We start from the raw sequence: 72,089 nt of genomic DNA on the forward strand, positions 1-72,089 counted from the left end.
TATAGCGGTTCTTTAAAGTTATTTTCAAGCTAAAGTTAGTTTTGATTGATTCGCTTCCATCGCAACGATCATTTGTTATTAAATTAGGGGCCGCTAAGACGACACCATTCTCTCTACACAGACTTTAAAGGGATAGTTCACTTTAAAATGAAAATTCTGTCATAATTTACTCACCCTCAAATTGTTTCAAACCTGTATGAATTTCTTTCTTCTGCTGAACACAAAGGAAGATATTTTGAAGAATGTCAGTAACCAAACAGTTAACTGGAACCATTGACTTCCATAGTAGGAAAAAAAAAAAATACTATGGAAATCAATGGTTCCAGTTAACTGTTTGGTTACTGACATTCTTCAAAATATCTTCCTTTGTGTTCAGCAGAAGAAAGAAATTCATACGGGTTTGAAACAACTTGAGGGTGAGTAAATGATGACAGAATTTTCATTTTAAAGTGAACTATCCCTTTAAACGCGAACCTGTGATAAACGCTGATGGCGTTCACATGCGCATTAAGAATTGGTTCTATAGTTATGTGCGTTTGAATATATGTGCGCAGGTTTGTAATTCCCTACAAACCAAGCCTAAACAAAGTAATGGTCTTTCCTTAAAAATTTTGATCCAGAATTTTATTTTATTTTATCACTTCGGGGTAGGTACGCGAAACGAATTTCCCGAAAACGCTTTATCTGTAGAGTGGGAAAGGGATCCTCCATAGGGAGAGACTAGTTGGCACTTCAGCACTGCGTTGTCATCGGGTCCAGGCGAAGGTCCTTCATCAGATCTGGATACGGCCTGGATCCGGCAGGCTGCGAGAAAACCTTGGGATAAACAAAGACACTAAAATTAGCGTAGATGCCATTCTTCTTATGATGTAACGAGTACATCAGGATTTTTGGGAAGTGTTCCCAGTTCCAGCTGACCTAATCTATGCAGCCTAAAGGCCCGTACACACCGGGACGAATTTCGCGCGCGATATTCGCCGACGTTTAACGCCTCGTGACTAAACAAAGGGCGCCAATGTGAGTGTGCACACCGACGCGAAAAACGCCACACGTAAAAGCGTAATTTTTTTTTAAACGCCTCGGGTTCGTTTTTTTGGTTTGACGCGCCGCGTCAAAAACTATCCGACCAATGAGATTGGCGCTTTTGCTCACGTGTCTGGAGCTTCTGAAGTTACAGTAAAACACAACTTGGGGGCACTCAAACACAAAACGGTCTTGCCGAGCACACATACGTAACAGCGAAGAAGATATACGCCAAGTAGCGTCTACACTGCCCATAGACAAACACTGCCGGGAAGAAATAAGACGAGGAAGATGCAAGGCAAGATGAATGTAGAGCTGCTGGTCTCGTTGGTGTCGGAACATAAAGAACTATATGACAAACGCGACAGCGACTACAAAAATCTTGTTAAAAGAGAACTGTTATGGAGTGGTATTGCAGAGTATAGACTGTTATGGAGTGGTATTGCAGAGTATAGACTGTTATGGAGTGGTATTGCAGAGTATATACTGTTATGGAGTGGTATTGTATTTCTGTTTTACATTAAGCGCCATCTAATGTCAGGGAATGAATTTGCATGTTCACTCGGCTCATCGTCAGCGAAAATCGCTTGGGTGTGAACACAAAAAACGCGTTGAAAAACGCTGGCGAATAACGCGTGCCGATATTCGTCCCGGTGTGTACAGGCCTTAACATTGGATTATAGAAGTCTATAATGTGTTATGTGAATGCTAGGTCAAAGAGATGTGTTTTTAATCTGGCTTTGAACTGACAGAGTGTGTCTGCTTCCCGGACAATGGTAGGAAGGCTGTTCCAGAGTTTTGGTCCTAAATAGGAAAAGGATCTACAGCCAGCAGTCGATTTTGATATTCTAGGTATTATCAGCTGGGCGGAATTTTGATATCGCAATAGACGTGAAGGACTATAATGCGTTACGAGCTCGCTCAAGCACTGCGGAGCTAAACCATTTAATGCTTTGTAAGTAATCAGCAATATTTTAAAATTTATACGATGTTTAATAGGGAGCCAATGCAGTGTTGACAGAACCGGGCTAATATGGTCATACTTCCTGGTTCTGGTAAGAACTCGAGCTGCTGCGTTTTGGACCAGCTGTAGTTTGTTTATTAAGTGTGCAGGGCAACCACCCAGTAGAGCATTACAATAATCTAGCCTTGAGGTCATGAACGCATGGACTAATTGTTCCGCATTTGTCAATGAGAGCATATGGCGTAATTTAGATATATTTTTAAGAATTTAAGAATATAAAATGCGATTTTACAGATACTAGACACGTGACTTTCAAATTAACCCTCTGGCCCGCCCGCGCGTTTTGCTCGTTTTTTTTTTTAGCAATGAAAAATAAACACAAAATGCTCTGTTAATTTTGATCTTTCATTTTCGTGTAATACATCAATCGATCCTGTTCAGTTTCTATTTTTTTTCTGTATACTCACAATAAAAATAAAGTGTTTTGCTTTTTGACAAATAAAGAAAAACTAACATGATGCTATTTCTGCCTTCTCTCTGCCAGTAAACTCCCATTTGAAACGCGTTCGAAAATTATCTATAACTCCGCGAAAATTCAGTCAAACAGGGAAACAGACCCACGGGCATGAAGCTTGAGATCGCAGCTTTTAAATGAAGTAATTTATATAAAAAACAAATATTATCAGCTTCTGTAATCTGTATAAAAAGAGAGCGACTCCAGTCGAGCTCATTACGAGATGATTCACAGTAATTTGACCACGCCCCGGAGAGCGCGTGCTATTCAAACGCAAATTCTGAGAACCATTTCAGTCTGTGAAACGCCCCCACATCAGCTGTAAACAAAGAGGCATAATATAGCCTACCTTATGGAGAAAATTTTCCGTGCTGATATGAGGAGCAGATCCCGCTGAGGAGTGAGGTAGGCTAAGTTATCCTTTCTCAAGTGTTAATGTGGAATAACGTTATGGAATAACGTTAGTGTAGGCCTATGTAAACAAAAAGATGAATCGCGTTTCTATAATATGAATCGCGTTTCTGTGAGATGAATGAAGGGTACATATTTGTAAAGACTGTTTAGCCTAAATATGAATCGCGTTTCTGTGAGATGAATGAAGGGTACATATTTGTAAAGACTGTTTAGCCTAAATATGAATCGCGTTTCTGTGAGATGAATGAAGGGTACATATTTGTAAAGACTGTTTACCCTAAATATGAATCGCGTTTCTGTGAGATGAATGAAGGGTACATATTTGTAAAGACTGTTTAGCCTAAATATGAATCGCGTTTCTGTGAGATGAATGAAGGGTACATATTTGTAAAGACTGTTTAGCCTAAATATGAATCGCGTTTCTGTGAGATGAATGAAGGGTACATATTTGTAAAGATACTTTTCTGCTCATATATATAAAATACTATTTTGTCAAAAATAAAGTCATAGACTAAGATGTTCCAATGTTGGCTATATTCAAACTAATGAATACATATGATAAAATGTAGGCCTATAATCTTTTTTTTTTTTTTTTACAAAGAAAGAGTACTTTTTTTGCAGAAATATTGCTGAAATTGTAATTATTGTTGTAATTGTAACCTTTTTAATAAAATAGCAAAACATATTTACAAGATAGATGTAAGCAAAATCTTAAATGGTCAATATAAGTCTTCTTCTAAATATATAGGCTATTTTGTCCTTGCATTGTGGCTCAGTCAGTGTCACACCTGAATGAATGGCTAATTATGCAGAGTCATTATGCAGAGTGGGTGGGACTGGGTAATCTAAGGTGTAAACTACTCCTCCCCCTCGCATATTGGCTTTCCAAGCAAAACCTGTTTTACACCATTTAAATCAATGTATTTTTTTTTTGTGAACGATAAAGCAAGACTATTTTCACATAATTTTGAAGCTAGAACTCCAAGAGAAAACATCCATTAGTCAAAAGTCTTGTGGGCACATATTTTGTATGAGTTTTGTGGTCTTATTTCAGCAACTTTCATTTTATTTTTTTAAATAACCACGCATAAACATTATTCTCTTAAAAATACAAACATCTACATACATGTTGCTCGCATATTATGGTAGGCCTGTTTGTGCTATATAGAGTGAATTTACACCTTTGCCATTAACATGTTTATAAATAACTGAAAAAAGCACAAATGTCAGAGCATGTCAGAACATCTCAAGGGCCCCAAAAACAGCTTGGTCCCCAGAGGGTTAAAGATTGGTATCAAAGAGCACACCCAGGTTCCTAACCGACGACGAAGTCTTAACAGAGCAGCCATCAAGTGTTAGACAGTATTCTAGGTTATTACGTGAGGACATTTTTTGTCCAATAATTAGAATCTCTGTTTTTTCAGAATTTAGTAGTAGGAAATTACTAGTCATCCAATTTTTTATATCTGCAATGCATTCCGTTAATTTTGTGAATTGGTAAGTTTCATTAGGTTTTGAAGAAATATAGAGCTGAGTATCGTCAGCATAACAGTGAAAGCTAATTCCATGTTTCCTAATGATATCTCCTAATGGTAGCATGTACAGAGTGAACAGCAGTGGTCCTAGTACTGAGCCTTGTGGTACGCCATACTGAACTTGTGATCGATAAGACATCTCTTAATTTACTGCTACAAACTGATAACGGTCAGATAAGTATGATTTAAACCATGCTAGTGCAATTCCACTAATGCCAACATAGTTTTCTAGTCTATTTAAAAGAATGTTGTGGTCAATGGTGTCAAATGCAGCACTAAGATCGAGTAACACTAATAGAGAGATACATCCACGATCGGATGATGAGCAAATCAATTGTGACTCTAACGAGAGCTGTCTCGGTACTATGGTACGGTCTAAATCCTGACTGGAAATCCTTGCAGATATAATTTCTTTCTAAAAAGGAACATAGTTGTAAGGATACTGCTTTTTCTAATATCTTTGACAGAAAAGGTAGATTCGAGATCGGCCTGTAATTGACTAATTCTGTAGGATGAAGTTGCGTTTTTTTAATCATAGTCAAGTGGTTTAATCATAGCCAGCTTAAAGGTTTTTGGTACGTATCCTAGAGACAAAGATGAATTAATGATATTAAGAAGAGGATCTATGACCTCTGGAAGCATCTCTTTCAGTAGCTTAGTCGGTATAGGGTCTAACATACATGTTGTCGATTTAGATGATTTAACGAGTTTGCAAAATTCTTCCTCTCAATGAATGAATCAAATTTTTCCTCAGGGAGACTACAATGCACTGCCTGATGCGATACTGTAGTAGATGGTGTTGTGGCAAATTCATAGTTCTTTTTGGTTCAGGTCTCAAAGAAGTTTCTCAGAGTCGAGGTTCCAGGTCAGAAGAATGAACTTTATTGTTCAAACAACAAAGTGAGACACCGGCTGGCCATCCAGACATCTGATCTTACAATGGTTTACACTTAGGTCTTATACCTTTTTTCTCATCATTTGGTGCCCAATTAGCTTTCATACAGTTATCTTTTTCTCTTTGCTCCTCCTCGTCACTTCACCACGATTAGAAACACCTGCATTAAAGTCTAATTTCTATTGGTGGCCATACTGGCGCATGCGCTTTTTTAAATATGATTTCATATATGTTTTTTTTGGGTACTTTTCCACTCCTGTCCTCGCACAACCTTTTACCCAGTTTTTATCCTGTCCTCACACAACCTTTTTCCCAGCTCTTATTCTCACATACACTTTTGGCCCGTTCTCAGAGTTTGTCCTCTTTTGACCTGTTCTCTCTGTCTTCCATAATTTTTGTCCTCCCATACTCCTAGGCCTAGCTTTCACTAAAATTACAGCATTTATTTGGGCCCATGTATGAGACAGATGAAATTCTCCAATAATGGTTGCATAGTTATAATTTTCTCCCTGATATTCAACTTCAACTTCAACTTCAACTTTATTTGTCCCCGAGGGGCAATTAGTTTGCTGCAGTAGCAAAAGTAGTACACAAACAATACATCACAACAAAACATCAACATCATTAAAAATTAAAAATACAAATCTGTCAAATAGATATTAATACCACTACCATGTAAATTTAAAGTTTAGTGCAAAAGTTACCTCTTTTTCCAGAATTTATCAAAGAGATAGCAGAGGGTACAAAGGAGAATTTATATCTATTTGTTTTGGCGTATGGCTGACTAAGGCGGGAACCAGAAGGCAGCATCTTAAATTCCGCATGCAGGGGGTGAGAACTACAAGACATAATGGATTCCGCCTTTTTCAGTACATGTCTATTGTACAGTTCATTTAGTTTTACCTGTTGAGTCCCAATACTTTTGCTGCTAACTTTATTTACCCTTACTAATGTGTTCTTTTGTTTTAAACTAAGAGAAGCATACCAGCAAATGCATGAAAAAGTGAAAACAGACTCAAAAGATTTATAAAACAATGACATCAGGGATCTGTCTACTTGAAACGTATCTAATTTTCTCAGACAGAAGAGACGTTGCTGACATTTCTTATTCAGCATGTCCGTATTCAGGTCAACTTGTTATCAATAATGATTCCCAAGTACTTGTACGACTCAACGATTTCAACCTCTTTACCATCTATAATTGTCTTTTCAAGAGTAGGATGGTGACGTCTAAAATCAATGCACATTTCCTTTGTCTTAGTAATATTTAGGTCTAAAAAAGCTTCTTTACACCAGGTTAAAAAATAAGGTAGTACCGGGCCGTAAGTTGTTTCATTGTTGTCCATTAGACCTACTATGACTGTATCATCTGCAAACTTTAAAATATAGTTATTAATTAGTTCACTCCGACAATCATTTGTGTACATAATGTACAGAAGAGGAGAGAGAACACAGCCTTGAGGGGAGCCGGTTGATATCACTGAAATTTCAGACAGATGCCCATTTACTCTCACTCTCTGTGTCCTGTTTGTAAGAAAGTCCAGAATCCAGCCCACCAAGTTGTCATTTAGCCCAAAGTTTTTTATGAGCTTCTGCACCAATAAGTGGGGCTGGATAGTGTTAAAAGCAGATTAGAAATCCGCAAAAAGCAGTCTAACATGGTTTTTATTTCCCTCCAAGTGCTTGTATATGAGGTTAAGCAGAGTTATAGTCGCATCCTGTACCCCCCTATTGGCTCTATAAGCAAACTGCAAGGGGTCGAGTAGGTGTTCAATTTTTTCCAGCAGTTCTTTCTTTATAATTTCTTGATATTATCAATCTTATTAGTGAAGAAGTTCATAAAGTCATTACTGCTATGTTGCTTGGAAACTTCTGGGCTTGAAGCTTTCTTTTTCGTTAGTTTAGCCACTGTTTCAAATAAATACCGTATTTTATGGACTATAAGTCGCACTTTTTTTCATAGTTTGGCTGGTCCTGCGACTTATATATCCAAATTAATTCAGACTGAGATGAAAACATTACCGTCTACAGCCGCGAGAGGGCACTCTATGGCGGAGTTGTTCAGAAGCGACACCAAGGATGAAGAAAATTCAATGGATTCAGTGATGTGGAATGAGACAAGCGGGAAGGAAGTCGACCGGAAGTTGAAGCCGGCCGCGTGCCACCATCTTGTAGCAGAACTTTACCTGCTGTTAGCATCCCATTGACTCCCATTCATTTTGGCGTCACTTTGACAGCGAATAACTTCACATCTGAGGCATTTAAAGACTCCATTTGTCCGTTATTTATTTCTAAAGAAACACGACAATGTATAAAAGGCTCCATTACCTTGTAGCTTATGTTATGGCCCCGTAGAAGCAGTTTTTGTAAAAGTAGGCTAACGATTGCGTCATAACCACGCGACTCTCTGTCGCACAGTAGAGAGATTACCGTATGGACAGGAGGAGAAGCTCACGGGCAATCGGGGGGACGTGGAGGCAAAATGACAAAATAATTAATCAGAATACCTAGCAAAAGTTTCTCCTGCTCCTAGCTCATGGACACCACCTACTCACGCTCTCCGTCTCTGCAAGATTCGGAAGGGAATGATTCAGATTTCTCATGCCACAGCCACTAGAAGACGTAGATGTGCTCACGTCACATCTACGTCGTTAAAGTGTAACTTGCAGGTAAACATTTTCTCGAAGAAAATGCAATAAACATAAAGATAAGAACCGCCCACCACTGTTTTGTATGTTTTTCTTCCGCTCCCTTCCACTAGGCTGGGCGTGACGTCATAAAAGGAACTCCAAGCCTAGAGTTACTGTAGTCTAATGGCAAGTAGGCTAGCAGTTATATTGAAATAACTCAATTGTAAACTTAATCGTGTGTGCTGGCTTCAAGAGGACCGTGATCCTGCCAGAAATGAGAGTAAGCTATTCGCAAAACAAACGGGTTCAGGCAGCATGCACGCAAAATTAAACCGAACTTTTATTTTGACGGGTTGCCGTGAAGACCTTTGAGTTTCTGTGAGTGTATGATATGACGATAGTTTTTCTCAAATGAAACGGTAAAATGACTCAGAGTGGCTCTGGAGATGAATTTCATCATGTCATCATATCGTGACTGGCAGCAGCTAGACTGAAAACAGCGCGAGCATCACTCGTGCTTCAGTGTGTGTGTGTGTGTGTGTGAGGTAAATGACGCGCGTCTGCGCCATTCATTCACACAGAGACAAACAGAACATGCAAGGTTAATATTTAAATAGTATTTCTGCAGTTTAATATACACACACACTATATCGTGGTATATATCGGCTACAGTGCTCATAGTAATGAAAGTTAGTCTGGAGCCCCGTGCTTAGATAAACATGGAAGCGACCGAATATACCCGGTACTACAGAAATGCTGGTACCGTCACATTTTCAGTACCGAAGTACCGGTACTTTGACAACACTAGTTTCCCACCTCCTCAGTCTCCCAGTCGTTCTCTATAATCAAGCCACAAACAGTCACAAACAGTAGGAGTCTAGCAGAGTATGGTTGCAACTTCCTTTTATGACGTCATCACCCAGTTGCTGTAAAAACACGCTACCTTTGAAGAAACCCCAATAAATGTTATTTTAACGCATTTTAAGACAGACATTTTTACATATATACATATTGAGCACTTTAATTTACACATTAATTGGTTGTGGTGGTTAACCTGCAAGTTACACTTTAAGCTCGGTTTGAGTCTGCGCGTCAGGAACGGAAGTCCTAAAAAATCGCTAAAAATGGGCTTCACTTGTCTCAATTGAGTTCCTATACTGTCTATGGAATGAGATCACGGGAGCTTGGTGAACTTGTTTACTGTTAACTTGCTTGTTGGACTCGCTGGCTTATGTTAATTTAGCCTATTCAGCCTCCCAGGTATATGTTCTTTATGCTATTGTGTAGCTGAATAACTGTTAATGTGGGGTGCGTTAATATACTAGACACCTACTCAGCCTGTTGTTCTGTGTGCTACTGTGTAGTTAAATAACTTGCCTTTCCAGATTAAATGTCTGTTCTTGGTCTTGGATTTTGTGAAATAAATTTCTAAATAAATGCGACTTATAGTCCAGTGCGACTTATATATGTTTTTTTCCTCTTCATGATCAATTTTTGACTGATGCAACTTATACTCCAGAGCGACTTATAGTCCAGAAAATACGGTACCTAGGATTATGTTTATTTTCTTCTAATAGTGTTGAGAAATAAGCAGATCTAGCAGCTTTTAAAGCCTCTCAGTACGTAATCGAGCTCTCTTTCCATGAAATCCGAAATACCTCTAGTTTTGTTTTCTTCCAGTTGCGCTCCATTTTTCTGGCTGCTCTCTTAAGGGCCGAGTGTGCTCATTGTACCACGGCGTTGGACTAATTTCTTTAATCTTCTTTAAGCGCAATGGAGCAACTGTGTCTAAAGTGCTGGAAAAGAGAGAGTTAACCCTCTGAGGTCGGCAAACGCGCCCCCGCGTTTTGCTGGATTTTCTTCACATTGTAGTACAATAAACTTAAATTACTCCGTCATTTATGGTTATACAGAAAAAAGAAATATAAAAAAAGAATCTGTGATATTTCTACTTTTGTATGTGTCCACTTACAATCAAATCAAAACATTGTGCTTTTGTAAAATAAAGAAAATAAACAGGGTGTGCGTTCTGCCTCTCCGTCGCGGTGAACTTTTTTTTCTTGAGCACGTCTATAAACTGAAACAAAACTCAGTGAATACTTCTCACACATTTATGAGCCATATACCTTTATACACATTTAAGTGTGTACTTTTAAATGATCGGATTCAAACTGAAAACAAATATTCTCTGTTTAAGTAATTTGTATAAAACCAACAGGATGTCCAGTATCTCAAACGCTTGCTAATTACTTTTAATTTGACCACGCCCACTCGCGCAAAAGAGATTCACATGCAAATCTCCACATGGGACGCGAACGCCCTCATTACCTCAAACACAAAACACCAAAACACTTCAAAAGTCTCTGCTTTTCGTCGAGTTTGGAAGACGCGCTGTGAGCTTACATGGATTTACCTCAGAAGAAGAAGAACGCGATTTGAAGACAAGAAAGATGTAAGGTAAGAAATTCTTACTTATTAGTTTATGGTATTGTTGCATAAACTTCACATTGCAGTTGAACTGTTGCTAGATATATGGTGAATATTATACTATTTAGACCCGTGTTTACTGTTAAATACTGTTTGTGGATATCTGCTCAAACATAGATATGTATAACCATAATGTTTAATATTTTGGAGCGCGATCGCGTTTGAATGTATCATATTTTGGAGCGCGCTGTGCGTTTGAATGTATCATATTTTGGAGCGCGCTGTGGGTTTGAATGTATCATATTTTGGAGCGCGATTGCATTTGAAAGGAAAAATGCACCAAACATTAGGCTTTATGTTTTTACTATTATCTCATTTCATATCATCATAACGAATGGAAACATTTGAAGTAACATAAGATAATCAATATATTTTTCTCTAGCATTGTTACTGAAATCTTTTGGAAGATTTATAGGCTGCTATAGGTTATTGTTATAATTATTTTATGCAGTACTGCACATAGCTTATGCCTACAAGGCACAACAAACATGGTGTTCATTATATTATATATTGTTGGAAACATTTGTGTGTGTGTGTGTGTGTGTGTATTCTGTGAATTTTAAAAAGCAATTTTAACCAGAAAAATCTAAAATGTATTCCCAAAATCGTGCAGGCCTAGTTTCTCTTGATACCAGTATGTTCACTTTTTTTCTTTTCTTTCAGGGACCAGATGCAACTGAGTCCTGCTGACTTCAACATTCACATGAGTCTCTGTACATGAACATGGTAAAGTGAAAATCAAACACCTTGGAAATGAAAGGTATGTACAATGTTTTTAGGAATGGCACAAAGGTCTCTGTCTTTGGATCATTGTTTTCAATGTGCTCTTTTGTCATTTGTATTTTTGGATTATGTTGTGTTGTAAATAAATCCAAACAATCTAAAAGCCATTCTTTTTTAAATCTCCTCATTCTTTGTGCAAGGTTGCTCTGAATGACAGGGCCTGATCGCTCCTAATAGGGCAGTTAGGGGAGTGTCTTTGTCTTTCTCAGGTGTTGAAGGCTTACATATTCATGAGATGATCACGCCTCTTCGCATATGGCTTTCTCACACAAAACACGTCTTAGAAATTTTAAATCAATATATTGTCTTATCTGAATGAGCAGTCAGGGTGATTTTCACATAGTTTTGGAGCAAATATTCTAGGCTACGTGATACAATTTTCAAAAGTCTTGTGAAGAAATAATCAGTATGGGTTTCATGGCCTTATTTCAGTGACAATTTTTTTTGGTATTTTCACAAACCACACATAAATGTCATTATCTCAAAACTACAAACTTTTACACACATGCTGCTGATATATTATTGTAGCAGAGTTTGTGCTAAATACAGTGTAATAAGACTTTAGCCATGACAATGTCACAAGTAACAGAAATAAGCACAAATGTCAGAGCATGTCAGAACACCTCCAGGGCCAGAAAACAGCTCAGACCTCAGAGGGTTAAAAGTTTCTGTTGCAAAATCAAGTTCTTCTAAGCTATCTGGGATGCTGAGATGATGAAACTGATTAGGAAGATTATTAATAAAGCAATCTTTAGTGGCAGAAGTGATAGGTCTAACATATTTGTAACACGGAGTCGGCTTTGCAGCCTTGGCTAAATGAAGTTTACACGAGACTAGATAATGATCTGAGATGTCATCGCTCTGCTGCAGAATTTCAACGGCATCAACATCTATTCCATGTGATAATATTAGATCTAGAGTGTGATTACGACAATGAGTAGGTCCTGACACGTGTTGTCTAACTCCAATTGAGTTAAGAATGTCTTTAAATGCCAATCCCAATGCATCTTTTTCATTATATTAAAATCACCAACAATTAGGACTTTATCTGCAGCCAGTACTAACTCTGATAGAAAATCAGCAAATTCTTTGATAAAGTCTGTATGGTGCCCTGGTGGCCTGTATACAGTAGCCAGCACAAATGTTAAACGTGATTTATAATTTACACTAGATAGTGTTACATTTAGCAACAACACTTCAAAAGAATTATATTTAAAACAAGACTTCTCAGTAATTCTGAAGATATTACTATAAATTACAGCAACACCTCCCCCTTTGCGTTTTAGACGAGGCTCATGTTTATAACAGTAATCTTGCGGGGTGGACTCATTTAAAGTAATGTAATCGTTTGGTTTTAGACAGGTTTCTGTCAAACACAGCACGTCTAGATTATTATCTGAAATCATATCATTAACAATGAGTGCTTTAGGAGTAAGGGATCGAATATTCAGCATTCCAAGCTTTATCATTTGCTCATCTGTATTATAGCTGTTTTTTATTTGTTGAACATCAATTACATTTTTAACCTTAGATGGGTTTGGACATTTTACGGATTTCCAAATTCGGGGAACAGACACAGTCTTTATATGATGATATCTAGGTGAAAGATGCTCTATGTGATGGGATTTATCTGACCTTGGTGACGCGAGGCCGCTAGCAGACGGTCGGTTTAGCCAGTCTGTCTGCTTCCTGACCCGAGCCCCAGATTGTCATGTTTGAGCTCTAAGACTATGTGCCATATTACTAGAGAGAAGAGCAGCACCATCCCAGGAGGGATGAATACCATCTCTTTTCAACAGGTCAGGTCTGCCCCAAAAACTTTTCCAATTGTCTATGAATTTTATATTATTAAGCGGACACCACTTAGACAGCCAGCGATTCAGTGAACACAATCTACTAACTATCTCATCACTCCTGTGAACAGGAAGGGGGCCAGAGCAAATTACAGTGCTTGACATCGTACTTGCGAGTTCACACACCTCTTTAATGTTAATTTTTGTGATCTCCGACTGGCGGAGTCGAACATCATTAGCGCCGACGTGAATAATAATCGTAGAAAATGTACGATTAGCATTAGCCAGCACTTTTAAATTTGTTCTGATGTCAGGCGCTCTGGCTCCCGGCAAACATGTGACTATGATGGCTGGTGTCTCTATTTTCACGTTCCATGTAATAAAATCACCAATAACTAGGGCACAATCAACAGAATTCTCAGTGGGTGTTTCACTGAGCGGGGCAAATCGATTTGTTATGGTAATCGTAACGGAAGAGTGGTTTTTTGATCCGCGACTAGAGCGATCCTCACTGTCACCCATTTGCCTGGCTGCACAGGCACTAATTCAGCTGGAACCGCATCATGTAAAGAGTTCACTATGCTAGGCGCATCCAAAATAGTATCTGAAGCTCTAGCACTCTTACTATCCTCAATTAAAGTTTGGATGCGTGTCTCTAGTTCTGAAATCTTCTCCGTCAGCCTAACTGACTCCTTGCATTTATCACATATAAATTCTATATTGCCGACAGAGAAGGCTATGCTAAACAGGTGACATGAAGTGCAGGTGACAATAACAGGACAAGACATCACTCACCGTGTTTGTTGACTGATTCTTACTCATCCAAGTGGATGCTGCACATTGGTGGTGGTTGAGGAGATTCCCCCCTTCTATGTAAAGCGCTTTGAGTGCTGAGAAAAAGCGCTATATAAATGTAATGAATTATTATTATTAATTAATTATTACTCACCTGAGCTTTTTATGAACTCAAAGGCGCGAGCGCACGAGAGAAAAAAAATAAAATAAAATAACTGAGCGCACGGGTGGCGCGTTAACAGGCTAGCTAGCGAATTGTGCTAGTAGTAATGGAAGCTAGCGATGTCAGGTTAATCTGAGATGTTGGGTAAGCTGTTTTTAGTAGTATAAACAACTAGAAATTGTAGTAAATGATGGTTCAAAACAAAGAAATACAAGGCTAAGACGGAGCTTACAGCACCGAAGCAAACAAACTCACAGCAGGCAGCGAGGCAGACAGGAGCAATCGATCAGGCAATCTTTACTAACAAGATTGATAATATCAGGGAGAAAATTATAACTATGCAACCCTCTACTACAGTATCGCATCAGGCAGTGCATTGTAGTCTCCTTGAAGAAAAATTTGATTCATTCGTTGCTAAAGGAGAGGAAAAAATTTACTAAACTCGTTAAATCATCTAAATCGACAACATGTATGTTAGACCCTATACCGACTAAGCTACTGAAAGAGATGCTTCCAGAGGTCACAGATCCTCTTCTTAACCCTCTGGAGTCTGAGCGGTTTTCTGGGCCCTGGAGGTGTTCTGACATGCTCTGACATTTGTGCTTTTTTCAGTTATTTATAAACATGTTAATGGCAAAGGTATAATTACACTCTATTTAGCACAAACAGGGCTACCATAATATGTGAGCAACATGCATGTACATGTTTGTATTTTTGAGAGAATAATGTTTATGCATGGTTATTGAAAAAACTAAAAACTAAAGTTTCTGAAATAAGGCCACAAAACACATACTAAATACGTGTCAATAAGACTTTTGACTAATTGATGTCTTTGCCTAGAGTTTTTTCTTCAAAATGATGTGAAAATCATCCTGCCCTTATCATTCACATAACACAATACATTGATTTAAATCTTGTAAAACACTTTTTGTTTGTAAAGGCAATATGCGCAAGGGGCGTCAACCATTCAACAGCATCATGCATATGTAGTGGTTCACACCTGAGGAGACAATGGGGCCCGCATACTTAATGAGCCATTCATTCAGGTGTGTCACCTATAGCCACAAGAAAGAATGCAAGAGCAATATATATATATATATATATATATATATATATATATATATATATATATATATATATATATATATATATATATATTCTACCAAATTGGTTCACAGTTGGAAGCATGTCAATTTTTTTTTTTTTTCACAAATTGTATAATATCCAAGGAAAACATGTCTAGTAATTGTGCAGTTAATTCTCATACTGTATTTTCAGTTTAGGAATATGTATCCTCTCCCCAAATTTGTCAATAATAAAACACAATAAAAATTATTTAAAGAAAAGGCTTATATTTACCTTTTAAAATTTGTTTACATCTACCTTGTAAATATATATTTTTTATTAAAAAGGTTACAATTACAACAACAATTGAAGGGTAATCTTTCTTTGTAAAAACTAAAGTAGGCCTATACATTTTATCATACATATTTCAAAGTTAAGGATTCATTACTTCGAATATAGCCTACATTGACAAAACATACTATATGTAACATATTAGCAAAAATTGGCAAACAAAAGCTTATTTGAGGTGGCAGATATTTTACAGTAAAAATGTGTAATCTATCCAAAACTAATCAACGAAATGTTGTCTTTCATTTGTCTGTAACATAGGTCTTTCGTTTTTATTATAAGGAATATAAATGTTAATTTGCAGTTTAATACGTTGCTTATACAAATACATTTTATTTCAACATATTTCAGTCGATTTTTACTCAGTATAGCAAAATAGTTTGCTAAAAGCAGATCATTCATTCACACACAGAAACGCAATTCAAATTTAAACCGTCTTTTTGCGAGTTGTGGTAAACAGCGCATCTCTGCCGTTCATTCATTCACACACAGACAGAAACGCGATTTACTTGAGAATGAAAAAAAACTTACTACAGTATTCCATCCGTTGCTCCTCGAAATACCAGCACTTCTGAGGTACGTTTTCCATTAGTATTATTCCTCACAGCGCTGCGAGACAGTGTAGACAAGTAATGATCTGAATAAACTTGATGTGTTTTCTCGAGCTGATATGTGGGCGTTCACAGTTTGTATGGGATCGTCTCAGTCATTTGCGTTTGAATAGCGCGCGCTCTCCGTGGGCGGGGCCGATTAAAACGTAATGAGCTGAGATGAGCTCGACTGGAATCGCTCTCTTTTAATACAGATTTCACAAGATGAGAATATTTGTTTTTTATATAAATTATTTCATTTAAAAGAAGAGAATTCAAGCTTCATGCCTGTGTGTCTGTATGCCTGTTTGACTGAGTATTCGCTCAGTTATTGTTCATTTTCGGACGCGTTTCAGAATGGACTTCACTGGCAGAGAGAAGGCAGAACTCGCTTCGTGTTTATTTTTCTTTATTTGGCAAAAAGCACAACACTTTGTTTTTATTGTGAGTATACACAAAAATAATACACATTTAACAGAATCGATTGATGTATGAAACTCCTATGGAAAATCAAAGTCAACAGAGTATTTATGAGTTTGTTTTACACTGATAAAAAAAAGCGAGCTGGTATCGCCGGCGATACAGCCGACCTCAGGGGGTTAATGGGTGAATGAATTGGATCCATGAAAAACCGGATGAATTCTCCTGTACACCGGAGGAAGTTTGAGGCAGACTGTCACTTTAGTGACAGCGAATGGGCCAATAAATCTGAGAGCAAGCTTATTACAAACGGTACGGAGAGTAATGTTTTGAGCAGAAAGCCACACTTTTTGACCAACGGCGTATTCGGGAGGCCTTGACCGGTGGCAATCGGCCTGGGCCTTAGTGCGCGCTCGTACCCGGTGGAGAACCAATCTGGCCTTCCTCCAGGTGCGACGGTGAGTGGAGGAAACCGCATCATCGGACTCCAGACTATGAAAAATTGGTGGCTGGTAACCTAAATGTAGTAGCCTGACGTCGTCATACACAGATTCTAGTCAGAATATGAGTCTGATACTGCTCCATTGGACTGTGATTAAGAGGCGTTTCAACCGAACCAGGAAAGAAAATGCCTCTGCACTCAATTGGATAGACCTACAACCAATCAGAGCAACGGAGTAAGTGACGTATGTTTTTCATTCAGGTTTCCGATCGACAAATGCCTTGATAGCGGTTCTCTGTCTTGATCGCTGTTCTCTGCCCTGGGAGGGTGAGAGGGCTGTAACAAAATCTAGCGCAATATGGGACCAAGGTCTCAAAGGGATAGACAGCGGCTGAGGGAGGCCCGCCGGGGGCTGATTGGAAGTCTAACCCGACAGCACAAACAGAGCAGGCCAAAACAAAACTACGAATGTCACAAGCTATAGATGGCCACCAGAACCACTGCTTAACTAGAAAAATAGTACAATTAACTCCTGGATGACAAGCAATCTTGGAACAGTGACCCCAGCGGATGACATAGGACCACAAACCCTCAGGCACAAATAAACGAGTAGGTGGGCAGCCGTACGGAGGTGTTACCCCTTGTTAAGGCATTGCGAACCTTCGATTCGATCTCCCAAGTGACCGCAGAAATTACCAGTTTCTCCGGCACAATGGAATCAGGAGAGGATGGACATTCAGAACGATCAGAAATGCGAGACAAGGCATCGGGCTTGATGTTTTTAGAGCCCGGACGGTACGAGATAGAAAAATCAAACCGACCGAAAAAAAGTGCCCACCGAGCCTGCCTAGAGTTCAAACGTTTATTGGATCTAATGTACTCTTGGTTCTTGTGATCAGTCCAGACGATGAAAGGAACCCCCGAGCCTTCCAACCAATGATGCCACTCCTCCAATGCCAGCTTGACAGCCAACAGCTCTCTGTTACCAATATCGTAGTTACGTTCTGCGAGTGACAAACGATGGGAATAAACCGTGCAAGGGTGCATCGGCGTGTTCGCACCGCAGGAACATACGGGTACTTTAGCCAATAGTTCTAGGTACTGTGAAAAGGTTCCTCCATCTACAAACACACACACACACACACACACACACACACACAGACACAGACACACACACACACACACTCGCATTCATGCTCAGCACCAAAGATCAATGCAAGTATTATTTCTATTGATATTTAGATGTGTTTAAGATTGTTTGCCCCTGCTTTAAGATGATTTGAATCTTTGCTGGCTCTCAAAGGTTAACTGTTTGTGATATTTGCCATTCTGTGATCTGCTCTCTCTTTCTTTCTTTGCTTTTCATTATTCTGTTTAAATGCATTCTTTGTTTAAGTGTAGTCACATGTATTTGTAGTGTCATTTATTAAAACCCATTATACGCTTGATTATCTCTGTTTGCTGATCACAAAGTCTCTTAAATGTGTGATCTTAAGCTACAGGCTTTTATATTGTTGATTACTTCAGTAATCTAATAGAACAGGAAAGTTATTATTCATGACCAGAAGAATAACCTTTCTTGAGAGTTTATCAGAAGATCGTACTGTCGGTTCGGTGAATGAACAGTTTATTCGATGTGAAATTAATTAATTATTCTGAAAACTGATCTAGCCTATCCATATATTCATAATTGATTATAATTCGTTGTAATTATATATATATATATATATATATATATATATATAGATACAAATACATGGGCTATGTATTGCCTTTTTGGGCGATTTAAAAAATGTAGGCAATAATTGATCATAATGAGTTATGATTAATTATTATTTATATATTCCCTTTTTGAGCTGATTTGCTACATCAGGCTGGCTGGATTGAGATGTTTCAATAGTGGTTTAATTAAAGTGATAAACAATGTCAAACACACTAGCTTTAGATCTGTGCTCTTGCCTGCTCAGACAACTGTCACAACCAGAACAAAACTGCTACAAATAACACACTTTTGCTCAGGTGTGTGTCTCTCTGATATAAAATTAGAAGTATCATATGCCCAGGGTTTTACCTCTAACATTACTGAACAGTTTTTTTTTATTTTAATGTGGCACCCTGTTGGATATTTTTTTTTTTTTTTTTATGTATTTGATTATTTTATTGTGTTTATGATATTGCTTCAATATAAATGCTGGGCTGATGACATGAAGTGCCCTGAGTGGACAGTAGGGGGAGACGATGTGCTATTGAGAGACTGTACGGATAACCCTGAGCCGCAGAGAAAAGATCATCATTACAAGAGCGGCTCCGTTGTGAACAACAGCACATCTTTCACTGTCTCGTTATTTCTGTGCGACCGCCGTTTATATTCGGGGATCAAAGAGTTATTACTAATTATTTTGTCCGTTGAATGATTACAGAATTGGTTATAAATGTTTGTTATACTCATTGAACTCAAAGTGTTTATTTTGTATTACTGGAGACTAGCTCAAGTATTTAGTTCAAATGAATGGTACATTGTGTAATAACACATTCTCATGTGGTGTATAAAAAAACAGTGTGCTACTGTAATGTTAGTTTATGGGGACTGAGTTTAAAGTTGCTCTAAGCAATGTTAGGGGAAGGGGATGCCACTTCTTGTAGACGTTCAAAGTATTGTCAAACAAAACGGAGGCTAGCTCGACCCTCCCTCCTCCTCATCCCGTCCCCTCCCCCTCCCTAAAATTCTCAAGTATATACAATTTTAATGTTAGTCGTTGTCTAGGTCTAGGACATCTCTCCTCTCGCTAACAAACAAGGAACATTACAAGCAATTTATCATGAGCAAAAATATTCATAGTACACAATGCCAAATATAAACAAACTAAGGGCCCTATCTTGCACCCAGCGCAAGTGACTTTGTACACCGACGCATGTATCATTCCTATTTTGCACCCGCGCAAAGCAGACTTTTCCCTCCACAGAAGCACGTCGGTAAGTTAGGAAATACACTTGCGCTCCCGGGGGCGGTTCAGCGCAAAGAGGAGGCGTGTTCCGGCGCAAACGTTCCTTCTTGCTATTTTGCAGGTTTAGAAAACAATTGCGCCACTAACCAGGAAAAAATAGTTTAAAATCAGTGGCGCGTTGCGCATGTTATTCATATGCTATTTTAAGGGCGCATGCTTGGCCATAATCAATGTAGCGTGTGCACAACGCGCATACACTTTGATTCTCTCATCTACACAGAAGCGGCAGTTTTCATTTTTGCAAATCATACATTATTACGATAGATAGATAGATAGATAGATAGATAGACAATTTATTATAAAAGCATACATCTAGCTTACACATTTACCCAAATTATCATACGCCTGTTTAACCGAAGTTAATTTGGGTGGGTTTCTCCATTTCAATGTAACTTCTCTCTTTTACGGCCGTGACGAGAGCGTTGCTCTCCTCGGCTGTGAACCGCTCCTGGCGCGCGTCTGGCAAATCCGCCGTTACAATAGCAATCCGCTATGGAAAAAGCGCATCTGCTCTTAAGGGAATGTGAGCTGACGCTCTGATTGGTTTATTTCACGTTACTCCCAAACCACACCTATGAATAATGAAGCTACTTCAGACCAACCCATTTTAGATTTGCGCCTGGCGCAAGAGTAATTTATCCCGCCGGGAAAATAGCAACAGCGCCGAGATCCGCCCACAAAGTTACTTGCGCTTTGCGCTTGACACTTGCGTTTCAGATCGTTAAAATAGGGCCCTAAGTGTGTTTGTTCATGGTTATGGATTAGTTCCTGTTAGCGCTTGCAGAACGAGGCGTTGATGGTGTCAGCAGATTGGTTGGAGACTGGCAAACCTCATTCCACCAAAGAGGAACACATGGTTCCCGTGAGTCTTTAAAAACATCTTAAAATATCTTAAATAGGCTATAAAAAGATGCTCTAATATTATAAAAAAAAAAATCTTTATTATCAATTAATTGATTATTTGCAGAATTCTGTTGATGTGGATTAATGCAGATTCACGCTGCTGCGTTTAAAGGCAGTCAGGCTAGAGTTTTCTCCATATGACTGCGGGAGACCACACGCAGTTTCACATTGCGCTGTATAGGACAGTTTGGGGAATTATGACCTGGGAGTTCAGGGGACATGAAGATGAGTGACTAATACAAGATAAAAACAACTTGGCAGTATTGCAGGAGAGTGGAGTAGAAATTGTTCACATTTTCAATTCAATTAATTTGTGTCATTTATTAATTGACATGTGGTGCTCTGAACACTTTTTGAAGGTTTAACTGCAGCTTTAAGACTTTGAGCAAAACTTTTCCAGTCCCACTAACCTTAGGAAACCTTCTTCACGTTCTCTCCACACCAGCCAAATTTGCCCTCAATTCCCTGCTTTATTGAGTCATTAGCATTTGACATGTTTTGTGCATGATGGCAATGTCTGGCATATCACTCACAAACTCCAGTTCTGAGGTGAAGATGCAGTGAATGTAATTAAAATATAACAGTGGAGTTCCTGCGCAGCTGTCCTGTAAAAACTACTCGAAAGTGAATTTTTTGATATTTTGAAGATTGTTGATTTTCAGAGAGACATTTTTTCATAATATCTGTTTTTGTGTTCCAGAGAAGAAAGAAATCCATAAAAGTGTGGAACAACATGAGGGTGAGTAAATGATGACAGAATTATTTTATTCATTTATCATTTTAAATATATATATTTTTTTCTCTGAATAAATTACACAAATAAGTTATTTTATTCCATTTAGCCTCCAATAATCAAAGTGGTCATAGATGTCCTACATGAAATTTTACAGTTTTTGTTTGATAAATAGGTTATTTATGTTTGAATAAAGATAAAGTTTTTATGATTTAATATAATTGTTCCATAGCTTTACTTAGTGAAAACTGGCTAAAGGAAAAATTTGTTTTTCCAGTTTGATTGAAAGAAAGAAAGAAAATATACATGATTTATTTTGAGATGTATTTTGTGTGCGTTTGTTCTGGTGTAGAAATGTGGTATTAATTTTATTAGTTTAGGTCTTAAAAACATTACATTTTATGTAAACGTGTGCAACAACCCTCGAACAGACAGTTTGGGAAGCAGCTTTGCTCCCGTTGTGAAGCACAAGACGAAGAGAAACAGTGATGTGTTGCAACAATCAAATGGTTGCAAAGAGTTTACAATAAATCTCAGCTTTTTGCCATAGTCACATGTTTTTACAGTAGTAGTTTATTTATTTATTACAAATACATGACAAATATTGACTTCACAATGAACTGGAGTTGGAAATGACTGATGTATATCTGTGTCTTCATTACAGTAATGTCTTTAATAGTGTGATATCCACAATACTTGGATTCATTTTCATGAAAACTGTTAGTACTTTTGCATGTCTGGATGCCTGGCACTAAAAGATTGTCAGTGACAACAAATATTCAACTCACCAAAATACCATGCATCCCACGCCTTTATAAATTAGTAAGGATCAGAGGTACTTCTGCTATTAGCACATGACATTGATGGACATGTATGTTTAACACAACAAGCTTTTAACAAGATCACACCGGTAAGAGGCAAGAGATCACTCCTGACACCCTTTCTTGCGCTAGCCAATCATGACATGTGAAACCTCTTGATTTGAATCTAGGTTGAGGTAATTAGGTTCTGAAAGAGAGTGGAAGTTGTTAAAGATGTTGTTAAAAGGTTTGATTCATCATGTAGCATATACTGCTGTTACAGCGTGCAAATCAGAAGAGTAGGAGAAGCACATCAGACCCACTGGGCGTTTGTCCATCATATCGGCGTGTTGTCCACAGGAGCGCTGGTGGAGTCTGTCCCGAGATCCCTACAGCGGCCGGGAGACAGACGCAGGGTGTTAAACAGGGATGTCCGGAACGACTTGCAGAGGAAGAAGTAGATGAGTGGATCCAGCACTGAATTGAGGGAGGAAAGCCACAGCGTGCTCTCCTTCAGCTGGAAGAAAAACAGCTTCTGCTGGCAGTTGAACATCTGTCCTCGTGTCTGGCTAATAGTGTATGGCACTCGGGCAAAGTGGAAGGGAACAAAGCACACGAAGAAGACGGCCAACACCAGGAACACGTTTGCTTGAATGCTGTTCTTCTTCTGCGTTCTGTGGGGAACATCCGCTCCTTGCCTTGCCTCATGTTGAGCTCGAGTGCGGGCGTACGACTTGTAGAGCTCTTTAGAGATGAGCGTGTAGCATATTATCACGGTTACAAGGTTTCCCCAGAAGATCACCTGGCACACGTGGTTGACCACCTCATGCCACTTCAGTCCCAGCTCGGTCTTGAGGTCGCTGCACTTAATGCGGCCCGATGTTTTGAGACGGCTCGTCAGGATTACGTTGGGCAGCACAAGAGCCACCAGAGAGGTCCATATGACGGCCGAGAGGATCTTTCTGTGGAGCAGGCGTGTCCGGCTGGTGCCGACAAAGGGCCAGATGGTCTTTCTGCAGCGATCGATGCTGATCAGGCCGAAGAACAAGATGCTGATATACATGGTGAGGTAGAACAGCACAGATGACACGCGGCACACAAACACACGCACGCCGACGGTTGCCAAGTTTGCATCGGCGAGGATCTTAAAGGGGAAGGTGAGGGTCATGATAATATCAGCCACGACGATGTTCTTCAGATAGATGATGAAGTGAGATTTACTGGGGATTCGGAGGAACACCCACGCTGCCAGGCCGTTGAGAGACGAGCCCAGGATGAAGAGGACGGTGTAGAGGACAGGGAACACGGTTGTCTTCAGCGCGCCCTCGCGTGAACAGGCCTCCAGAGACTGGTTCCCGCCGCTCTGGTTGGAGTAAGCGTCCGTGACTTCTGCCAGCGCTGTTGGGAGATCCATGGGTGTGTGATTCCTGCCACATAAAACACACACCGGCTAGATTTAGAATAGCAGATACCATTATGTTTGTGACTAAAGAACTTTAGGCAACATAGGCCACAATTTATTTGTATTTTTTCTTCTTGACTCATAAGTGTATAATACAAATGACAGATCATAGAATTATCTTTATATTAAGTGTCTTTAGCTACTGTGTACTACATTTAACCCTTGAAAACCCTGTAACACCTTTTGTGTTCCTTTTAAGAATTGCTTGTAAATCAGTTATGCTATATTAATCACCAAATACTGGATTCAATCTTTTTGTCAACTTGTTTTCTTTCATTTAGGACAGGTTTGGTATTTCTTTTTGAAACTCATTGATCTGAGGATAAAGTTCATCTCTGTGAAAAAGAAAGCCTGTAATACTTAAAATAGTTTGTTTGTGTACATGAATGTGTGTGTGTGTGTGTGTGTGTGTGTGTGTGTGTGTGTGTGTGTGTGTGTGTGTGTGTGTGTGTGTGTGTGTGTGTGTGTGTGTGTGTGTGTGTGTGTGTGTATTGGATTTGATTTGATCAACTTTATTAATCCCCAGGGAGAAATGTACATGTCACAGCAGCACAAAAATACAATGAATAAATAGAAAACATACAACAACATTCACAACAGCAACACATCTTGTTCTCCAGTATCAATTTCTCAACGCATTATGATTATATTCAACCAAGTAAAAAGAAAATAGTCTGTCATCTTGTATAACACTGGTTGTAAAATCTAATTGCGGTTGGGAAAAAAGACCTTCTAAAACGCTCCTTGTAACAGCGGGGATGAATTAATCTTGAGCTGTAGGGACTCACAAAAGCTCGAGCTATTTCATTAAGAGGATGACAATCATGATTCATCATAAGAGAAAGTTTCCTGATCATTTTATCCTGCACTCGTCTCCTGTAAGGTGGGTAACACACTCCCCACGACAGAGCCTGCCTTCTTTATACGTTTATTTAACTTATTCTTCTCCTTTTCCAACAGTGACAGAGTAGAAGACCACAGATGAGACTACAGAGTCATAGAAGGTCTTAAATAGACATGACAAACCCCAAAATGAACACGACTTTGACCCTTCTTACAAACTTGCATCGTATTGTCAGACCAGTTGAGCTTGTTGTTCAAATATACACCCAGATACTTGTAAGTTGTTACAATCTCAACTTCTGACTCTCTTAAATGAACTGGTACCGCTTGCTGAGGAAGGGCTAAAATCAACCACAATTTCCTTCGTCTAACTAGCGTCAGGTGAAAATAAAGTGTACTTGAGTGCACTAAAAAAACACTTAAATACAAGAAAGTACATTTGTAGTACATTCCTATTTTTTGTGCTAAAGAAAAGTAAAAAAATTATACACTATAAATACACTAATTAAAAGTATATTTTTACTTAAGTAGTACTTAAGTGTAATTGCAAAAGTATACTAAATAACATTGATATTTTAAATGTATTTTTAGTGCATAAGAAAAAAGATATACTATTGAAAAAATACACAGAAGTGTTTTATTAGTGTATTTCTTACAAGTACATTTTTAACACATTAAAAATAGTTCATTGTTAGTGCACTTTTAGATAGCTATTATAAGTTTAAATTAAATTGATTTTACTTAAAATATATTCAAAATGTAATAGTCAAAAATTTAATTTTCCCAAAAGTAGTATTTAAGTACACTTTATAAAAATAAACTAAATATTACTAATTCTTTAAATTAATTTTAAGTGTATAAGGTACTCCCAGGTGAAAAAGACATAGTATTAAATGTATTAAAAATATACTTGAAATACAAATAGTATAATACATTTGTATTACCAACATGCTTATTTGAAGTGCATAAAAAATACATTGAATTGTATTTTAATATATTTCTAAAATATATTAAATATGTTGTACTTGTTTGAATTTGAAAAACGCTAATAACACACGTGACTAATCCTGATTGGTTCCAGCTGTTGAACGTCTGTGATTGGTTCTGGTGTAATTATGAGCTCACACCTCACTCAGAGCTTGCTGACGGCTGTGCGTTCATTGAATGTGATTATATTTCGGCGTCGCGTCGCGTGTAGTTAGGACACGGTGTAATAATTCAGAGATAGAAGTCTAAATTCAAACTAGAGCGATCGTGTTTCTTTAGAGGACTTGGAGGAAACCACGCGATATGGATTAGGTGAGTTTTTTTGCGATTAACCTTTTCAAACGTGAAGGTTTCATTAGTCTACGATATTTCAGTTTTTATTTCTAAGATTAACGGAATTCTTAAATGTTTTGCAACTAATGAGTGATCATGACAGTAGCCTATTTAGATTTTTTTTCTAACGTTAATAGAAAAAGTAACTGTTAGTGTTGTTTTTATTTTTTCCAAGTCGAATCTCGAAGAGATGAAGATACTGCTATCAGAAGTTACTGGTAAGTTTTAGTTGCTGTTTGCATAAATAAATAGCTCACTGTTTAGTTTTTGTCCTAGTTTTTTTCCAACATTTTTTCCTAGCTTCTTAGTCTAGTCTAATTTGTGTTCATTCATGTAAAAATCTATTTAATTGTTTTTTTGGGACAGCTGCAAGTCACTTGTCATGGCTTACAATATTTTGCACTACTTCTAATTTCCTTAACTCTTTGAAGAGTTTGAGAGTTTGTGTTTCTGCACATAACTTTTTTTTTTTGCTCTCAAAGTCAAAGGGGGCTGACTAAAACAAGATTAGCATTTGTTGTACATTTTAATTATTATTCTTGTTGGCTGCGTATACTTTTTCAGTTAAACGGTTAGCCTAAATTGCCCTTTTTTGCTGTGATACAGTGACATATGTAGACTTCACAGTTGTTCAAGAGCTATTTTATTAACTCCTTTTCTTAATTAACATGTTATATTAAATGTCTACTGTTAAAATATATGAACTAAGCATTACATGCTATGTTAAAGAATTCCATTTTTACTAGGTGAAAAAGACTATTAAATGTAATATGTACTTAAGTATGTTTTTAGTACAAAACAAATATACTTTAATGCATTTATAATACATTTAACAGTATGTCTTTTTCACCTTTTATGTACAACAGAGGGAAATGTCAAAACATTATACACTGTAAAAAAAAAAATTACATCCCCAAGTCAAACATTTCTAGTGACTGATCACATCTAAATTTTTCAATTAGTCTGACGTATTATTTCTCATTGAGCCAATGTTAACAGACTATTGCAACAAGAATTGCACTTGGGCCAATTAAAAAATTTAGATGTGACCCGTCACTAGAAAATTTTGACTTGGAGAGGTTAGAATTTTTTTACAGTGTACTGTGTTGTAATAAAAAACGTCTAGGTTACGACCTCTGTTCCCTGAGAACAGGGAATGAGACACCAGAGGTGTGGACTCGAGTCATGTGACTTGGACTCGAGTCAGACTCGAGTCATGAATTTGATGACTTCAGACTCGACTCGACAAAATGTACAAAGACTTGCAACTCGACTTGGACTTTAACATCAATGACTCGTGACTTCACTTGGACTTGCGCCTTTTGACTCGAGAAGACTTGCTACTTCCCATGAAAACTGGGGAAAAAAATGTCCACACGGCCGCGCCGCTCTCAGTTTATCTGCATCTGTGAAAAAAAGCTGTATGCATGCAGCGAGCGCGCGCGCTGCCTGCACGACATCCAATCACTGTAGTCCCACGTTGTTTTGATTTGACCAGCGGTGCATTTGACCACTTAAGATAAGATAAGATATTTGACCACTTGCTTTATAAGTAGAAGTAATGCATTGAATAATAGGCCTACGTTGTTTAAATTGTGTTTAAACGTGCATACGTCTATTAAAGAGTGTATATGTGTACAAAGAGAATCGCAATGCTGAGACGTTAAGACCGGGGTAGCCTAAATCAAGGGAAAATACATATTTCAACAAGGCAACATAACACTCGTCTCATTCGTGAAGGTGGAAAAACAAGTTCTTTGTGACATGCGAGATTTATTGTATAAAGATTTAAATTATGCAAAAGAAAGAGTATGAGTCTGCTGTTTTTGTCAATTTTAAGTTTTAATTTAAAATGTAGGCTATGCGATTTTAATATAAGTACATGGTTAAATATTTTACCACTTGCTTGAGCAACTTAATATATAATTATATAAGAGTAATGCATTAAATAATACGTTGTTTAAATTGTATTTAAACGTGAATACGTCTATTAAAGAGTGTATACGTGTGTACAAAGAGAATCGCAATGCTGACAATTTTTTTTTTGTAAATAAAAGATGCTAATAACTTCTGGATTTGAAATATAATAGTGAGTATGTATTTGTGGTACAGCCGCGGATCACGCACTGCAAACGCAGCATATGTGAAAGCACTATTGCGCGTGCTGGTCTTGCACCGCATACGCACTGCAACACGCATTCCAATTATATTATCAGGTTGGTCCAGTTTTTCAGAAGTGATAATTTTGAGGAGTGAGGATTTTATTGATGACAATGACATGTTTAAAAAGGTTTAGGCTAAAACGACCCATGTCTATTTGAAAGTTAAACTGTTTTGCAATATGAGGTTAATACAATACAGGACTGAAGCTGCATGCTGTGCATTGTTCTAGTGCAATATGCTGTTGAAATACAAGCATTTTTTGTGAAAATTAAATTTTCTGTTTTTTACTGTATTTGATTAATGTCATTGTATAAAAAGAGGTTTAAATAAATACAAATCTTACAGACGTACATGATTTGTATAAATTTTATTTCTGTGGTAAGAGGACTTGAAATGACTCGAAACTAAAATGGTAGGACTTTGGACTCGACTTGAGAATTGTTGGCTTTGACTTTTGACTCGACTCGGGACTTGCCTCATCTTTGACTCGACTTGACTCGGGACTCGAGGGCAAAGACTTGAGACTTACTTGTGACTTGCATAACAATGACTTTGTCCCACCTCTGTGAGACACTGCATTGATGACGATATGGGGAACACCCTCCATGTAAACCGGTGTTTGAAAAGCTGTACAATCTCGGCAATAGAATTTGACTGGCGACAGCCTATGACACGACTAGTGCGACTCAGAAGAATTAAAGAGGCGCCTAGAGAACATTGTTCCCCAATAGCATCATCGAAGCAGTGCAAGTTCCCTTTTGATAGGGAACAGTTACTCAGGTTAATTTTGCTTTAATATAAAAATAAACTCATCTTTTTCCCCTTTCATAGACACTGTGATCAAACAATTTCCAACACGTCTGAGGTGCGAGCACTGATTCGAAGGAAATGCAACAATAAGGCAAACTCAAAGACCAATCAGTAACAGTACTGTAACTGTTTGCAGCTATTAATGATTGCACTTTATTGACTAGTTAGGTTTATTGAAGTTAGTTTTTTTGTTGTTGTTTATAATACCTCTGCAGATCACTGTATTTTATGTTAATGTATTTTTTTTTACAGTTTACATATGCTGCTGTACTGATGCTGGGTAATACATTAAAGTTTACTAGCTTTCAAAGTGTGTGTTTTATACAATTCTTTTTTTAATGTGTGTTTTAATACACCATTAACATATTTAATTGTTTTATAAAGGTACTGTTCACAGTATTAAAACATATTTGAAATGATTTACTATATAAAAAAATGTGAGCAATACATAAATATGATTTGTATATATTATATATTCTTAAATTTTAAATAATTTAAGTGTATTTAAAATGCAATAAAGATGGGTTCAATTGTACTAAAAGGGGTAACAAAATAAATTAAAGCCTAAATAGTATGTTAAAAGCGTATTTTAGTTCATCTTCAGTGTGTCTCAAAATAGCACAATTGAGTACACTAAGATGATCTTAAGTTTATATTAAGCAGTACTAAAGGTAAGCTTTTAGTATATTAAGTGCAAAATAAGTGTCGAAAATAGAGCACTTTAAGTACATTATGGCAGTGTATTATGGAAGTGTAATAAAATGTATTTTAGTGCACTTTTTTTAATCTAGGAATACATTCTAAGTATAATTTGTAAATAATTTAATATTATTATTATTATAATTTAAATAGTTTATTATTGTATTTAAAGATGATTTCAATTATACTTAAAGTGGTAACAAAATACATTTTTTAAAAATATGAAATAGTATATTAAAAATACACTTAAATTCATCTTCAGTGTGTCTCAAAAAAGCACAATTGAGTACACTAAGATGATTTTAAGTTTATATTAAGCAGTACTAAAGATGAGCTTTTAGTATATTAAGTGCAAAATAAGTGTGTCGAAAATAGAGCACTTTAAGTACATTATGAAAGTGTATTATGGAAGTGTACTAAGTGCACTTAAATAAAATGTATTTTAGTGCACTTTTTTTTCACCTGGGTTAGCCTGAGAACGTTTCTCTCACACCAGTCCACAAAACTCTTTATTAGCTCCCTATATTCACTCTCATCGCGGCCCGTTATACAGCCAACTATTGCAGAATCATTAGAACATTTCTGGAGATGACAAGTTTTAGAGTTATACTGAAAATCTGATGTATAAAAAGTGAACACAAATGGAACTAAAACGGTTCCCTGAGGGACTCCAGTGCTGCACTTCACTACCCGAGACACACAGTCCTGCGTCCTCACACACTGTGGTCTATTAGAGAGATAATCAGTTATCCAGTTCACCATACCATGATGTACTTCAACATTTTCCATCTTACTTGGTAGTAGTGAAGGCTGAATAGTGTTAAATGCACTAGAGAAGTCAAGGAATGTAATTCTGACTGTCCGGCTGTCCGGCTCTCTAAATGACTTGAGGATTTATGCAGGAGGTAAATAAGTGCATCATCTCCCCAACACCAGCTTTATAAGCAAACTGTAGTTTATCCTCCACACCACACAATCCTGACTTTAAGTGGTTTAATACCGGTCTCTCAAAAACCTTCATTAACTGTGCTGTTAAAGCACTTGGCCTATAGTGCGAGAACTCCATGGGGTTTGTTAACTCAGGTAACTCACTACACATGATGTCTTCTAGCCTGGTTAAAACCAGACCCTTCTCAGTTGAAACTGAGTGTAGGGTCTGGGGAAGCTATGTAGACAAATCATTTCCAAAGGGGCGTCACCAACCGACGTAGCTCAAATTCCTCTGGCCGCAATTGGATAGTCATAAAACCAATCAGATCGATGAAGGAGATGACGTATGCTTCGAGTGTTGTTCTTTGCTCCGGTTTTAACGAAAACGGTAAGTTTAAATCGCTCAAAACAGACGCGATAACTGATTCGTTTATATACTGTCTATGATTCGAACGAGTGATGTTCCACGGCGGCATCCATCTTTGTAATGAAATCTCCTTCAGAGTCACTGCGCTGTCGTCATCATGTAAATCCCTCCCCAAACGTTTCTGATTGGTGCCGCGATTTCGGCGGCACAGAAATGAGTTTGAATGGGCTCTTCTCCAGACTATCCTGGAGAGAGAATTAAAATTCGCCGGAAGTAGTCTGGGTTTTCCCAGGCTAGATGTCTTCCATAAAACAGGTCATTTTTCTAAACGCAAACTCAAATTAAAAATACAATGAACCACCCTGCAAATCTGATCAGCACAGGCCTTAAGAACTCCAGGATTAATACCATCCGGACCTGGAGATTTCTTTATCTTAATTCTCTATAACCCACTTCTTACTTGTTAAACTGATATAAAAAAAACAGGAACATACTCACAAATGGGAGAAAAGGATGAATCTAAATCCATAGAGTCAATTTTAGCCATAACTGTAGTCATAACTTTTTCACAAAATTATTTTGTTTTGCCTAAGCAAGGCAGTGTAGACATAAAACACATAATGAATGTGTAATGAAAAAACAAAAAAAAAACATTTTCTTAACTTATTCCAGTCATTTGTGAAACAAATATGCAAGGATAATGACATTTTATCTGATCCTTTGCATATAGCTAATGCCTTTAATCATCATTTTTCGTCTTTATGTAGTTTAAAATCTGTTTGCTCTGATGGTTTGGCATGGTCTTCTTATTCTTCCATGCCTGCTGGTTCGTTTTCATTTAAAAAGATCACGCCTACTGATGTCTTACAGGACCTTAAATTAAAGTGTAGTACAGGACCAGATGATCTGGAAGCTAAGTTTATTGCAGCTCACATATTGATGTTTCTTCTTGAAGATCTTTTTAATCTATCATTAACTACTTGTACTGTGCCACAAATTTGGAAAGCTGCAAGAGTGACACCTCTTTTCAAAGGTGGAGACCAATCTGATGTGAATAATTATCGCCCGATTTCTATCATTTGTGCAGTTTGCTAAAATATTTGAGAAATTAATTTTTAATCAACTAACTGAGTACATTAATAATTATAACTTTTTATCTCCACATCAATCTGGCTTTAGATCCAATTTTTATACTTCAACTGCTCTCTTCAAATTTACAAATGATGACTTCTCGGGTTTTGATAATGGTCATTTCATTGGAGCTGCTTTCATTGGTCTCTCTGTTACGATTCGGTTGAAACATGGAGGAAGCAGGATCCAAATGCAGCACAGTTTATTAAACAAACTCCAGACTTACGAACTCAAATACAGGAACAGGACTCATGAACAGAACACCCACCATCCACTTAACAACATCAACTGTAACAACACAAGAACTCACAAAGACTGGACTAAAACACAGGGCTTAAATACAAGGCAAAACAAGCTAAACAAGATAACAAGGGGGCGTGGCTAATCTGAAACACCTGGGGAGACTAATAAACATGAAAAGACAGGGGAACACAGACTGACGTCACAACATAGCCCCCCCTCTATGGGCGGCTCCCGACGCCCATCAAAACCGGAAACACAGTTCGGGAGGGTGGTGGAACGGAGGCGGTCCGGGGGGAGGGATGGAGGGCCAGGTCCGCGCAGGGAACGGGACCAGGGAACGTGGGCCATGGAACGTGGGCGGAGCTGGGCCATGGAATGAGGGCGGACCTGGGCCATGGAACGGAGGAGGGCCTGGAGACAGAGTGAGGACTGGTGGCCAGGGGAAAGCAGGCTGCGCAGGCGGCCATGGAGGTGAAGACCCTTCGGGCGGCCATGGAGGTGAAGACCCTTCGGGCGGCCATGGAGGTGAAGACCCTTCGGGCGGAGACGACCCCCAGGGCGGAGACGACCCTTCAGGCGAAGGCAACCATTCAGGATGCCAGGGCGGAGACGACCCTTCAGGCGGCCATGGCGGAGACAACCCTTCAGGCGGCCAGGGCGGAGACAACCCTTCAGGCGGCCAGGGCGGAGACAACCCTTCAGGCGGCCAGGGCGGAGACAACCCTTCGGGCGGCCAGGGCGGAGCTGGCTGAAGAGGCGGCCATGGTGGCGCGGCCTCCATGGTCCAATCGCGGGACCTACTGCCCTCCCCCAAAAATTTTCTTGGAGACAGTTACGGAGTAATAGGTTGGGGCAGGCACCGGCTCAGGAACAGACACCGGCTCAAGAACAGACACGTCGGCGGCCATCTCTGGTGAGGGCTGAGGTTCTGGCATGCCGGTGGCCCTCTCAGGTGAGGGCTGAGGTTCTGGGGTGGAGACAGGCTCAGGACTGGGCAGAACCAGCGGCAGAAAAGTCTCTGTGCTGGATGGGACCAGCGGCGAAGGAAGCTCTGGACTGGACCAGACCAGCGGCGAAGGAAGCTCTGGACTGGACGGAACCAGCGGCGAAGGAAGCTCTGGACTGGAAGGAACCAGCGGCGAAGGAAGCTCTGGACTGGACGGGACCAGCGGCGAAGGAGGCTCTGGACTGGACGGGACCAGCGGCGAAGAGGGCTTTGAGCTGGGCAGGACCAGCGGCGAAGAGGGCTTTGAGCTGGGCAGGACCAGCGGCGAAGAGGGCTTTGAGCTGGGCAGGACCATCACAGACTCTGGCTCGGCGGGCATGACGCTCTCAGTCTCGGCGGGCATTACGCTCTCGGGCTCAGGCTCGGCGGGCATGACGCTCTCGGGCTCAGGCTCGGCGGGCATGACGCTCTCAGGCTCGGCTGGACTGGTGTGAAGCTCTGGCTCGGCAGGACTGGCGTGAAGCTCTGGCTCGGCAGACGTGACGTGAACAGTCTCTGGATCGGCAGAAGCGACGTGAACAGTCTCTGGATCGGCAGAAGCGACGTGAACAGTCTCTGGATCGGCAGAAGCGACGTGAACAGTCTCTGGCTTGACAGGCTCAGGCTGGAAGGGCTCGGGAGCGATGGTTCTCTTGGCAGCACGAGCTGACATCAGCGGGGAATCAGCCACGCTGGAAACAAGTCCTGGATGGCCATAGACCGATGCGATGGCTGGCTTGATGGTTGGCGTGACATGGAGAAACTTAGGCTCGGCTAGGCTGAAGTGAAGGTACTCTGGTTGGACAGGCGAGATGTGAACTGACTCAGGGGGTACTGTGAGCTTGCGGGGTGTTTCATCGGCCAAGCCCACAGTAAAAGCCGAACCGCTCAGGTAAAGGGCCAGGTCAATATATCCTTCTAGAGTCCAGCCGGTATAGTCGTCAGGCATCAGCTGAGCGATATCCGCATCCAGCCCGCTCCAGAACAGGTCCATGAGCTCAGTGTCATCAAGTGATCCCAGATGACAGGTAGCCAAGAAGTCCTTCACATACCTCTTAATCGGCTGGCCATCTTGAAAAATGCAGCAGAGAAATCTCCTTAGTACTTGGTTACTGACAGCTGCTGGATCCATTTTGTGGTGAGTTCTTCTGTTACGATTCGGTTGAAACATGGAGGAAGCAGGATCCAAATGCAGCACAGTTTATTAAACAAACTCCAGACTTACGAACTCAAATACAGGAACAGGACTCATGAACAGAACACCCACCATCCACTTAACAACATCAACTGTAACAACACAAGAACTCACAAAGACTGGACTAAAACACAGGGCTTAAATACAAGGCAAAACAAGCTAAACAAGATAACAAGGGGGCGTGGCTAATCTGAAACACCTGGGGAGACTAATAAACATGAAAAGACAGGGGAACACAGACTGACGTCACAACACTCTCAAAGGCCTTCGATATGGTTGACCATTACCTTCTACTGGATAAGCTTTACTCTGTTGGTTTGAATAAACATGCTGTGCTCTGGTTCAACTCTTATTTGCATAATAGACGTCAATGTGTTGTTTACCAAGGATTCCAGTCAGATTATTTAATTGTTGATAAAGGTGTTCCTCAAGGCTCTACTTTAGGCCCCTTACTTTTTTCAGTCTTTATCAATGACCTGGCACAAGTTTGTTCTCATTGTGAATTAGAGCTTTATGCTGATGACACTGTCATCTATACCTCTGATCGGGATTTGCTGCAAGTTCAAAGAACTCTTCAATCTGACTTTGATAAAGTACAACAGTGGCTGTTCATTAATAAACTTCTGTTGAACATGAAGAAGTCCTGCTGTATGGTGTTTTCCACGATACAAAATCGCCGTTGTGCTTCCTGTTTTGAAATATTTGGGCCTCTGGCTCGATTCCAACCTTACCTTTAAGATACACATCGATAATATCATTAGGAAAGTATATGATGTCTTAACACTCTGTACAGATCAATTAATTGTTTTTTAACTCAAGTCAGAAAAAAATTATTTCTCAACTGGTAATACCAATTATTGATTATGCAGACATAGTTTACACTAATACCTTTGAGTCCAGTCTCAAACCCCTTAATGTTGTATTCAGTTCTCTTTGCAGATTTATATTGAACTGTCCATTTAAAACTCATCATTGTTTTATGTATGATTCACTACACTGGTTGCAACCTAAACCACAAAGGGTTTACCACTGGATTCTGTTCATTTTTAAATGTGTTTATTTTAATTGTCCTGCATACCTTAAACAGCACTTAATACCTTATTGCTCTACATACTCACTAAGACACCTCCAATGTCCAACATTTTTTACGGTACCAAGGTTATTTTCTGTAGCTGGTAGGAGAGCATTTCAATATAAAGCCCCTCATGACTGGAATAACCTTCCTCTTTTTTGAGGTCTATTTCTACATTTGGTTTATTCAAATCGTCACTTTTTTCTTTTCTTAAAACTACATGTTCTTGTAATTAGGGACACCAATGGTATTACATATAAATGGATTATGTAAACAACATATAGTAGTATGTATACAATTATGACTTTCTTTGTCATTTTCTTTATCTTGATTTTCTTTGACATTTCTATGTGAGATGTGACGTTATCCTGTATGTTACATTTTGTCATAAGGCATATTGATAAATGACGCATTAGTTGTTTAATGCATTCGGCTGATTATTTGTCAATATACTTTAACGTGTGCTATGTTAATTGTGGGGGCAAGCCCAGGTGAAAAAAAAGTGCACTAAAATACATTTTATTTAAGGGCACTTAGTACACTTCCATAATACACTTTCATAATGTACTTAAAGTGCTCTATTTTCGACACACTTATTTTGCACTTAATATACTAAAAGCTTATCTTTAGTACTGCTTAATATAAACTTAAAATCATCTTAGTGTACTCAATTGTGCTTTTTTGAGACACACTGAAGATGAATTTAAGTGTATTTTTAATATACTATTTCATATTTAAAAAAAATGTATTTTGTTACCACTTTAAGTATAATTGAAATCATCTTTAAATACAATAATAAACTATTTAAATTATAATAATAATAATATTAAATTATATACAAATTATACTTAGAATGTATTCCTAGATTAAAAAAGTACACTAAAATACATTTTATTACACTTCCATAATACACTTCCATAATGTCCTTAAAGTGCTCTATTTTCGACGCACTTATTTTGCACTTAATATACTAAAAAATGTTCTTTAGTACTTCTTAATATAAACTTAAGATCATCTTAGTGTACTCAACTGTGCTATTTTGAGACACACTGAAGATGAACTTAAATATGCTTTTAACATACTATTTCAGCTTTAATTTTATCTTTAGATTAAATCTTTAATACATTTTTAAAAACACTTATAAATTATTTAAAATATAAGAATATATCAACTGTGCTATTTTTATACAAACTTAAGATGAACTTAAACATGATTTTAAAATATTATTTCAGCTTTAATTTTTTTCCCCCTTAGAGCAATAGAACCCATCTTTAAAACATTTTTAAATACACCTTTAAATTCTTTAAAATATAAGAATATACAATCATATTATATTTATGGAAACTAATTTATTGTACAAATGTATTTTAACTATGTCAAAAGTACTTTTATAAAACATTTAAATGTTAATGGTTTTTTTTTTAGTCAAGTACACTATTACTGTGTTATCAGTAGCATTTTCTGCCTCATTTATGCTGAAGTTATACTGTTAAAATGTAAATGTTAAAATTGTCCACCATTGATGAATGCGTTTAATACAATAATCATTTTAAAGTTAGATGTAATGCATTTGATAAAAATAACCGGTAGCCTAAATGTAATTCATGTAAATGAAAACACCTATAGTTTAAAAGGATACAGGAGGAATGGTATGTGTACAAACAAAAAGCATCTCTTTCTTAAAAAACACTTTATTTTTTTTAAACATTATTAAAGTCCAAACAGACTGTTGGGAAACAAAATAACACAAGTGGCAAGCTTAAACTAAAAGCATTAAAGGAGTTCACCCAAAAATCAAAATGATCTCAGTTTTTACTCACCCGCGTGTTGTTCTAAACCCTTAAGACTTCCATTAACCATCGCATCACAAAATATTATATTTATGATGTAATCTGAGCGCTGGATAAGTCTTCCATTGACTTCCAAGGGACTTAAACTTGCTCGATCAGAAAACATATAGACATTGTTTAAAATAGTCCAAGTGACTTCAGTGGCTCAACCATCGAGAATACTTTTTCTGCGCCAAAAACAAACAAAAATAACGAATTTATTCCAATATCCATTTACTCGTGTTGTGCTTGAAAGTTGTTTACGTAGTCTATCTGCGCAGCGCTTCTGGGTTCTACGTCACCACACAGGCTCACTATTGGCCAACGCAGGTCATGTGTGTGACGCCTGGTGACGTAGAACCCAGAAGCTCGCGCAGATACACTATGTAAACAACTTTCAAGCACAACACGAGTAAATGGATATTGGAATAAATTCGTTATTTTTGTTTGTTTTTGGCACCAAAAAACTATTCTCGTCGCTTGATAAATGGATGGTTGAGCCACTGGAGTCACTTAGACAATTTCAAACAATGTCTTAATACGATTTCTGATCGAGCAAGTTTAAGCCCCTTGGAAGTCAATGGAAGACTTATCCAGCGCTCAGATTCCATCATAAATATAATATTTTGTGATGCGATGGTTAATGGAAGTCTTAAGGGTTTAGAACAACACGCGGGTGACTAAATACAAAGAACTTTTCGATTTTTGGGTGAACTAACCCTTTAATAAAATGATTAAACTACAGATTACTGTACGTATCTTATATGAACAAAACACAAATTTATATGCACTAAAAATACATTTAAAATATCAATGGTATTTAGTATACTTTCTTAATTACACTTAAGTACTACTTTAGTATTTTCACTAGGTGAAAATAAAGTGTACTTTAGTGCACTAAAAAAACACTTAATTACAAGAAAGTAATTTGTAGTACATTCTTATTTTTTGTGCTAAAAACAACTGTAAAAATAATACATTATAAATAAACTAATTAAAAGTATGTTTTAATTTAAATAGTAATTAAGTGTAATTAATAAAGTATACTAAAAGCCTTATTTTTTTTTATGTATTTTTAGTGCATTAAAAAAATATATACTTTTGAAAAAATAGACAGAAGAGTTTTTTAGTGTATTTCTTACAAGTACATTTTAACACATTAAAAATAGTTAATTGCTAGTGTACTTTGATAGCTATGTAAAAGTACACTAACAATGAACTATTTTTAATGCGTTAAAAATGTACTTGTAAGAAATACACTAAAAAAACTCTTCTGTCTATTTTTTCAAAAGTATATATTTTTTTTATGCACTAAAAATACATTTAAAATATAAATGGTATTTAGTATACTTTATTAATTACACTTAAGTACTATGCGCATATGCGCAGGACCCCCTTGAAAATGAGATGTTACATCTCAAGGGGTTATCCTGAGATAAATTCAATTCAGTTTGTTTCCCCTCACCCTTGAAGCCTCCTTGAAACTCTCTGCCTCATTCACTCTCAACTCTAAATTAACTTCTGGCTCTGTCTATTGACAATGAAGAAATGTTTAAAATATGCAGATACTTCAAACTTTCTGGTTAGGCTTTTTCCAAGACAACTTAAAGTTTGTCTACAAAGTTTTTTATCAAATTGTAAAGTGTTCCCAGTTATATATGGTAAACATCATGTACACGTTACAACGCTGCCTGATTCAAGCAGATATAGTGGCTGTTAATGCATGAAAATCCAAATTCAGCATTAATTATCACCATCTTTATTCTAATTTGAAGGGCTTTGATAACATACCTGTGAAAATAAAAGACATTACAAATAAAAAAAGACTATAATGTACTGAAAATAAGTGCACGTTTGTGCGGGTAGTGAATATTTTTAATTTCCAACAAAACTTGTTAGATATTCAACAAGAGAAATAGGCAGAGTTATTCATCATTGTGCAACACACTTCGGATGCCACATGACAACTAACAGTGCTTGACTTTTTTGTGAAAAAGGAGTGAAGTAGTTTGCCGTTTTGAACTCTTTTTTTAACACTTTTTACAAAATAAAAGCATTTAAAAATTATCTTCCTGTATAAACATTAAATCACACTACTGTGATAAATTGTACAGAATATTTGTAAATATTATTAAATGTGGCCAAAATTACCCACAAATAATGCTTTGGGGGTCAAAAATGAAAGTGCATAATCTCAAATCAAGGAGGCCTACGATCAATCAAGTCCAAAAAGAAATACAAAAGCAGTCCTAATTGAAAGAAAGCAAGCTGTTAAAAAGACTGAATCCAATATTTGGTGAGAATAGTGTTATTGAGAGATTTATAAGCAATTTTTGTAGGCTGGTCATTTTTGACCGGAAACACCACAAGTGGAATAAAATGGGGAGAGAAAAAAAAAATCACAAGAAATTACAAAAAATTCTCAAACAAAAGTTGGAGAAGTAGTAACACCCTGGGTGAGTAAGGTCAGTGAGGTTTAGTCCAATGCAATAACGTTAATTAGCATTTTTGGGGAAAAGTATATCTTCTCCAGGTCAAAATGTCCTGAACACAACACTAAATACATTTTTTGATAAAAGTCGATTTGTGTGTATATACATGTTTCTACATTGTACTTGTACTATTTTGTAAAAAAAAAATACTTGCACATAATTACAGCTGTAATAGATTTCTGTAATTACATATATAATGATTAATGATAGTTCTTCCTATCTTCCCTTACACCGTAACCCACTCATTCCTATAAACCTGTCCGAACCCGTTTCTCATCTCAATAGTATGGAAGCTTGTTTCCGCCACTGAATAATAAATAAATAATAATAATAATTGTGACTTTTTATCTCACAATTCTGACTTTATTTCTCAGAATTGCGAGATATAAAGTCAGAATTGTGAGAAATAAAGTCGCAACTCTGAGAAATAAAGTCAGAATTGCGTGATATAAAGTCGCAATTGCGAGAAAAAAAGTCAGAATTCTGACTTTATAAGACGCAATTGCGACTTTATTTCACGCAATTCTGACTTTATATCTCGCAATTCTGACTTTATATCTCGCAATTCTGACTTTATTTCACGCAATTCTGACTTTATATCTCGCAATTCTGACTTTATATCTCGCAATTCTGACTTTATTTCACGCAATTCTGACTTTATATCTCGCAATTCTGACTTTATTTCACGCAATTCTGACTTTATATCTCGCAGTTCTGAGAAATAAAGTCAGAATTGCGAGATGTAAATGCGCAATTGTGAGATAAAAAGTCGCAATTATCTTTTAAAATGTTTTATTCTGTGGCGGAAACAAGCTTCCACACAATAGCAGCACAGTTATTGCAGAGGAAACCAGTAAATACACTGTAGGGGAGAGCCGGGACGATTGAAACGCTGAGATTTCCTTGAAAACCACTCCCGTCATGTACGTCAAATTTCGTCAAAACATTTCTTCTTTACGTCGTGCCGTTTTGGAGTTAAAGCCGCAAAGCTGTTTTTGAGTGCGGTGAGTGAATTCTTTCGGGCGGTACTTTTTTTTTGACTGACAAGTTGGATTTATTGTTTCATGTGCCATTGTAATGATAATACGGCAGGTGTATTAGTCCTGCAACACACCCTTAAGTGTGCAATATCACAGTTTTTTAGTTTAAGGGCAAAAGCGGTTTAACTGACAGGAGGCGCTGACGGGACGTCCCAACAGTTACACCTGGTCATAGCCTATTCTGTTCATACATTCATATACTGTTCCTAGACTTGTGTTTCTTTTAATGCAAATTCATTTTCAATTACGCAACACATGTTATCTCTTAAATAATCATCAATTGTCCAATCTTCAATCTTCAATACATTTCAGAAATTATTCTTCATAATAACAGGCTATTCAACTAGCAAACACTCAATATGACTCAAGGAAGAAATGTAAGAAAATGAGTTGTAAACGGATTTGTCTGTCTTCGTCAAAATAGCCTGTTAGAAAGATTACAAAATGCTCATATAGGCTTATCACCTATTGTTTATTGGGCGACAGAACAAAAATGGTTAATATGAACCTTTAAATTAAAAGAAATTACAAAATATGTTTGTAACAATATGTACATACGTTACTCGTCAGGAATTGTTCACAAAAACAAGCATTAGATGAATAGTTGCCGTTTAAACTGTTATGTTTCATCCGTTGTGTTGTGTTATATGTTATGTTGCAATCGTCCCACCTGAAGCACAAAGTTCAAAGTATACCGTTCAAAGTCAAATTTTACTTAAATCATTCTATATTTGTACCGAATAACACATGATACTGAGAGAACACATGTGTGAGTTGTTGAGAACAAAAAAATTAAAAAAATCTATCTGTAACCATATCTTAGAATACGACATGTATCTGAAAAGTGTTTCAACTGGCCCGGCTCTCCCCACTTAAGATTTTTTTTTTTTTTTCATAGTAGTTAAAGACCTAATATGAAGTGTGACTGATTTTTTTAATAGAATTTTTTTTTTTTTTTTAATTATTTAAAATATAACTTTCAATATTAACATTTAAGGTAACCAATAATTATAATGATTTCCTTTAAAAAAACAAACATTTAGAGTAGTGGAGAGTGAGAGATAGATTAATACATGTATTAATAAGTAAAGATAGCAAAACTCAATTGCACAATGTAAGACATTTTGTGATGTTTGACAGAATTTATTATTATTTGCTTGTTCTGTAAATCAAGTGTCAGAGTATAATGCAAAATGTAACACTTACCTCAACATGCCTCCGATGTGACGAGTTTTCCTTGAGAAGAGTCACTTCATGGTTTCAGCAAACACGCTTTCTTCTGGACCTTTCTGAAAGGAAATGAATCTTACTCTCTCCCTTCTGCTTTTTACTTCCTGACATGCCATGCAGACACAAGAGGAAGTTTAAAGCTGTCTGAAATCTGCTATTATGTCAACTATGCTTTAGTTCAACACTGTTTGTGCTGACCAAGCCAGAAAGATCATGCATCAGAGTTTGTGATCCTAAAACCACTGGAAACACAAAGGTGAAACACGTCAGACCTTGAATCGAATGTATTTAAATAGTGTCGATGTTCATTTTCAAACATGTAGTGTTTTTCTCAATCCATGTAGTTTCAAAGCAGCTTTACAGAAGATTGTGCCTTAACACACCCAGTGAGGAACCAGACTCTTCTGGAGGGAACACATCGTCCCCTGGTATTACTATGAATGCACATATACTAAATATTATACACAGAATGTGGTACACAAGTCATGTTACTAGATTAAATGATCAGTTCTCACTGCACACATTGGGTGCTTTCTTGAACGTAAGGGTTAAACGGTTCGTTCACCCAAAAAATATTTGAATTATCCCATAATTTATCACCATCAAGCCATCCTAGGCGAACAGGAGACTACAGCAAAAGTGCTTTTTGTGATACTATTTGCTCCAATATCTAAATAAATAAATAAAATCACAGCATTTCTATATTTACAGATGTGTATTTAGAATTCAGCTGTACATAAACAATTTTTTTTTTAAAAAGCATAGTACCAGCAAAATGTTTTAATGTGCAAGTATTTGCATGACCATTAAAAGTACGGTGGCCAAGAGAGCTCAATGTGCTGCAACTGAAGAAAATGCAGCAAATTATGAAAACATCTTCATCAGTTTGACAACACGTGTGCTGCAAATACTCACAACACAACCAAATGTGGCAGAGCTGAAGAATCGAGGCCCAACTACTACTACTAGAATACAGTTCAGCTTTAAGAGGATCTCTGACAGCACAGAGAGAATGACTGAAACTAAATTTGCACTGGTAAGGAATAGAAACATGAGTACCATACAAAATGGTTAATCTTTATTAATTCAAATCACTTAAAAAACAAGCATACCAGGAAGAAACACCTCAAGCTCTGACCATAAAATGTTTCACACACACACACACACACACACACACACACACACACACACACACACACACACACACACACACACACACACACACACACAAAGCAATCACACAGTCACTCGTCAGTAATAATCAATCAGCGGAGATGATAACAGAAATACTATGACATGACACTTGATCTGGGTCCTTTCTCTTGAAGGCAAGACAAGTTTATTTATAAAGCACATTTGTCAGGGGGGGTTCTGGGTTGTTTACTCATTATTTTTTGTATTTCATGATTAAATATGTGTTGCAGATTCCTTGGTTACAGATCACACTAAATACATATTTCAGAATAATGACAGACACAGATTTGGTTCATTTTCACCGTTTTATTTTCAATTTGTTTCATGCCATAAATGACTAGTTTGTGTGCACACTTTCTAGTTATTATTGGTATATTGTTAACGTTTATTTCTTTTGAGTTTAAGTTGCTTACGTGGGAAGAGCGGAGGTTTTGGCGCATGATTAATTGTATGTTTGTTTGTTTGTTTGTTTATTATAATTCTATTTTTATTTTGTTGACTATAATTATTTGGGTAAATTACTTTTTGACCCATTTTTCGGCAAAAGTGTGCATCGAGGGCACATATCGACCGCAGAGGGGGCGCTCGCTAGGACCCTTCTGAGGCCTAAAATGACAAATGGGACACATCTACGGTCTCACGGACTTAACGTCCACAAGACCGAAAGTGCTCATGAAGTGTGCCATTTGTGACAGGGCCTATGTGTCAAAATAGTCAGAGAGATTGAGAAGAAACGCAAGGAATGTGCAGAGAAATAGCGTGAAAAATAGATACAAGCAGACGCTGTAAAAGGAGTCAAAATATATGTTTTCTGCAGCGGTAAGCAGGACCTTCATCAGCTCCAGTGATGATGAGGAGGATGAGGAGGATCAGGAGAGATGAGTGAGTGTAGAGTCTGCGGTAAGCAGGACCTTCATCAGCTCCAGTGATGATGAGGATGATGAGGAGGATCAGGAGAGATGAGTGAGTGTAGAGTCTGCAGTAAGCAGGACCTTCATCAGCTCCAGTGATGATGAGGAGGATGAGGAGGATCAGGAGAGATGAGTGAGTGTAGAGTCTGCGGTAAGCAGGACCTTCATCAGCTCCAGTGATGATGAGGAGGATGAGGAGGATGAGGAGAGATGAGTGAGTGTAGAGTCTGCAGTAAGCAGGACCTTCATCAGCTCCAGTGATGATGAGGAGGATGAGGAGGATCAGGAGAGATGAGTGAGTGTAGAGTCTGCAGTAAGCAGGACCTTCATCAGCTCCAGTGATGATGAGGATGATGAGGAGGATCAGGAGAGATGAGTGAGTGTAGAGTCTGCGGTAAGCAGGACCTTCATCAGCTCCAGTGATGATGAGGAGGATGAGGAGGATCAGGAGAGATGAGTGAGTGTAGAGTCTGCAGTAAGCAGGACCTTCATCAGCTCCAGTGATGATGAGGAGGATGAGGAGGATCAGGAGAGATGAGTGAGTGTAGAGTCTGCAGTAAGCAGGACCTTCATCAGCTCCAGTGATGATGAGGATGATGAGGAGGATCAGGAGAGATGAGTGAGTGTAGAGTCTGCGGTAAGCAGGACCTTCATCAGCTCCAGTGATGATGAGGAGGATGAGGAGGATCAGGAGAGATGAGTGAGTGTAGAGTCTGCAGTAAGCAGGACCTTCATCAGCTCCAGTGATGATGAGGAGGATGAGGAGGATCAGGAGAGATGAGTGAGTGTAGAGTCTGCAGTAAGCAGGACCTTCATCAGCTCCAGTGATGATGAGGAGGATGAGGAGGATCAGGAGAGATGAGTGAGTGTAGAGTCTGCGGTAAGCAGGACCTTCATCAGCTCCAGTGATGATGAGGAGGATGAGGAGGATCAGGAGAGATGAGTGAGTGTAGAGTCTGCGGTAAGCAGGACCTTCATCAGCTCCAGTGATGATGAGGAGGATGAGGAGAGATGAGTGAGTGTAGAGTCAGCGGTAAGCAGGACCTTCATCAGCTCCAGTGATGATGAGGATGATGAGGAGGATGAGGAGAGATGAGTGAGTGTAGAGTCTGCGGTAAGCAGGACCTTCATCAGCTCCAGTGATGATGAGGAGGATGAGGAGGATCAGGAGAGATGATTGAGTGTAGAGTCTGCGGTAAGCAGGACCTTCATCAGCTCCAGTGATGATGAGGAGGATGAGGAGAGATGAGTGAGTGTAGAGTCTGCGGTAAGCAGGACCTTCATCAGCTCCAGTGATGATGAGGATGATGAGGAGGATCAGGAGAGATGAGTGAGTGTAGAGTCTGCGGTAAGCAGGACCTTCATCAGCTCCAGTGATGATGAGGAGGATGAGGAGAGATGAGTGAGTGTAGAGTCTGTGGTAAGCAGGACCTTCATCAGCTCCAGTGATGATGAGGAGGATGAGGAGGATCAGGAGAGATGAGTGAGTGTAGAGTCAGCGGTAAGCAGGACCTTCATCAGCTCCAGTGATGATGAGGAGGATGAGGAGAGATGAGTGAGTGTAGAGTCTGTGGTAAGCAGGACCTTCATCAGCTCCAGTGAGGATGAGGAGGATCAGGAGAGATGAGTGAGTGTAGAGTCTGCAGTAAGCAGGACCTTCATCAGCTCCAGTGATGATGAGGAGGATGAGGAGGATCAGGAGAGATGAGTGAGTGTAGAGTCTGCGGTAAGCAGGACCTTCATCAGCTCCAGTGATGATGAGGATGATGAGGAGGATCAGGAGAGATGAGTGAGTGTAGAGTCTGCGGTAAGCAGGACCTTCATAAGCTCCAGTGATGATGAGGAGGATGAGGAGGATCAGGAGAGATGAGTGAGTGTAGAGTCTGCGGTAAGCAGGACCTTCATCAGCTCCAGTGATGATGAGGATGATGAGGAGGATGAGGAGAGATGAGTGAGTGTAGAGTCTGCGGTAAGCAGGACCTTCATCAGCTCCAGTGATGATGAGGAGGATGAGGAGAGATGAGTGAGTGTAGAGTCTGTGGTAAGCAGGACCTTCATCAGCTCCAGTGATGATGAGGAGGATGAGGAGAGATGAGTGAGTGTAGAGTCTGCGGTAAGCAGGACCTTCATCAGCTCCAGTGATGATGAGGAGGATGAGGAGAGATGAGTGAGTGTAGAGTCTGCGGTAAGCAGGACCTTCATCAGCTCCAGTGATGATGAGGATGATGAGGAGGATCAGGAGAGATGAGTGAGTGTAGAGTCTGCGGTAAGCAGGACCTTCATCAGCTCCAGTGATGATGAGGAGGATGAGGAGGATCAGGAGAGATGAGTGAGTGTAGAGTCTGCGGTAAGCAGGACCTTCATCAGCTCCAGTGATGATGAGGATGATGAGGAGGATGAGGAGAGATGAGTGAGTGTAGAGTCTGCGGTAAGCAGGACCTTCATCAGCTCCAGTGATGATGAGGAGGATGAGTGAGTGTAGAGTCTGTGGTAAGCAGGACCTTCATCAGCTCCAGTGATGATGAGGATGATGAGGAGGATGAGGAGAGATGAGTGAGTGTAGAGTCAGCGGTAAGCAGGACCTTCATCAGCTCCAGTGATGATGAGGAGGATGAGGAGGATCAGGAGAGATGAGTGAATGTAGAGTCTGCGGTAAGCAGAACTACTTTTAAAACACTATGTCATGAGTGTAGGAACCCATCCCCCAGTTACGCATTATTTCCACATCTGCATAGTTGACGATTACCGCGATTCACTAGAAAGTTAACGAGACGCGTTTGTAAACCATGTTTTCCACCAAAATAAAAGATCATGTGCATCTCTTTCAAGTATAGAAATTAGTACAAAACTAATTATGAAAGTTTCCTTTATTTTTCAGTGCATATGTTTTACAATGTCATGGGATTAATATTATAACTATTATTATGCATTACAATATATGGCTATTACTGTCATGGGATTAGTGTAATGTAGACAGACACTGTAACTAATAGAGGTTTGAATTTTCCTTTGTTTAATTTGCACACTGAATATGGGTTGGAGCTTTTAATTTTGAACTCTCAAAGTGTGTCAGGAGTTCAGTTTTATCATAACGCTCTGGATTTTCCCCGGACACTTTGGATTGGATCTAACCGTGTCTCGTGGAGCTGTGTGTGTAGCAGTGTGTGTATCAGCCTTAATAATGGCAGAGAGTCTCTAACGGGTGCAATCGTTTTTATTCTTCTAGATTCAGCATGAGCACCGTGAAAACTAGAAGTAAACACACAAATAGCTTGTTAATTAACCTTTGGCATGACACAAATCTACAAATAAATCCTCACCTCTTTTACAGTGCATCATCATGCTTTTGTGTATATGTGCAATGCACAATAAAAGACTAAAACAATAATTTGCTCACTCAATACATGCAGCTTTCCTGGAGATACACAACAAAACAATTTCCAGTAACAGTCAATATAAGCATTATACATCCTTAAAGCCTTTCCGTCTCTTATACATGGAGCCAAATAATACACACCTCGCTCTGCTCACCAAGGGTGCGAACTCTAGACTTGCTGCTTTCCTGAATTAGCCGCTATCTGAACTGGAACAGCACACAAATGTGAGGACATAAGACAAAGCAACTTAACAAAAAACATCATGAAAACGGAATTACAAAACTAATTAATATTGTAGAGTGAACAGCACCAGGAGTTACCTTACATATGTCCCTGAGCTTCTGAGATGAGAGAAATCAGGGGGAAGCAGAACTGTTGATCGGCTCTACAGGTTCCCGGACTCACAGCCTCAAACACAGTCACATGACTGACCTGACTGTGACTGCAGTTCCTCTAGCGGCCTCCAGTGGCCACTCACAGTGCGTCTCATCTCCGGCTCATCATAACGCCTTGGCTCTTATTTGGACTTTACTATGTGGGTTAGATTGCTGTTTGCTGTCACTGCCGATCACTTCACCTTCTACGTCGGTCTAAATATGTTCATAGGGGATCATAGCGGAACTTTAACCTCACAGGGACTGATATTAAGGTCTAATGTTCCCGTCCCACGTGTACTGATATTAAACAAAATATCTCGTGGTGTTTGCCCTGCGGACTTGTGCTATCCACAGGTGTCTACTATACACTCTGACAAAGTACGTCCTGAATTCATCAGGTTCACGCACCTCAATGTACGTTCACTAAACAAAAAGACTGATTTACTCTATGACATGTCTTTTGTATTTCTGAAACTTGGCACCAAGAAAATGACTTTTTAAATCTCAATCTGTGTGGACTCCACCGGGATTGACAAACCCAGAGCACCGGGTAACGGGGGTGTCCTGCTGTTGTGTACAGTGCAGAGATCTCTGTTACTGAGAGTATTGATTTTAAAGTGAATGGTGTTTCTCCTGTTCTGATCTCGTTTCTCTGTCGACACCCGAAACATAACCCTCTGTTTTTGGATGAACTCACAGAGCTACTTGTATTTGTAAATTCCCTCTGTCCATCTATGATTCTTATTGGAGATATTAATATTCATGTTGATAATCCTAGTTGTAATCACCCATACAGACAAAAAAAATATTGAAATATATTTTAAAGTCTCAAAAATATATGTGGCATATATTCCAAAATACATTGAAATATATTTGCATTGTTGTTCACTTATATTTATCATTTTGAAAGATATTCTGAAATATAACAAAAATATATGATGTTACGTGTGAAATATATTTACATTTATAACATGTAATGTAAAATATATGACAAAATATATGGTCATAAAATGTTTAGCTTGCTAAAGAAAATGTAAATGTATTTTGATCATAGTAATTCCTCTACCTTTTCCCCTGTACACAACAGTAGGCTACCATATTTCACTACTGTATTATGACACACAGCTATAATAAATACTGTACTTACATTTAAATGACTGCAATGTAAAATGACAGATAGTTGCTTTCCTAGGACGTAGCTGAACTCAGATTTAAAATGAAATAAATAAAAATGTAAGAAATAAATTGAAAATGTGTTGTTTGTTTGTGAAAATGTTAACTTTTTAAATTTCTAAATATATTTCAAATGAAACAATTTGCAAAAGTTAAAACATATATGAACATATATGTTGTTAGTAAATATATTGACATATACAGTCACCTAAAGGATTATTAGGAACACCTGTTCAATTTCTCATTAATGCAATTATCTAATCAACCAATCACATGGCAGTTGCTTCAATGCATTTAGGGGTGTGATCCTGGTCAAGACAATCTCCTGAACTCCAAACTGAATGTCAGAATGGGAAAGAAAGGTGATTTAAGCAATTTTGAGCGTGGCATGGTTGTTGGTGCCAGACGGGCCGGTCTGAGTATTTCACAATCTGCTCAGTTACCGGGATTTTCACGCACAACCATTTCTAGGGTTTACAAAGAATGGTGTGAAAAGGGAAAAACATCCAGTATGCGGCAGTCCTGTGGGCGAAAATGCCTTGTTGATGCTAGAGGTCAGAGGAGAATGGGCCGACTGATTCAAGCTGATAGAAGAGCAACTTTGACTGAAATAACCACTCGTTACAACCGAGGTATGCAGCAAAGCATTTGTGAAGCCACAACACGCACAACCTTGAGGCGGATGGGCTACAACAGCAGAAGACCCCACCGGGTACCACTCATCTCCACTACAAATAGGAAAAAGAGGCTACAATTTGCACGAGCTCACCAAAATTGGACAGTTGAAGACTGGAAAAATGTTGCCTGGTCTGATGAGTCTCGATTTCTGTTGAGACATTCAGATGGTAGAGTCAGAATTTGGCGTAAACAGAATGAGAACATGGATCCATCATGCCTTGTTACCACTGTGCAGGCTGGTGGTGGTGGTGTAATGGTGTGGGGGATGTTTTCTTGGCACACTTTAGGCCCCTTAGTGCCAATTGGGCATCGTTTAAATGCCACAGCCTACCTGAGCATTGTTTCTGACCATGTCCATCCCTTTATGACCACCATGTACCCATCCTCTGATGGCTACTTCCAGCAGGATCATGCACCATGTCACAAAGCTCGAATCATTTCAAATTGGTTTCTTGAACATGACAATGAGTTCACTGTACTAAAATGGCCCCCACAGTCACCAGATCTCAACCCAACAGAGCATCTTTGGGATGTGGTGGAATGGGAGCTTCGTGCCCTGGATGTGCATCCCACAAATCTCCATCAACTGCAAGAGGCTATCCTATCAGTATGGGCCAACATTTCTAAAGAATGCTTTCAGCACCTTGTTGAATCAATGCCACGTAGAATAGGGGTTATGCGCAACATACTTCCGGGTTCTACAAAACAGGTTTAACTACTTCCGGTCGTCAGCTACTGAGGTAAACAGCGTAGGAATGGCGAGCTTTTATAGCCGGTGTTTACAGGAGCTACCCATTCTATTTCATTTCAGATGTACATCGTATTGCCAAACGGACATCCAGAGCCCTGAGTACTCTGTTAGATAAAGGATTTAAGTTTTACGCCTCCTCATTTATTCATGATTATGAAGGTATGTAAGTTAGTATATGTAGCTTTTGCTAATGGCACCCGATGTAGAGTTAGCTAACTATCAGTAAGTTAGTTTAGACTTGTATGCTATCAGTAGTTTAACCTTTTATATTTGCTCGCAGACGATTAAAACAATCAAATGAAGACTGCATTTTAGCGACGGGGTTATTGTAACTTACCAACAGTATAATTACTACGATGTCCTGTGTGTTTATGCTAGTCAACCTTCAGTTATGTTAGGTAATCCATCTGATAGGGTGGCCATACATCCGGATTTTGGCCGGACAGTCCGGATTTTTAGCCCCCTGTCCGGCGCAGCCTCATGCCGGTCACTCATTTGTCCTCCTTTTTGGAGTTGCGCTGAATCCGCCCCAAAAAAATCTGATATATACTGTATATCATTGGTTAAAAACGTAAACAAGCCTCCAAGTGCTGAAACGTCAGACCTTATTTAATCCGGAATGGACAAGAGAGTCAAGTCAAGTCAAGTCAAGTCAAGTTTATTTGTATAGCGCTTTTCACAATACAGATTGTATCAAAGCAGCTTCACAGTATTAAATTTATTAAATTTAAATAATACAACAAAGTTTGTTTCAAGAGGAATTTATTGATTGATAAAATTAAATTAAATATCCCCAAAATATCCCCAACTGAGCAAGCCAAAGGCAACAGTGGCAAGGAACCGAAAAACTCCATCAAGTGACCTAATGGTGTCCTAAAACTCCATCAGGTGACCTAATGGAGAAAAAAAAACCTTGGGAGAACCCAGGCTCAGTCGGGGGCCAGTTCTCCTCTGGCATTAATGAGCTAGAGGCCGGATTGTAGTTTGAACTGTGGGATTATATGAATGCCTGGCTGAAGAGATGCGACTTTAATCTAGTTTTAAACTGGGAGAGCGAGTCTGAGCAACGAACAGTATCAGGAAGACTATTCCAGAGTTTTGGAGCCAAATGTGAAAAAGCTCTCCCTCCTTTGGTGGTTCTGAATATCCTAGGTATGACCAAAAGCCTTGAATTTAGTGATCTTAAAGAGCGCGATGGATTATAGGGCGATAGAAGATCCGTTAAATAGACTGGAGCTAAGCCGTTTAGGGAGCACACATTTATATCAAGTGTTGTTGTCGCCTGACCTGCTGCAGAGGGTGATCTTCTTTGTTCAACTCAAATGTGTATTTATTTTTCACATTCATTATTTATTTAAGTATTTTCAGAAGTCCAGAAATTGTATGTTTTCAGGCTTTGCAAGACAGGTTCATCTCAGTGGTCAATCACAATGTCTTGAATAAATACAAATAATGTGAACAAACACTTTTTTGCCTCTTCTGTTACACGTCTAGACTCTACAGTTGAAACTAGAAAAATTTGAATATTGTGCAAAAGTTAATTTATTTCAGTAATTCAAATTAAAAGGTGAAACTAATTTATTATATAGACTCATTACATGCAAAGTGAGATATTTCAAGCTTTTATTTGTTATAATTTTGATGATTATGGCTTACAAATGAACCATTGCACAATATTCTAATTTTTCGAGTTTCACCTGTACATCAAGATACTGTATATAGTAGATCAAATTGTCTGGCAATGAAGAGAGTAGGTTATTTCAGAATCACTTTATTATGATACCATCGATATGATGGACAAAATTGTATTGTATTTGTGAGTACACCAGAGTACTATCTATGCAATTATTCTTTCCTCACTAAATGCCGCAAAGTGTTCTCCTTTTTGGTGGAAATGGCCACCCTACCATTTGACTGTAGGTCTAATTTGTTGACTGCTGTTCTGGCAGGTGTTTCAGATTTTCTTAAACATTGTTAGAATAATGTCAAAAGTAATGAATAAATAAATGAATGATGTATCTTCTTATCCACCAGTTTCAAACAAAGACAGGGTGACAGGTACTGTCAGTGTCAGAGCAGTGTGTCACAGGTCCATGCAGAAGAATGAAAAACCACACAGCTTAAGAGTAGGCTAATGTTTAGGGATGGGTTTGGGTATTCTGTTCCAGTTCAATGATTGCATAGCATGCGTTCATCAAGCCTCTCAGAACAAAAATATTTACACCACAACTGCTTTCATTTTACCATGAGCATGTTCTCAACTATGTAAACACCATGATCACAAAGACAATGGTACACACATTTTTCTGAGACACTTGATAAATGACTATGGTCTACCTGTTAAAGGTACACTGTGTAGTTTTATTAGCTAAAATCATTGTCTTTATTAATAATTATGTCCTCATTGGTGTACATTTACCTCTGACAATGATCTGACTTATCCACGTTTGAGAATAATTTCTTATCTTTATTTACGTGGGACGGGTAAGTCCACGGAGGCTTCCATGTCGTTCCGCCATCTTGAAAAGCTATTATAGCAGAGAGGGACAAAAAGCACTAGGCTACCTCAACACGTTTCCACAACACATGTTCGTTCAGAGACAGCATAACGTGACTGAAACCAGCAGAAGCGGACAAGGAGATCAGCGAGAGGCGCTTGTCACTGCCCTGGCAAATTTGAAAGGCTGCACTGCACGGCACTTTATAATGCAGGATCATACTTATGCCGGGCCACAGGAGAAGGAATCCTCGTCGCCAAAATTTAAGGAAACGTGACTAGAATGAAAAAAACGAGGGTAATATCGGAATAGTTTTGCCCAGGTGGAAAGAGCAAGTGAAGGAGAAATACTTTTAAAGGGACACTGAAGTTGCCTGCTTTCTTCTCGACAGGTAAGTCAATGTTACGGTCTAAAGTACAAAGTAAAGTAAAGTAGTTTTCATTGCTTGGTTGTGTAATTCATAGGCAGCATAACAGTACAACATGTATACTGGTAGTTAAACTTGATGAAGTGCAATAGGAAGATATGTTGTCATAGCTTCTTGGTACATAATGGCTTCTGTAGTTGCAACACGCATTTGAAAAAGAGAGGCGCTAGAGAGCACAATTTGTTTTAATCTAAAATACAATTTCACCGCTAGATGGGAGAAATTCCTACACAATGTACTTTTAATGGAGAAGTATGGTAATTGGGATTGACAGTACCCCTTTCGATAACATTTTATAATAACTGCACGCTACTAATATTTAAGCATTAGTAAACAGTTAAATCATCATTTATAAAGCATTAATATACATTAATAAGCAGTTTATAAATACAGCTATAAATGCTTTATTCTTGTTTTAAAAGCATATCTATAATGTGTTTAATAATTGTATTTTCATACTTAAATTATGAATTGATCATTTCTAAATGAAGTATTGCATTATTTACAAACCAGTTATTTAGGACTTGTCAGTGGTTCATAGGATCACTTAGAAAGTGTAAGTAAATGATTAAACTATTTAAAAGTACATTCATACATATTATTCAGATATATAGTAATAGTTACTTAAAGGGGGGTCATTCCACGAAATTGGTGCCTTTTGTGTCCCTGAGAAATAATCAGACGTAGAATTACTATAACAACAAATAAATTTGTGATTTAAAAACATAATAGTACTATGTATTATTTCCTCAATATTACATTAAATTAAAGTCATTTATATATTATTTTAAATAATTAAAATTGCATTTATGCTGATAAGGGTAAGGTTTTTGGCCTGTCCCTCCCTGTGATTGTTCTTTTTCAGCTGGACTTTTAATTTGCAAATTGAAGGCAAAATTATACAAAAATCACATTTTCATATTGTTCTAAGTATAGTGTCACTGTTAAGCAATGTTTTGGCATAAATATACATTATTTTTACTAAAATATAAACCATTTTATCGGTGTCCCCTGATTTCATGTCATGCCTGTTACCCTCACCAAAAAACCCTTGTAAAATAATGGTACATTCCTGTTACATCACTTCCAGGAAGTTACATCATCTCTCAATCATTATTCCAACAGTTAAAACACAAGTAAGTTTCTCTCTCTCTTCTATAATGCTCTATTTTGATGATTTCTTAGGTATAACTGAGGTGGGGACATCATGCAATGTCAAAACTGTTACTGATTTTTAAAGTATAAATTTAAACAATTATTTATTTAACTTAATGTAATCAATATCTACAAGTAATATCCTTTCAAAGTGTACAACATGTGCTTTTATGGCCTTGCCCTAATAGCTAGCAATTAGCAAATTAGCTTGAATTTGTCAAACCTGTTACTGTCAGGCCTGTTACTTTTGTATAGTAACAGGTTTTGACATGTGGGGTAACAGGGATGACATAGATTAGGTGTCACCTTAGCCACACTGTTTTTAAAGAACAGTGATCTTTAAAAATCTTTAAAACATTTTTAAAGGTCATCCTGGGTGTTTTATTGAGCTAATGCCTATATCATTCAGAGTTGGTATTGCTGGTGCATCTGGCAATTAAAGTATTAACCCTCTGATGGTCTTCGGGGTCTTTTTGACCCGCAAATGACTTTTGCTGAATTAAATTTTTTTTTTTATCTTTGTCTAAATGGCATGAAACTTTGTACGGCTCTCAACCCTTTCTAGATGTACAATAAGTAAGGAATAATTGACGACAGGCCGTTGAATTATTAGAAAAATAATGCACACCCGAGGTGGTAATGCGGTCACGACGCGAAGCGGAGTGGCCGTTACACCTCGGGTGTGCATTATTTTTCTAATAATTCAACGGCCTGAAGTCAATTATTCCGCTTATACTACAGTTACCACACCTCGAAACATTGTTCAGATTATGTATTTCAAGACGTTTGTAAAGTTTTTGTCATTAAAACGCTCTTGTATGTAGGACTAATTTCTTACGCATCTAATCCCATGCCTCCGTTGCTAATTCCAAAACGTCATTTCAGAGTTAGTAACGGAGGTTTGAGCCACTAATGCTGGGGACACACGACTAGCTGACACATTCTCTGACTGTTTTCATCGACTGCAGCAGATTTTAAACACCGACTTTGAACAGACTGAACGCGCTGAACACGCGTTTGGGCATGATCAGTCATATAAGTATCAAATTACATTCATAACCGGCCTTAAAGTGTGTTCCCGGCTTTATGCAGTTATTAATGCAGTTATTAGAGAGAGATGTTGCAATAATGAGACAGAAAAGCATGTGCGTCAATATTATTATTTATTAATTAATTCAATTCGTTTTAATGAATTCGTTAATTCTTTTTTTCTTTCTATTATTGACAGATGACAGTAGACTAGCCAAATAAATGAAACCCAAAGCCCTTTTAACAAGTAGGCCTATCAATAATTATTTATTTGTTAAATTATCTGCAATAAAAATCCGTGCTGCAGGACTATCCATTTATTTAGCCTATATTCAGTTTAATTTTCTATTGATTATAGATAGGACTTTATAGTTTATTTATTCAAATTAAACTGCATGTTTCTATTGATTGTGAAGCTAGACATTGAAAATTGCAGATCAAGCGCACGGGGCGAAATGCTTTTTCTTGTTATGATTTGTATCCGATTTTCCGTTATTACAGTTGACTACGCGAAGTGATATGGAGCTGTAATGCGGTCGAGACCTGCCTGGAACTACTTTAGCCGTGCGTTTCCCTGAAAATAATGCACACCTTAGAACGTTCGTCAACCAATCAGATTCAAGCATTCAACGGCCCTGTAGTATAATAAAAAATGTTTTTATGTTAGCATGAAAAAAAGTGACTTTCGTGGTCTTCGGGGTCTCCAGAGACCCCAGACAATAACATGTAATTTTGTAGCAGAATATTTTTTTTTTTTTTTTTGTACAAATGTAAATTTACTCTGTTTATTAATGTTTTTACTCCACATTTGTGCAGTTTTGGGAGGATTTATGATATATTTTAAATTTATATAAATAAATTAAAAATGTTTTTTTTTTATAGGTTTTTATACAAAACAGTTCATACAGTTTTTTTTTTAATGTAAAATTCACTTTATACATTTCTAAATTTCATTCATGGGGATAACATGGATAATTTGACATGGTTTTGTGTAAAAATTTTGCCCATATTTTGGAAAATGTAGTTTTAAAAGTAAAAAATTATCATTTTAGCCACTAGATGGCTATAGAGCCCCATTATATGCTATTTGACTAACTGAAAGATATCTTTTCACAAGTTTTTTCCAGTTGGATTCATATCTAAATATTATGAAATCACAATTCTAACAATAAAAATGACTTTTTTGTGCGATTACAAACAATATCAGTAAGGTGACTGCAGACCCTCGCCCCAATCTTGTAATGTTCAAGAAAGTGAAACCAAATGTTAGCATCTGTTTTCAGATCATCATAGAAAGACCAAGATCTGATTATCTTCCTTGCCTAATAATTGAACCAGATCAGTATATTTTAAGTTCTGTGAGGGGACATACTCACACAGACAAACAGATGGACGCATGGGTCTAATTACTCTAATTACAATACCCTTAAATCTTTAGATCTCTTAGAAATGTAATGTGCTTCACAAATACAACTATGTCAAGTAATACATTTTAAAAAGGTAAAACTTTACAAAATTATGTAAACAAATATGTGCAGTGTACGCTGAAGAATGTGTGTCCTGTCATCCCTGTTACTCTGGTCAGTCCTGTTACTATGATGTCAATCCTGTTACTGTCATTCATTTCATAAAAAAATATAAAAAATATATTTGTAATGGCCTTCCAAGTTTTTCCATTGTAACCCTATATATATTGTATTTTTGACAAAGCCCTTCTTTTAATATCTCTCTTGTAAAAATATATATATTTCTTAATTGACATGTGATCACCCTCCAAAATGTGTATGTTCTTGGTCATCTGAATGACAAATATAAGATTGAAAAAAAAATCTACATTTTGAAACAATTCCAGTGAAAAGAGGGACTAAAATACTGCTCATATATGTGAAAACTATAACATATTTCTAATTAAAACTATAGTATATAGTAACGCATGTGTCTGTAACAGGCATGACAAAAATATCAAAACATGAGGTAGATAAATAGTCATAAAATAAAAAATGACATAGCCTGAGATGGCACAATATGATTTCTTGTTATTTTATGCTGTCTTCATTTAATGGATATTTTTTAAAAATTGTTTAAACTTATTTTATATTTAAATTTTTCAAAGTTGAAAAGGCACTGATTTCGTGGAATGACCCAGGGATACTTTACCGTTTTTTCATATTAAACTATGTTATTCCCTTAACTAAGACGAGTTGATACATACCTCTCTCGTCTCAGTGCGTGCACTAAATCCCTCTGTCTTGCGGCGAAACTTTGTTAGCCCAGTTCATTTAATATGGGCCAAGCAGAGAAGCTACCAAACACCTCCACGTTTTCCCTATTTAAATACAGTTACTCGCGAAGTGTAACTCGACCTAGGACGGTGACACAAAACAAAACGTTGCGCTTTTCTAAGCGTGTAAAATGGATAACTATATTGTATGGCGGAATACCATAGCAAGTGCTTGTGCTATGGTATTCCGCCATACAATATAGTTATCCATTTTACACGCTTAGAAAAGCGCAACGTTTTGTTTTGTGTCACCGTCCTAGGTCGAGTTACACTTCGCGAGTAACTGTATTTAAATAGGGAAAACGTGGAGGTGTTTGGTAGCTTCTCTGCTTGGCCCATATTAAATGAACTGGGCTAACAAAGTTTCGCCGCAAGACAGAGGGATTTAGTGCACGCACTGAGACGAGAGAGGTATGTATCAACTCGTCTTAGTTAAGGGAATAACATAGTTTAATATGAAAAAACGGTAAAGTATCCCTTTAAGTGTTAATAAATACTTTATTCTAAATACTTTATTAACATGTATTTCTACTGTGATTCAGGATTAATTCATGTAGTTATAAAGCATTTAGTAGTGGTCAGATAACCATTTTTGTGAGCTCATCTAAAGTGAGGACTAGTTATGCACTGTAAAGCATTTATAAAGGAGATTTATAGGTTCAGTTAAATATTTCTATGTTCTGTATCACTGTGTGTTTGTTTCCTTTTTCTGTTTAGAAGAAAACTGAGCCTTTAAATCTCCTTTATAACTGCTTTACAAAGCATCCTCACTTTAGATGAGCTCATAAACAGTTAACTGAACACTACTAAATGCTTTATAACTACCAGAATTTACTACATTTACTTACACTTTCTAAGTGACCTAACTGTTTACTAATGCTTAACTAATGATTAATAGTGTGCAGTTATTATAAAGTGTTACCAATCTGTCTATTGCAACATATTTATACCTCACCTTGTATTGTAGTAGACTTGTAGGAAACCCCTTGTCAACAAACTAACCCCAGCAACCATACTAAACCATTTATTAATTCTGTTCTGATGACTGTTTAAGTAGTAAAATCAAAGCATGATCATAACAAGACCCAGGCTTAACAGGCGCATGGAAGGAGGAATCAGGTGAGGTGCTGTACTGCAGTCACTGAGATCATACATGTAAACATTAGCTGGGGCATAGCATGTTATGATATAACAGATCTAGATAACATCAAATAACAGATATATTTCCAAAACACTAACAATTTTAATAACATTACCATGTGTGGTAATGTCAGATGGATGAATGGATTAGATGCAGGATCATATTTCTCTGTGTAAAAAAGAATGTGTGTAATACTCTAAATAGTTTGTGTGTTTTAATGTGTGTGTGTGTGTGTGTGTGTGTGTGTGTGTGTGTGTGTGTGTGTGTGTGTGTGTTGGGTAGCGTGTGTAAAAGTTACAGTAGGATATTAAATGTATCACTTTGTTTCACAGAAGTACACTCCACAAGGGTGTGATTGGGAACCCATGGGATATTGGGCTGCTATGTATTGAGGACCCTTACAAAGACTTTCCGATTGAAGAGAGGCCCCTCATAGCAACAATGGCCATCAGTGATGAGAAAACACTAGTGGAGACATCACTTGGCTTAGCCCAAAGGGGAAGCGTGCTTTCATACCAGCAGCCGATACTACCTACTAAGGTAATAATAACTCATATGGATGCTCCACCTTTTCCACAGCTTCCCATGGATGACAACCGGCTTGCCCCGGCAGACTGGGCACATGACCTAACTGAGGAACAACACTTCCACCTGAAAAGTTTGAAAATCAACTTTGAAATGGCAAAAAAGATTGAGGTGGCAACCAGAGACCAGGCAGGAAATTCAGAATGGCATCAGCTGCGCAGGCCTTGAATAACCTCCTCTCACTTCAGAGAGGTGTGCTTTGTCAGGGGAGACGGCTCAGCACAATCTCTGGCTGAACGCATCCTCAAAGGAACGAGGCAGACAGCTGAGATGAAAAGAGGTACACACACGCATAACTGTCCATTTCTAAGTTAAAGGAACACTCCACCCATTTGCATTAAGCTTTGCATTGTTAGAAACCCAGTCATACTATTGAATGGTCGTGCAACACTTTCTCATTTTCCCCTGAGACAGGAGAAATCCGTATTTATCTCTTAACACTTCCTCCTACAATGACGCAAAAATCGTCATTTTGCGTCATTGTCGGAGGAAGTGTAAGAGGGGGGGATTTCTGTTGAGACTACATGCACTAGTTCCCACCCTTTCAAACCCACCCATAGGGGGTTGGACCTAATGCGCTAACAGACCTATCACAGATCAGTGCCAGTGCGTTTGATTTCCAATGCCATCCTCTTTTTCCCGGACATGTCCAGCCGTAGAGATCGTCCAAAATGTCCGGGATTCGGCTTTTGCTTTCTGCGGTCGCCATTCATTGTTTACATGCACACCTTTTGTTTCAATCTAACTGAATTCATTCCGATTGGTGAATCTGAATGTAGTGTTTACATGAACGCTAAACAAGTGATCGGTTGATGTACGTTTTAACATTGCTAAGAAAATTCCCGCTCCTCCGTGAGAGATACGAGACCGGTGCGTCTCAGTAATCACGCCACCGGCCTCGCGCCGTTCTCCCGCTCCCCTCAGTCTCGTCCTGCTCGCCGTTCTCCCGCGCCACTCAGCCTCGTCCTGCTCGCCGTTCTCCCGCTCCCCTCAGTCTCGTCCTGCTCGCCGTTCTCCCGCGCCACTCAGCCTCGTCCTGCTCGCCGTTCTCCCGCGCCACTCAGCCTCGTCCTGCTCGCCGTTCTCCCGCGGCCCTCAGTCTCGTCCTGCTCGCCGTTCTCCCGCGCCCCTCAGCCTCGTCCTGCTCGCCGTTCTCCCGCGCCCCTCAGCCTCGTCCTGCTCGCCGTTCTCCCGCGCCCCTCAGCCTCGTCCTGCTCGCCGTTCTCCCGCGCCACTCAGCCTCGTCCTGCTCGCCGTTCTCCCGCGGCCCTCAGCCTCGTCAAGCCTCGTCCTGCTCGCCGTTCTCCCGCGCCCCTCAGCCTCGTCCTGCTCGCCGTTCTCCCGCGCCCCTCAGCCTCGTCCTGCTCGCCGTTCTCCCGCGCCCCTCAGCCTCGTCCTGCTCGCCGTTCTCCCGCGCCACTCAGCCTCGTCCTGCTCGCCGTTCTCCCGCGGCCCTCAGCCTCGTCCTGCTCGCCGTTCTCCCGCACCACTCAGCCTCGTCCTGCTCGCCGTTCTCCCGCGGCCCTCAGCCTCGTCCTGCTCGCCGTTCTCCCGCACCACTCAGCCTCGTCCTGCTCGCCGTTCTCCCGCGCCCCTCAGCCTCGTCCTGCTCGCCACAGTAAACATGATGAATGGCGACTGTAGAACTCAAAAGCCGAATCCCGGACATTTTGGGGCGATCTCGAAATCCCGGGCGGACTCGTCACGGAGACTCACTAGTAGCTTAGCTTTGTTGTTGTCAACTGCGCTCTCTTACCGGTAGGCATGGCTTGGGAGTGGCCTCCTAGGGCAGCGAAGCAAGTGCATTCTGGGAGTTGTTGTCTTTCATCCACATAAGCCAAAAATACATTTTCTGGCTTTTCTTAGTCTAGAAAGCTCCAAATTCAGAAATAATTTCACATTTCTTCTACATAAATGACCTATTTTAAATACACATTCATCTTTCCAGAGGTAAAGTGTCCCTTTAACTGTTACCCTACCTTGCAATGACATTCATTTGCTAATTACAATACTTTGCATTATGATCATTTTATTGCGACGATTCAACTCACATTCAGAAACATCTTTTACTCAAACAGGTGCAGATATGGAGTTTACGGCAGCACAAGAATACTGCAGAATAAGGAATGTTAACTACATGCCCTGTGGCCTAATTATTCACCCTGATGCCCCATGGCTTGGCACCTCACCAGATGGCCTAGTATTTGACCCTCTTGCACAGCCACCTTTTGGCCTGGTTGAGATCAAGTGCCCCAACGTTACCAGCTACGTTGACTGCAAGTATCTTAACATGCAAGAAGGAACACTGCTGTTAAAAGAAAGCCACATGTACTACTGGCAGGTGCAGGGGCAACTTATGCTGACAGGAATGGCATGGTGTGACTTTGTCATTTGTGCCCAAGACGACATGCTAGTCCAACGTATAGTTGTTGACCCAGAGGTCACAAAAGTAATTAGAAAGAAGGCAGACAGTTTTTATTTTAATATTTATATGCCCAAGTACCTGACTTTTAACAGACGTTAGGTACTGGGCACAACATTTATGACAGAATAAAAACATTTTCTGCAAACATTTGTCAATTGTGCTTCATGTACAAATGTATTTACAATAGGAAAGAGCTCTATGAACTGAACTGGGTGTGTCAGATAAAGGAGACATATACAAATGTGCAGAGCTGTGGGTCCCCAGGACCAGGATTAAAATACACTGCCTTAGATAATCTATTTGGCCCAAGCCTTCACCAGTGGCTTTTTCTGGTAATTCGATAGAAGGCAGGCCACTGCAAACAGCTGGTTGATACTACCAGCTATAGTCAGAGGGATGATGGAATCGAACAATTTATTTTCTTTGATGCACCTAATCACTCTCTCAACGTGTATTCTCAGCCGCGCAATTTCCTGAGTAGCTAAAACCTCTTCACGAGACAGCTGAGAGTTCTTTCCCAGAAAAGGTGGTCTGTGTACTTTACCCGGTACTAAATCATCAACCGTAAAGCCTTTGTCAACCATTAAAGCCATGTCTTTATCTAGTAAAGGGATGATTCCAGACTGCTTAAACAGTTCTTTATCACTAACAGAACCTGAGTACAGTGCTGACACAAAGCTGACAGCACCGTGTGGGGCCACACCAATCATCCCCTTTACTGTGGTGTGAGATTTGTACCGGGAGTACATCTCACTCTGCAAAAGCAGTGAGGAAGGGGTTTGACATTTTAGTTCAGTGCAGTCTACTATCACCTGTGTGTCAGAGTATCTTTCGAACACACTAGGCATCATGGCACGGACTGCATCAGGGGACATCCAAATGCCCACAGCACCCAAAACTGTGTATAGAAAATGAGCCCAGGTTCTAATTGTTCTACTAACAGTTGACTGATGAACGTTGAAGCAGTCTGCTAGATCCTTCTCCTTCAGACCCAGAGACAGATAGACCAAAAAGAGAAACAACTCATCAACCAGCGGTAGACAACGGCTCTGTTGGTAGACAAGTAGTAATAGTTGTACACACACACACACACACACACACACACACACACACACATATACATAGATAGATAGATAATATAGCATAGCACTACATCCGAAAAAGCAGATACCTACTTATGGGGTTAGAATTGATGCATTATTCCAAATAAATAGATTAAAAATCACAAATAAATGTAATTATTTTGTTAAATAGACCTAACGGTAAATCCCTTTATTTATGTGTATATGCAATTTTGACATAAATTAATTCATTATGATCAATGTATCAGTTTTTATTGTAAACCTGTGGTATAACATCGATTCTTGGGTTTTAAATATTCAATTAAACAACAAAAATGCTAGCAACCCCGGTCACTTTTATCATGTTTGTTTTGAGATCACGCTGTTTTCAGTGATTTCTTTCTGATTCGTTTTCTGCTAAAACTTCCATTTGTTGGTGAAAACAAGATTGGTTAGTGTGACGTTGTTCCAGAGAGGCGTGTTAAGGGCATGTTTTAGTGAAGCGCTGTGGAGCTTCTGGCCCGACAGTGGAAACGCGCCCGTTTAAAGCCCTGGCTCGCACTGGCCCGATAATGTAAACGCGGCTAATGCCTACAACTAGCGCAACGATTAAGTGATCATCTTGATGGGATTGAAAACGTGGGAAACTTATGTTTAGATAATATCCCACGCAAACAGTCAACCGGAATCCCTCAATCAGAACGATCTCAATCAGAATAGCAAAAAAGTGCGCATGTAAACGGGGCTACTGTTAACATGTTTTTCCTATGTGACGTCTGTTTTCTTAGCTGCAGATATGAACTGTCTGCATAATCGTACTTATATTGACTAGTGCTGGCTACTTGAAAATTCATATTTCGTGATACTGTCTACACTGGACGCAGTGCGACACGATGATTCATTAATAGGGAATTTACAAATGCACAAGAAGCAATTCACAAATGTGTGCAGCGATTTACAGAGTTTTGTTTGTGACATAAAACATTTGCAAACCTCCTTTTATTTCAGAGTGAATGTTACACATTTTGTGTGAAACTCTTTACATTTATTTGTGAATCTTAATCTTTTTATTTGTGAATTTATAATTTGATATGAAACTCTTTACATTTATGTGTGAATCTTAATCTAATGGCGGTAGCTGGCAAATCTATGAAAAAGATCAAATTGCATTTTAAGACCATGTTGATTGTAACCATACAGCATGAGCAGCAATCCACTTTTCAGAATGTCTCCCATGAAGTAGTGCATGATGTCACATGCATTACATTTGTGCTTCAGCTTTAGCATCTTCTTTGATTAGCGGTATACAGTCCTACTTGGAAGTTTATGAACCCCTTGGTATTATTTGGTTTTTGCATAATTTGGTCACTAAATGGAATCTGATCTTCATCTAACTCAATGTGCTGAAGCTAATTGTGCAAAAAAAATAATACCAAAAATTATAATAATCTCGCAGATCATGTCTTTATTGAAAATATCCATTCTCTATTGCTTAAGGTCTGGGTTATGATGTAATGTTTTACCCTAATCTGTCATGTCTGGCTTAGAAATTGGCAGACTAATGATAAGCAAGTGTAACAAAATTTACTTAGAACTGAAGTAAATTGATAACTTTTTTTCCTACCTTGTATAAAACCTGATGTCCTCATCGGAGCACTTGAACCTTTCTAGTCCAAAGGACTGACTCAATGACATCTCCTCCATGCGCTTCTGTAGCTGTAAGATTGCCTGCTGCTGTGCGTCAATTTTCTCGCAGGCCAGATCCAGAGCTGAAGGTTCTGGTCTGCTGTCATAGTCATGACACCTCAAAGACAAGCTAGCATCGATCACCTCCTCATCCTCATCCTCATCCTCCCCTTGCCGCTGTGTCCTCTGCCACACGCTTGGCCGAGCGACAGGCAGGCTGAAGTTGTTCCAGGCGAACAACACAGGAATCGCCCCAGGTTTCAAACGGCGTCAGCCCCATTCAATAATATCTCCAGGCATAAAATGCCGACTGCAGACAGTGGTGTATCTCCTTATCAATAAACTATCACGCCTAATGTTTCGGACCCATATCGCCCTGACTGACTCATCCTTTGGGAACTGGTGGAAACTTACCCCAGAATTAACTTTCCCCGACACAGAACAGATCGGCACACAACAAAAACTGCTGTTAGGATGTTCTCGTTTCTGATACTTAAGCATTCGTGACATTTTAATTAAAACAGAAATAAGAATTGTATTCTAAAAAAGCGAAACAACTCAGAGATGCTCAGAGATCACCTACCGCTGCAGATGCGTACGGAAGTGCAAACCGGAAATGCTTATACCTGTTTTCCGGTTTGAACGTTGGGCGTTCCGCATAACCCCTATTAAGGCAGTTCTGAAGGCGAAAGGGGGTCAAACACAGTATTAGTATGGTGTTCCTAATAAGTGAGTGTAAATATATTCACATATTTAACTAAAATATATTTATTGGGCCAATTTCGAATATTTGCATATTCCAAAAATATATTTCAAAATATATTCTGAAAATGTATTTATTTTGTGTATGGCTGCAAATTTTATGGAGATTCTGGATTGTTTTAACCTGATACAACATGTCCACTTTCCTACTCATAGAAAAGGTCACACACTTGATTTGGTGTGTACAGCTGGTGCTGATACTGATCAGCTACAAGGCAAAGATCTGTGTATTAGTGAACATAAGCTCTTGAGTTTTAATTGACCTGTTCCTCTGCAAAAACTACAAAAGAAGGTTATTAGTTTTAGAAATCTTAAAAATATTGATCTTAATCAGTTTTCATACATGATCAATGATATTCCTATTGGTAATACTGATGATCAATATAACTTAATTTTATCATCAACTTTAGATGAGCTGGCCCCCAGGAAGGAACATATTGTTTCATTTATGAAATCATCACCCTGGTTTACTACTGAGCTCAGGGCTCTTAAAGCTAAGAATAGGCATCAGGAACAACAATATAAAAAATCAGATCTCACTGTCCATAAACTTATGTATGATGAGCATTTGGTTCAGAACAGCGATGCCCTCAAAATAGCAAGAACTGAATACTACTCTCAAAGTCATTAATGATGGTACTGCAAATGGTAATCAACAAACTCCTTAAACCTTCCAATTCACTTTATTTGTTCCTCTGTGCAGCAGTGCAATACGTTTCTGAAACTCTTTGCTGAAAAAAATGAGAATATTTATCAGTCTATTACTTCTGTCTGTTTGTGTGCACTTCCTGAGATTCATCCCTTAAATTGTACGTTAAATTGGTTTTCTAGTTTTAAAACGGTCACCATTGATTACATTTCTAAATTAATTATGACGATGAGTTCCACTACCTGATCACAGCAACTCTACATCCAAACGCTTGCCTGAATACCATTGGCATTGTGGCTTGAAGTGCATGTTGCTCTGGCCACGCAATTAAAAACTTCAATCTCTCATGAAGAATGCCAATTCACTTCTAGAAACTGTGGAGCCAGAGACACTGAACCTGAAAGCCAAATCTTTCAGAGGAAGGTTTAGTCTCAACCTCAGCAAAACTAAAATGACCTGTTCATACTGAGAAAGCACAGACAAATGGCCACAGGTGATATAATGTTGACAAACCTGCATTAAAACTAAGAAGTTGGGGAGTCCAGTGTAAAACTTTGTCTTGTGTTCATTCTTCTGAAAAGACTCTTGGCTAAGAGTCAAGAACAGTGAACAGTGTCAAGAACAGTGGATCAAACTTATAAACGTGCCACAAACTCCAACTAAATTTAAAGTGTTTATTCATTCAAAGGTTTGGAACAAAATGTGCCCTTTTAAATGTTCCAATAAACTACCATAATCATGGACCCATTACGTCTGCAATAAGTTTAAGGAAAAGAAATCTTTGTTGTCCCCTCCACTTTACGTACCAGCATGTCCGAGCAATAGGGAGCCGAAAGCGTATGTGTAAAATGTACATTTTAAAAACACCTGCAAGGTATTCATTCGCCATGAAGACCAAACCAACCAAACACCAAACAGTTATTCCTGTAACTGTGTGCCTGTCAGTTATGTTCAGTTTGTTTTAGTTTTCTTGGACTTTTTAGATTGTAATCGGTAGTCGTTCCTTTGTTTGAGTTTCCTGCCACTCATCTGTTTCCATGGACACTAATCTTAAAGGAGTAGTTCACTTCAGAATTCAAATTTCCTGATCTTTTTTCTCACCCCCACATCAAAGATGTTCATGTCTTTCTTTCTTCAGTCGAAAAGAAATGAAGGTTTTTGAGGAAAACATTCCAGGATTTTTCTCCATATAGTGAACCTCAACAGGTTGAAGGTCCAAACTGCAGTTTCAATGCAGCTTAAAAAGGCTCTACACGATCCCAGCTGAGGAATAAGAGTCTTTCCGAAACGATGTCATTTAAAAAAACAAAAAAAAAAAAAAAAACATTTATATTCTTTTTAACCACAAATGCTCACCTTGCACTAGCTGTGATGTGCCATACATTACGTAATCACGTTAAAAGGTCACGTGTGACGTAGGCGGAGGTACAGACCTAGTGTTTACAAAGTGAACTTACAAAGACTAAGTCAAACGCCCTTTACAAAAAATAAAATAAAATAAAAGGTAAAACAAAGATGTCAGACGATTTTGAAGTTGGAGAAGAAAATGAGATGGAATTTTTCGCTCTACCCTACAATTCCTGCCTACGTCAGGTTACCGCCTGACCACTTGTTCTAAGCCTTCTGTGGATTACCTTTTGGATTTTTATTAAACTGTGTTTTGAATCATCATCTTCTGCTGCTTCTTCGTCCCACCTTGCTGACAGTGCCATACTGGTAACATCTTACATGCCAGTGACGTCAGAAGGGGAACCATAGCAAAAGCTGTCCTTCAAGGTGTAAGTACAGAATATTATAAAAGGCTGCAAAACACACCCGTTCAGGAACTTCTGGCTGGTAACATCAGCCACAGCATCAACAGAAACATTTTCAAAGTGATTTCCTACAAAGTCAAATCAAGTCACCTTCATTTATATAGAGCTTTTAACAATATGAATTGTGTCAAAGCAGCTTTACAGTGATAATAGGAAATTACAGTAACAGATTGTTTGTCTTTACAGCAGCTCTAGGATAAAGTTATTGTCCAGCTAAAGTTTGATTGATTGAGTCACTTACGTTCCGAAGATCATGAGTAATAAACTTAGGGGCCGCTAACACGACACCGTTCTAACAGAAAAGCCTCAGCGCTCCGGCCGTCCATCCGCACAAAACAGTGCCTGGGGCTCGGGAACACACTCCCGGAAATAGGTTCCAAGGTGCAAATGATTATCAGTTCTCTCTGCGCAAACACCGACGTCGCGCACTTGTTCATCACGTGTTCAGTCCATAGGTATGCGCATAACTACTTGTCTGGCTTTAAAAATGTATAATACAGAATTATTTATCGTGTCCGCGTAGCCACGTGATGACTCTGTACAGATAAAACGACAACGAGGTACAGAGGTAATGGGAAGGGAAGGAGGCCTTCACAGGGGAGAGTCTAGTTGACACTTCAGGACTGCACTGTTGTCGTGTCCAGACGCAGGTCCTTCATCAGATCTGGATACAGTTTGTATCCGGCGGACTGCGGTAAACCTCGGGATAAACAGAGAGACTAATATTAGCGTAGACTAATAGCGTAGAAATAAAGAAAGCCATGCAGCAACATGACAACATTCTCCTGGAGACTCCGCTCACCCGATCCATAATCTGACAATGTGGCACTGCCTCTTATTTGACACCTGGGTACGTCCATCATTTCCAGGTGGATCCTTTTGTGGCTCACCTGTATACAGAAACAGGCATACGCATACTGGTGAATAATCTGAGAGACAGATCCCCTGTCATACTTTACCTACAGTAGATGCCACTGGGAGTGTTGATTCATGAAAAAATCCTCACATAAGCGGAGTGTGTGAAAATTAAATGAAAAATGTTGATTAGTCAATTACAAACGTATCTGATGATTTCTTGAACGCAATGGCCAATCAGACCTCACACGACGAGTTTTTGTTCAGTGCTGAGATCTGCACACTCAAATTAACAAGTTATAATTTATCTTGTAACAAAAATGTAGACTAAATAAGACATTCATTGTACAGTCAGCTTAATTGATTAGCAGAATTTAAGATGAGTGACAGCTTAGTGATTATAAAGGGAACGCTTTCATGCAGGCTTATACAGTATAATACATTCAGAAAACGTATGTTTTGCTGCATTAGGTTAGGCGATGGTTAGGTTATTTATTATTCGAACTGGCTGCCATGCCAAATCACGCATACAGTAAGCTTGCCTGTTCAAATTATAGTGGTTTGTGAACAAACACTTTAATAACAATAGCGTTTATGCTGGGATGTGTATTTTGTTGATAGGCGACACTATGTAACTATTTCATGATGTTCTATTTAATTATGTTTTTAAAGAGGAATCACATCTAGCGTTACCCTAGAGTATGTTCACTCTCCACCTATGATTCCACATAAAAAAAATCCATCCTGTACTACGCTCTTACCTTGCCAGGAAAAGGAAGAGATGCTCCTTATTACGTGCTAGCATTTTTGTTCCCTCCCCTTTTTGTTATTGGTAGCTGTGTTTCTCCCCTCTGCTATTGGTTTCTTCCTGTTTTCCCGCTCTCTGCTATCTTCAAGTTTGTAGGTGCTGCTATTGGTCGGAGACAACCAATCATCAGCTGTGGTCCAGGATATAAGACATTCTAGAGAACGGAAGAGGTGGAGCTTGGAGTGTTTGTTGACTGTACCGTTGTTGTTGTTGTTGTTGTTGTTGTTGTTGTTGTTGTAGTAGTAGTAGTAGTAGTAGTAGTAGTAGTAGTAGTAGTAGTAGTTGTTGTTGTTGTTGTTGTTGTTGTTGTTGTAGTAGTAGTAGTAGTAGTAGTAGTAGTAGTAGTAGTAGTTGTTGTTGTTGTTGTTGTTGTTGTTGTAGTAGTAAAGTACTGACTTGCTGGTGGTTCGCTTGCTTGCTTATTTGATTGTGTTCAGAGGATTTCTTACCTGATCTAAACAGCACTGGTCCGGAGAGAAGAGAAAAGGAAAGTATGTCACGTGACATTTTTTTCTTCTTCTTGCAAGACATGTTAGTAAAAATGTTACAGACAGTCTTGAATATTTGAAGGGCCTCATTACAAAACAAGATGCTATTCTTCAGGACAGATCAGAAGATGTCTCAGAAAAGCTGGAGATGGATGAAAATCCATAGAAAACAATTGCTGGTGGTTCTCCATATTCCAAACTTTTCAGAAAGATCTGTGATATCATGACTGTCTTGGAAGATGAAGAACAACATCAGAGTGCTGAAAATCCTTATTATTGTCCAGATGTTATCACGTTCCTTCTGAATCTGGACAGTTACGTGGGGATCTATCCACGTTGGAGCAGGGTTATACTAGGAGATTTGAAAAGATATGCATGTGACATGAGAGTCACTACTTCCTTCAGTAGAAAACTCCAAAACAAGAGACACAAACTCATGTGGAAAAATGGTTTGATATTGTAAAAACATCAATTATTTTTTTTTAAAAACCTCCTCCTGCACTTCATTCAGAAAATGCACACATCCTTGAAGGGTCGTTACAGGGAATACATCATGAGGAACAATCTTCCAGAAGATATCCTCATTAGACCTCATAAGCCGTCAGGTCATGTGGCTTCTGCGGAGGAGAGGTGGGGAAAACGGGCAACAACAAAAAAATAAACGTGCTGGTAAATCACACTTTTACAGAGCTCCACCTCAAATGCCCACACATGGGGTCCAAAAGAACAGCTAACCCTAACAACGTTTACTGACCCTGTAATACAGACATTACATGTAGAACTAAGCCTAAAAAATTGGTAGCAATGTGCAAAAAAATAATAATATATACAGTTGCAATCGAAATTATTCAACACCCATTTCAATTCAGGTTTATTGGCAAAATGTACAGGCTTTCAGCTGTTTGCAATGAACAAATCAAACCAAGTAATTCACTGTAAAAACGAACTTTTTGGTATAGTAATATATATTAAATTAGCCTTCATAATTTTTACTTTATAAAATTAAAATTCAATGAGAACTAGAATTTTCTAAGTAAAATTTTAAATATCTACACATTTAATTCATGTAATAAATTAACTGGTTGGAAAGAGTAAATCTTATTATATATTTTCTTGTAATATTTAAACATTTTATAGTCACTTCACATAAACATAGTAATTTTAAGTAAATTTTAATCGAAAAGTATAGCGCGTTTGAATCCGCACATGCGTGTTTGGACAAGACAGTCTGTAACTGCCACTTTGGGTCAGACGGATTGGTGAGCTGCTGCGTGGCTGCTTTTTGTCGTGTTTGAGGTAAGTTTGTCTTTCTGTTTTACATTTAATAAAACATGGGTCTGTGTGGATTTTGATTGATTCTTGTTTAACTTACTTGACTCAATAAACATTAATGCTCATCTTATAACATGACCTCATTATTACTGTAAGTTGTAAGTTAACGCGTCTGGGTTATCCATTGTACATTAACGTTATAACCCTTACGTTTCACTTCCTACATTAGTTAACTTATATTTAATCGGAAAAGTTTGCAATAGTTTTATAGATTCGGAAAGCACTGTTTTTCGTGTAAATTTTTTAAACTGATTGGATACCGTTGTAACTGCTTAGTTAGCTTGCTAACATTAGGCCTTAAAATTAACGTTAACTGCTTTCCTGCTGAAGTAACGTTATACTGTCGACTATGGAAAAGTTTTAATTTTCTTACTGAATATTACCCAGGAACGTCTATTTCAATCGCACTAAATCGTGCATAAATGAGGTCTCAAAATAAGCAGGGCTGCGTTTGGGCATCGCCATGTTAGTATGCACTGGAATTTAGAGAATAGGATCTGTTGGATTTACAACACGTAA

General features: G+C 38.6%; 1 protein-coding gene and 1 long non-coding RNA gene across 2 annotated transcripts; one reads left to right on the forward strand and one right to left on the reverse strand.

Annotated features, from left to right (window-relative positions):
• Positions 1-22,057: 22,057 nt before the first annotated feature.
• Positions 22,058-47,751, reverse strand: p2ry12 (purinergic receptor P2Y12). Its single transcript, XM_082179191.1, has 3 exons — positions 47,736-47,751; positions 42,090-42,172; positions 22,058-23,729 (listed from the first exon to the last, which is right to left on the reverse strand). The coding sequence occupies exons 2-3, from the start codon at positions 42,095-42,097 to the stop codon at positions 22,640-22,642; spliced, it is 1,098 nt and encodes a 365-aa protein (XP_082035317.1). The 5' UTR covers positions 42,098-42,172; positions 47,736-47,751; the 3' UTR covers positions 22,058-22,639.
• Positions 25,641-29,160, forward strand: LOC309505462. Its single transcript, XR_014208447.1, has 3 exons — positions 25,641-25,906; positions 26,103-26,145; positions 28,922-29,160. It is a non-coding gene; the product is annotated as an uncharacterized lncRNA (long non-coding RNA).
• Positions 47,752-72,089: the final 24,338 nt, after the last annotated feature.

The sequence above is a fragment of the Leuciscus leuciscus genome, assembly GCF_965113295.1.
Source record: "Leuciscus leuciscus genome assembly, chromosome: 9".
In the NCBI taxonomy this organism is placed as follows: domain Eukaryota; kingdom Metazoa; phylum Chordata; class Actinopteri; order Cypriniformes; family Leuciscidae; genus Leuciscus; species Leuciscus leuciscus.